Here is a 60,948-nt window from a genome sequence, read left to right on the forward strand (position 1 = left end):
TCTTCCCTCCTCTCTTGGACAAGATTCTCTCTTAAGGTCTCTTTTAACCATGAGATCACATAATTTGAAGACTTACTAGACCTATGCCATGCACAGTAACAATTTCATGTTTATTATTATATTTAAACCCCACAACCATTCTCTGATGTTGAGTTTGTTGCATTTTACAGGTCCATACCTGAGGCTCAGCAAACAGGTATCATTTGTTTAGAACCACACAGCTATCGACTGATGGATCTAGGATTACCTCCACGTGCATCAATAATAACAATAATGAAGATGCCCTGGAGAAGCAGTAAGAAGTATTGTGCCAGAATATATTATAGTACACACCAAATACAGATAGTATGTTTAGTACGGTGGCAAATACTCACTGTTTGTAGTGTTTGCGTCCTAAGCACACACAACTTTACAATAATCCTGTGAGATAGGTAGACTACTACCTCCATTTCACAGATAATGAAACTAAGGTGCAAAGAGATTAAATACATTGCCCACAGTCACACGACTAGTAAGTGGCAGAGCAAGATTCGAATCCAGGCACTTGCCTCCAAGCCCTGTCTGCACCATGACTGGACTCTCCTTCTTCTCTGTGCTCTGTGGCAGGGGGTCCTTTCATCAGGAAAATCAGGGTAGTGGAGGCATTGACTCTGGTTCAGACAGTAACAGAGTTCTCAGAGGCCTGGGAGCCTGGCCTATGAGAGAAGGTGTCCGCAGCACATGCCCATGTCTGTGGATCCTGAGGGACTCCAAGGCCAAGTGCTGAGAAGGGATGTCACAGGAAGGCGTCACTGAGACAAGAGAATCCTGCCTTGTTTCCAGGCTGGAGAGAATAAAGGCCTCTATTCGGAGCCCCTGCCCCTAAGCTGGCAGCTCCTGGAAGGGCCTCTTGCACCCCCCTTCTGGGAAGCCCGGAGAACCTGCCCTTCCTCTTGACCCCACCCTGGAAGCAGCAGCTGAATCTTGCTCAGGGAGGGGCTCATTCCCTATCGCTGGACAGCACCCCACTTGGACCCAAGTCCCAGATGCTGGGACTTCTTGGCGGGTACCTGGTTCTGGATCTACCCCCTGGCATAGCGAAGAATGTGCTTCTGTCATCCTATCCTCCCTCCCCAACCCTAGCCCGGCACAGAATTGGATTAAGAACAAAAATATGAGCTGTGTTTGTTTTAATCAGCTTCAAGACATGAGGGCTTTTAAAGGGAAGAGAGCAGGCCGGAGCTGGCCCCAGGGCAGGCGGGCTGGGCGGTGATGCCATCCAGGGGTCAGGAGCACGCTGTGCACTGAGTGCATCTGCGGGTCAGATCCCGGGGCAGATAAGCACTGAGAGGGAGAGGACCTGGGCCAGGGCTGCAGGCCCAGCATGAAAAGGTTGGGAAGGAGGGAGCGATGACAAGGACACAGGTCTTCCCTGAGAGCGCTGGAGTGAGGTAGGAGCAGTGGTGGGGAGGCTGAGGGAGCCCCCTGGAGCCTAGAAGATTCAGCAGGGGGCAATGTTTTCCAGAGGAGGGGTTTCCTCCTAGTCTTTGGAATGAGGAATGATGGGAAGGCAGGGAGGGAGGGTCAGTGATGGTCTCCACCACCCAATCGCAGGAAGAGCCCCTGCCGGGGGAGGCTAAGGAACCCAAGCAATGGTGTCTGGATTTGAGCATTGTGCCCAGATGTGCAGCACCAGAGGGTACAGGTGCTAACATTATGTCAAATATGCAGAACCCAGAGGAAAATGGGAGGTGTCAGGGCCAGGTTGAGGGAACAAAGGCCTGAGGGAGCAAGAGGCTGGGAGAATAATGACATCCCTGAGCAGATGTCAGGTTTGAAGACCTGGATGCTGTGGGGTGTGGAGGAAGGTTTTATGAAGTGGGAGCCAGGAGTCTGGATGCCCTGAGATCTGGGACATGTAGCAACTTCTTTAAAGGAAGCCCTGTGGCCATACAACTGTACACTTGCTATATGAATGACTACATTTACATTAGCCCTGTGAACGAAGGTCAGGGGCCCCGAGAGCTTCAGGGATTAGCCCAAGGTCACAGAGCCAGTGAGAGAAGAAGCTAGTATAACTACCTAAGGCTCAGAATATCTGGCCAGGCCTCCAACCCCATGGGCAGAATAGTTGTCAAGTCAAAGCATCCAGACAGAAACAATGTCAGTTAAGTTGAGTACAGAGATCCCAGAGATTCTAGAATGTATTCTTGGCAAAATAAAAATTGCCAAGCCTATGTCCATCACGTCATAGAAGCAATTTTTCATTGATCTATAAAATCCCCAAGTTTGGGAATGACTTATCATTTTATTTGGAGACCTTCATCCCTCACCTGAGGCACAGTCCAGAGATCTGCAGGTTATTAATAATAAATGCAGACCACAGGACTTAATCACAGGGACTTGGATGAGGAGGTCTGGGGTCTAGAACCTCAAAAGGCGGCACAGGTCTGAGCAGATTACTGCATTTTCGGCTCCAGTTTCCTCTTCTGCAAAGAGGAGGAGACAGGACTATCAGCCGACCTCTGACATGAATCCCAGGAAGAACATTCCACAGCTTGAGGAATGGCTCCTGGAAAACAGGTCTCAAGCACTAAGCCCACAGCTGTGCCCAAGGCAGTCTTAGGGAGAAAGGCAGGGAATGCACTCTTCAGCTGGCCTATGTGGGAGAAGTTCAAGTAACAACAAAGGGTCTGCTGGCCGTGAGAAAAGAGCTTAACTGGACATTAGCCAGGACTTTGGCCCAAACCAAATGAATGGCCCCTTGCCCACTGTCCCAAGCCTCTGGAGGCATCTCCCAGCCCCTCCTGGCTAGGACCAGTCTCCAAGCCTCCCTCCCACCAAGAATCACACCACCCTCTGTAGGTCAAATCAGTCTGATCCTTTCCAGCCAAAGCTTGATGTCGCCCCTGCTCTGATGCCATGGGTCAGGAATACATGCAGTATCCAGGAAAATGATGCGTACAATAGTGCTGCATCATTTAAGTTTAGAATGTATATATTCATATGTATCTACTGTATCCAAACCCTTAAAGAAGCAACTGGACTAAAAAACATATGACCCATGTCTTCCTCAAGGACCAGTCCTTGGAAGATGGCCCTACTGATCTCCCCAGGGTGACCCTTTGGCTGACAGAGAAGGTGGGTGTCCTGCATAGATCCAGCAACCTGGTAAACCAGCGGCAGGAGGCGTGGACTGTGGCCACCAATGAGGCCTGGGTGAAGACTGCCCTCTGATTCTGGAGTGGATTAGAATGGGAGCAATGGGCCAGGCCATTCTGCCCCTCCCTGAAGCGGGGCACTCACACCACTGGGGGAGTTGGGGCTTGTGGTGTCCAGGGCATGGCACTGTCTGCAGGGCATGAGTGACCTTTTCCAGCCGTGGTCTGGTTATGAAGCAGGAAAGAGGCATCTTCCCCTTGTCACTGGGTGCAAGGGGAGTGGGCACAACTGCCTGCACTAAGTGGGAAGGGACAGGGCAGCTGTGGGGGCAGGGCACTGGCAGCCCTCCCTACCCCTTGGGCAGCTCAGATCTGTACAGTCTCAGGTCCCATTCCCCAGACACCAAGGGACACCCGCTGCTGACACCACAGCATTGGGTTTCCCCTGGGCGGGTGCAGGCTACTGTCACCAGGACTGCCAGGAAATTGCTGCTGACACCAAGGAATGGCCCAGAGAGTGGGGAGGCCAGGGACTGTGAAGTCCGTGAGTTCTGAGCAGGCGCTAGCTGGGGCAGGAGCAACGGAGACAGCTGGAGGCCTAAGGGGATTCTAGCCATGCAGGGCCAGGCCCTGAGTCTCCATTTGGCCCCCCCTCTTGAGCTTTCCCCAGGAGCTTGTGGCCAGCCTGGCTGTGTGGAGTGAGATAGGGGGAAGGGGCAACACAGTCCAAGGGCTACAGACACCCTCCATATCGCCGCCCCTCAGGTTGTACAAATTTGCTCCTTAGTATCCCTCCAGGACGAAAGTCATGGCTGCCCCACCCTCACCAGGTGCATCAAGGGGTTCCCCACCAGCTTTAATCTGGAGAAGGATCATGTCCCACTGGGCTTTTGCCTGTCCCACTCTGTTCCACTGGGTCCTAGACTGCCTGCCCTGCAGCCTCACCCTGTGCCTGTGCACCCTCCCTTTCTCACTCCCCTGCAGGCTTTCTCTTCTCTGTTGTGTAAAATGAAAACATACATTGGCTCCAAGGTGCTCCTGGGTATTTCAAAGACTTGGGGAGAAATTGGGAGAGGGCTGGGGGTAAGCAACAGAGATGAGGGAAGGATCCTTAGACTGGGAATTGAGATCTTCTGTTTCTGCCCCTCCAGGTTCTCTGCTCTGCACGTGCGTGTGTGTGTGTGTGTGTGTGTGTGCTGGGGACACTGGGGACTGAATGCCCAAGGCCACAGGGCATTCAAGGGCAAAACTTACAGGAGGCTGGGCCAAATCCACTTGCAAAGAAATGTCTGTGGATTTCTCTCCCCTCTGAACTGCACCACTCTTCCCATATGGGCCCTCAGTGACATCCCCAGAAGTTTTGATCCTAGGACCCCACCCTAGCCCCAGGCAAAGGAAGAGGAAAGCAAGAGGTAGAAGCAGGTCCAGTGGATGTGCAGGAAGGGAACAGGCCTGTAGGGAGAAAGCCATGGGGACAGCCAGTCCTGGCTGCAGGGGGACGGTGGCAGAGGAGATGGGGCTGGGGAGGGAGGTGAGCATCTGCACGAATACAGGGCAGAGGCAGTGGGAGTCCAGCCAGGGACTCCCAGAGAGAGTGGACAGTCCATGTTACTGGTTGGCAGCCTAGGGCATCTAACCTCACCAGGCAGCAACTTGGAGCCTCCACTCCAAACTAAAGCAGCCTTTTTCTGAAACTCCTCAAGGACAGGAATTGGATCATCTATGCAGATGCTCAGTCCATCCACCCACCCATCAGCAGGTATTTTAAACACCTGCCACTGGCCTGTCACTCTGACAAACATGCAGAATTGTTCTCACCCATCACTCAGTCTAGGAGACTCAGGAAGGCATTTCATAGTGGCTTGGGGCAGGGATGGGGTTGCAAAACTCTAACTTGCTGACTCCCCAATTTGGTATTAACAGACTGAAACCGCAACTTAATGTTCTTACTTTTCATTTAATCAAGTAAGGACATTACAGAACAGACAAAAGTACTTCAAGACTTTTTTTTAAATAAAGAAGATAAAATAAAGGACTGCCCTTCCCACTATAAGTAACTGATAGAGGTTAAGCTAAGAGGTTAGGTTACTTTTGTGGAAATTGACAGAAAGGGACACCAGGCAGCTGGGAGGACTTTCCACAGGTGTGATCTCCATAGAAATGTATTGGGCTGGACACTGGAAAGATGCACTTTGCTCACATAAGTTACACCTCAATGAAAATGTAAATAGAGGCAGAAGTCAGACATTGAATTTATGGAAGCTCATAGGCTTAGGGGTCACGCTTTATGAATTCAAATTCCAGTTCTATCTCTTGGTGTCTGTGTGACTTTAAACAATTACTTAACTTCTCTGTGCCTCAGCTGCCTCTTCTCTAAAATGAGGATAATAATTGTTCTCATCTCAAAGAGAATCCTGTGAGGATTAAATGAGGTAATTAAACGGGAAGCCCATCGAACAGTATTTGGCATGAGGTAATTACTTAGTCAGCAGTAGTCGTTATTCCTAGAAAGTGCAGCTTCCAACTTTATACTGAAATACAAAAATACATTACACAACCTCAAATTAGGAAAACATAAAATGATGCTTCATAACATGAATTACATTGTATGATATTATTTCCTTACACAAACTTATTAGAGGCTCAATATTCGATTACTCATTCATTATTCAACAAATATTTATTGAATGTCTCTAGCTTCTGAGACTGTTCCTGATGGTGGGAATAAAGCAGTGAGTTAGACAAAGTCTCTGTACTTACGAATTTACATTCTCCTGTGGGAGACAGTCAGTAAACGAATCAGCAAATCACTATATAACACAGTGTCAACAGAGAACGCCCATCAAGATAAATATCAAACAAACTAAACGTAGGCATACCATATTCCAACTGCAGAAAATCAATACAAAGAGCAAATCTTGAAAGAAGCCAGAAGGAAAAAGATGCTTTACTATAAAGATCAAGGATAAGAACTACCTCAGTCTTCTCTTCAGACACCACACAAGCAGGGTGAAAGTAGAGAGAAATATTTAAAGTGTTGGGAAGAAGAAAACAGCCTAGAATTCTTGATAGAGAGAAATTATCCTTCAAAAGTGGAAGAGAAATAAAGACTTTTCTCAGACAAGCAATGTTAACAGCCACAAGAGCTGTGAGGAAAAATAAAGCAGGGGAGGGCTACAGAATGGCAGGGAGTGGGGTGGGGTAAGGAGAGTCCAGGGGGTGCCATTTTCACAGAGACCTGAATAAAGTGAAGGATCAAAGCAGGAGCCCTGTGAGGGTCAGAGAGAGAACTCCCAGCAGAGGGAACAGCAGGGGCAAAGGCCCTGAGGTGAGAGGGAGTGCTGGAGCAGCAGAAAGATGCCATCCAGAGTGGAGCATGATGAACCAGGGCAGAAGGTGTGAGGTGAGGAAGTGAAGGCACGGGACTCAGGTCATAGGAAGAGTTTGGATTTTGTTCTGAGTGCCATTGAAGCCACTGAAGGAATCTGAGCTGAGATCTTCAAAAGCTCACTTGTGGCTTTGGTGTATGGAGAATGGGAGAAGCCCGGAGACCAACAATAAGGGACTGTCCAGGCAAGAGATGGCGAGGTCAGGGGCCTGGTCATGGGCCAGGACCAGAACAGTGGCAGCGGGGGAGGGCACTGGATTCTGGATACTTTTGGAAGGTGGAGCCAATAGGATGATGGATGGGTTAGATCCGGGGTCTGAGGAAAAGAAAGGGGTCAAATGGGGTTTTGGCCGGAGCAGCTGGAGAAAGGCAGTGCCTGCAGCTGAGATGGAGGGCCTGGGAGAGAAGCAGGTTTGTGAAAGGAATCCAGAGCTCTGCTTTATCTGGACAGGTTAAGTTTTAGATGTCTAGTATGCCTGCAAGTGGACAGCTGGACATACAAGTCTAGAACTCAGGGGAGTGGGCAGAGCTGAAAATACCACTTAAGAATTGTCAGCAGGAAGTATAGCTCAAATGCCCTGCTTGTTCTCATGCTTGGGGCTTTCTCATTATCATGGAAAATTCCCTGCAGTCCTGCTAAGGGAAGCACAAACAGTCCTTTAGGGCCCTAGGGTCCTCTCATTAAAGCTGGGATACTCTGGGCGACATCAGAGAAGGTGAGATTAGCGCCCCTCATCTCCGGCAGCTCCATCAGTCCTCTCCCCGCGGGCTGAAGGCTGTGGCTTGCTGGAGATGTCTGTGAGAGAGCTCCAGGGAAGGCGTGGTCAGAAGCCAGCTGAGAGGAATGCTTTAGGCCAGTGGGCCGGGAGAAACTCCTCCTGGGTGGCCCACTCAGTGCTCCTGAGCAGGACTTGAGATAATCTTAGGTGGTGCCCTAAAGAGAGAGAGAGAGAAAACCATTCCTCTCTAATTCCCTTTTGTGTCTGATTACAATGTGCCCTTTCAATCATTGCTACCTCTGGTCACCACAAATGTGGCCAACAGGGCTTTGACACCCTCTAACACTTGCTGCCCTTCCTGTTTAAGGAAAGAAAGCCAACCTTAGACTCAAAGCTTTCTAAGGCAACTCTAGCTACAATATGAACACATTGCTATGCTCGCATTTTATTTATTTTTAAGGCTATTCTCTGTTTATGACAAACACTACTAGTGTTCCATTTATAGAAGGATGTAAATTTAAAAGATATTTGTGTGCATGTGTGTGTGCAGTGACTTAGTTTAAAGAAAAATGTTAATAGTACAAGTGGTGCTCAGATGTGGCCAAAATCATGAAGGTGTTACTCATGTGACTAAAGTCTGAAAAAAACATGACTACAAAAGATGCTGAGACGAAAATAAGAGCCCCGAACCTCAAATTCATATACCAAGTTCATAATCACCCAAACCATGCCAAGATCAAGGGTGGGAACATTTTCCTTTCCCTTCACAGCCCCCACAGGCTGCAGGTGGATCACTTTTCCTCTTTTGTCTTGTTTTTGGCATTTTGCCATAGCAGGATTTCACCAAAGGAGAAAATTCTCTGAACATGTAATTCTCACCATCTAAAAGCAACAAAATGTATGTTGTTACCCATGATATGCCCCTAAATGCTGCAGATTCATGAAATATTTTCGGACTCAGCAAAGATTACAGCATGCCCTTTAAGTACCAGCGGCACCCAATCACACAATTCCAGCTCCCAGAGTTGGAAGTTGTAGACAATAATGCCCCAGACAGTACACAAACAATGAGTGGCTCTCAGCCTGACTCGGGCCTGCGACAGTGCCTAGTTCAGGCCAGACCTGAGGGGGTCTTTGCTTATTAGGTTGTCTGTGCACGGCACCGCCTGCCCAAGTCACACGACAGCGACTGTGTGGGGTCCACAGACTCAGGGAAGGAACAGAGTTCAAGAGGAACCAGAACAGAAGATCTTCTGAAGCCAGGCCTGCTGCCCTCTTGGGACCCCAAGAAGCCACCACACCCATTCTCTGAAGCCCTTTTGGCCCAGTGATGTTATCCCAAAGTAGGAAGTATGGGTCGTGGATTCTCAGCACCTCCAGCTGCAGCCCAGCTGAGGGAGGCACAGCTGTCTTGCCCGAGGCTGTGTCTCTCGTGAAGGAGAAACATCCGGCCAGTTCTATCAAGAATGTCAGTCAAAATGTAGGGGAGGAATCGGTCAGCTCGGCCATCTAGTCCAGCAGCTCCTGTGTCCCTGGAGCAGACTTTTGGACCGTCCTCAGCCAGGAGAGGCCTGTCTCCCAAGGGCTATGGCCTTTGCAGCTCCCTTGTCCCCACTGTCCTCTCCCACCTGAAGCCTTGGCCTGGTGGCCTTCAGCCAGGGGGAGACACAAAGACTTGCAGGATGTGGGGACCCACAGGCTGTGCAGAGATATATGTGGAGGTGAAAGGCCAAACCTGTTTCTAGTCTCCTTATCAGGACTGGCCGAGTGAAAGGGAAGTGGGCAGCCCTGGAGGTCAGGCTGGGGGGGTCATGGCAGGGGCAGGGCTAGGCCCAGAAGACCTGAGAGGAGACCCTGCTGGGCGGCGGGGAGAAAGAGAGGCGGATAGAGCAGACCACTGCAAGCCCTTTCCCAAGGGGAGGAGCAGCTAGGATGGGCAACCATGCAGGTTTGTCTGGGACTGAAGGGCCTCCTGGGATACAGGACTTCCAAGTTTGCAACCAGGGTGGTTGGTCATCTGGGGAGCAGCCCTAGCTCAGGGACTGTCAGAACCCCCGACACCATCCCAGGCTCACCCCACCTTCTTGTCTGAATTGTCTCACTCCCCTCCCCAACTTCATTCATCTCACGCATATTAATGAAATGCCTACTCTGTGCCAGGCCTGCTACCAGGCACTGGGGATTCAGCTGTAAAGGGACAGACATGCCTCTGCCATCCCCATCCCTCAAAGCCTGGGTGGCATCCTCTCTGCCCCTGCTGCCTGCCCAGTCAACCTGCCACCTGGTCCTTCTGGACCTACTCCTCAGAAGCTCTTTTTTGTCTATCCCACAAAAGCCCCTGAATGGGGACTATGTCTAGTTCAGGGCTCTACCTCCCACTTTGCCCAACACAGGGCCCTGCACAGGACAGGTACCTAACACGTGCCTAAGGTGTGAGGGCAGGCTGGAAGTGGGGACACCTCAGCCACCTCACCTATGCCACCCCACAAGCACACACACACATGCACATGGGGCCCACCCATCTCAGCCAGGCAAGGGGCAGGGGAAACACAGCAGGCCTCTGGACAGACCCCAGCCTAGGTTGGGGGAGGGTAGTCCCTAGACGAAGTGGGGACAGGACCTGGCTTACTCTCCGTTTGCTGAGAGGTTTTCACCTTGGGTTCCAGGATCCCGTTCCCTCAGGGACTCACGTTCAGGGAGCCCACAGCAGTCAGTGTGCCCGTGTGTGCCTGCGGCATCGTGCGGAGGCCAAGCCAAGCCTAGCTTCCTTTGGCCTTGGTCCCTGCGGCTGGAGAAGTCAGCAGGGATTCTGAGCACAGGCAAGGCAGCTGGGGCAGCAGAGACTGCTAGCAGGAGGTGCCGGAAGAGGCTGGGGATTCCAGCTGCAACTCCAACCCCACCGCCCATTTTAGGAGTAGAGAATTGTGCCACTGAACCATGGGACTGAACACCTCTTACAGGCAGGGGCTGTGTGCTCTCACCTCAGTCCACCTGGCAGGATAGTGTTAGAGCAGGCTCTCCTCACAGTCTGTGGACAGTGCCAGAATCAAGCCTGGCCCTCTGAGAGCAGAGCCCCATGGGTTTGTCCTGACCCCTGGTGGTGTTTATCATATTGCAACTCAAAGGATATGACAAAAAGCAGTGGGGTAGGATTTCTCACTGGCTGAGCTCAGCCCACTCGACCCTGCCATCCTTGGGACAGGGTCTTGGGGTATTATTAGGATAGGGCGCTTTTGTGTTCTGGAAACATCTGGAACCTAGCCACTCCCAAGCAGCAGGGGAGTGGGAGAAAAGAACAGAATGTGGGAGACAACACCAGAAAAAATGGCAGTCTGGCACCTGATACACCTTCTACCTGCTGGCCACAGGCATACAAGGAAGGTACAGAAGGAACCTTGGGATATTTTAATTGAAATTCAGGTGTCCAGGATTGGATTATGGCTTAATCACAGACTGATTACTGACACGCTCTCATGCTTCCTTTAATTACATCCACTTAGCTCTTTCTCATAATGCACAAGCACCTATGAGCCAGAGATTCTCTTTCTGTCTTTTAAAGCAACAGAGCCCCACTTTTCTTCCAGAGGAAAGTTCACATGGAATGCACTACATAACAAGTGGTACTATTCTGGCAGCAGCAGGGCCGAGAGCTGGCTTCTGCCTGCTTGGCCTCCCCTTTCACTCTGCCCCAGCAGCCCTGAGTAGCCCCTTGGAATTCTGTAGAAGATAACCTATACAAACAGTGCCCAGGAGGGCAGGATTCTCCATTCCTATGCTCCTGTGCCCCTCACATGCCCAGTTTGATGCCCCTTTTCAACAAATGTTGGGTGAAATGAATTCAATGAGAGAAACTTGCTCCAAGGACTACCCAGGTCTGATATGGGGAGGGGCACCAAAAAATGCCTCTCCCTCCAAAAGTCTCCGCCATCAACCTATTACAGTGCGCCTGTCATTCCCCATTACAACACAGTCTAATCTGCATGTCATCCAGGACCCAGAACAGACACTACCTACTCCGAGAAGCTTTCCCAGATGTCCCCAGCCAGAGTCATCTTGCTGCCTTTGAATGATGCAGCCACTTCACTGCACTTCTCTCCTGCATTCTTCACACTCACTCAGCCTTCAGCCCAAGTTATTTGCATGCATGTCTCATTTCCCCAGCAATGCAGGTTCTGTAAGTTCAGGCATGTTTGATTGCCTTTGGCATCATCCATCTCAATGCCTTCACATAGTACTATTCAATACATTTGTTTGAGGAAGAAGGAAAGTCTCCTGAAGCTCCTAAGGACACTGGGTCTCGAGAAAGGCCTGTTGAAATTCTCTAGGAGGGGCACCTGGAATTAATTTGACCTCTTAAGACTTTAGCATGGAGTAGTTTATTGCCTCCACAAACTGTCACCGAGCAGCAAGCACAGAAGGGGATCCAGTATGGGGAAGTTGGATGGACAAGAGGATCTAGGGCCCCACTCATGCCAGAGCTTCATGCAGAAAATGGGTCCCTATCCCTGAGAAGGATTCAGAAAGGATTCAAGGAAGAGCTGAGGTAAGGGCAGCAAGAAGAGAGAGAGGCTGGAGGAGGGTCGCGGATCACAGAGCGCGTGAGTTTGCCTCCCCGTGCCTGTCTCCAGTGTCTGGCAGGCTGGGACAGAGGGGACTGGTTCCCTTTTTCTCCCCCAAAACATCTGGGGCTGCATCAGACATAACGATCTGGTAAAGAAAATTGTTATGGAAATATGTAACCGTGAGATGTTATCAAAGGCATCTTTAAAGTCCCTTTTCAACCCCCAGCCGGGTGGAGGGGATTGGAAATTGGAAAACTGGGAGACGATTACAGGACCATCAAAGTGGCCGAAATTCAATCCAATCTGCAGGTTTAAGGATGACTAGCAGACCCCTGCCGCAGCCCAGAAGACTGCAAACCCACTGTTTAAAAACCAAATCAACGGCATCATCAGATCCGGGTCTGGAGCAAACAAACGGCGCCCACAAAGGCTTCCTTGGATTTCCCTTGCATTGGGGAAATCTGAGAAGGAGGCCCTGGGGAGGTTCCCAGCTTCCAGGGCTTCTATCTTCTCCCCACCCCACCCCACCCCCAGCCTGGGCTCCAGCTCTTTGTCTCTCCATCCCTCCTGATGCCTTTCTTCTACACCCTTTTGTGCCTTTTCTCCTTCCATCTCTCTTTATACGTTTCTTTTTCTAACGGTGTTTTCTGTCTCTCTGTCTCCTCTTTCTCTCTGTTTTCCCCTCATAATTTGCTTGGGACATTTCCATCCCTTGTGTCTTTCAGCACTGTTATCTATCACATTACGTTTTGTCTTCTTGCTTTCTTTCCTTCTCTCTTTCCAACCACCTCTTTTCCTTGGCCTCTCAATTTTTCTGTTTCTGAATTTCAGACTATGAATGAGGTGAAACCCTCTTTTTCTGGCTTATTTACCCATGTGAGTCTGTGTATTTCCCCGAGGTGTCCAAACACAAAGGACCCTCCATGCATGCCCATCCAGGGATCCTTCTCCCCAACGCCCATCACCACCAACTGTCCACTGGGCAATATAACTACACAGGCACACAAAAATAGACATGTGGTTTTACCTATGAGCAGGCTCTGAAGACATGGAAATTTATGTCCGGAGGGGTGGAATGCTACAGCACATAAAACCGATACACACAGAGAACGTCCATAATTTACAATTTTTTTAATGTGGGCTGAGAGAAAGAGGCTATAATTTTGCTACTAATAAACTTATCCATATTTATCCTCAAGATGTGAAGGTTTATCTTCATTCACATTTCTCGTGGCCGAAACCTTGAAGGTTCTGTTAGATTGCAGGTTTATAATTAGAAAAGAACCCAACTCGCACGTCTCGCTGGAAACACTTTGGAGTTTCATTCCGCCGCGCAAAGTATGTCAGTGACCACGAGAAGTAAGTTTCATTTTGAGTGATTCGTTTTTGAAGAGTCATTTCGGGAACGGAAAGGGAAACACACATGCATGTTTATCGAAGAATCGGGATGAAAAAGGGCAGGAGAAAACGAAAGCATACCCACGTCCTGCGCGCCTCAGGAGCCCCGGCAGGGCGCGGACAATCGCCGGAATGCGGCAATTCGCTCTGCCCTACAGCTCGCCACGGCCTGCGGCCCGGACGAAAGCGGGCCGCGAGCTGCAGCGGTGCGTTCGGAGAAGCCAGACGACCCACCCTGCCGGCTGCCGTCAGGCGTCTATCCGTTACCGGCCAGGTGCGCCGCGCTCCCGGCTCGCACGTTCCCTCGCGCCCCGGCTCCCTGCTAGCCCGGCTGCGCGCGGACAACCTGCGGGCCGCGGTCAATTTACCAGGAGCCACGTTCACGGGCACTGCGCCCATTGCGCTCGCGTGCGTCCCGGCCCGGCTCAGGCCACGGGCCGCGGTGCTGCCGTCCGAGGTCCGGGCTGCAGAGAAGAACGCGCCGGTGGCTGCGAGCTCGACTCTCCGGGCTCCCCGAGCCCCAGGGCCCCCGCCGATCCAGAAAGAAACCAAGAGCCTGTTCCCTTTGATCTGGTTTTATGGAGATTTGATATTGACATTAAACTTTGAATGCTTTTTATCCTATTTCAATCTCTGATTCCCAGTTTGGGCGGAGAACCCTGTGCCAGCGCCGCAATCTCTGAGGACTGGCGAGGGCGCGCGGGCGGGACGCGGGATACCGGGGTCAGCCGGCCCGGCGACACGAGGGTGCGGAGGCGACGCTGGGCGGGGCTGCCTACCCACATCCACACACAACTGCCGCTCGCCAAGCATATTCCTGTTTCCCCGACTCGCGCGCGCGGCGCTCTCCCCGCAACGCTGGCCCGGGAGGCCGGTGCAAGGTTGCAGCGCGTTGGGAGGGAGACCAGGGCTCCAGGAGGCACATGGCCCAGGGCCAGGGAGGTACCGGGAACTGCCGCGCTTCGGTCCTCCCTGCGCAGCCCCTACCCATGCCAAGAGACTCAATTACTTTCAGGTGTGGACCACTCAATAAAATAAATCTTTCAGGGCAGGAGGCAAGTTTTCAGGAGCCAAACTTGAATCAGCGGACTTCGCATTCACAGAAAGGGACTTGCCTTTCTCTGAATCCCGTAAGGTTTTGGTGGAGCAGGGAAATGGAAGCTGGGGAACAGAGGTTGCCTTCCTGAGATGACACTGTTCTTGGCCGGATAGGAGGGACGCATTGAGACTCTCTGTCTCTTTCTGTCCCTCCTTGTCTGTCTTTCTTGGTACCTCAGAATGGAATGATTTTTGGACTGAATCACTGTTAAGCCACCAGACCCAGTGGAAACAAAGTGGGCTTCTCCCCTCACTCCCTCACCTCTTTCTTTCTTTTTCTCCTTTGTCTCCCTCATCCATTGCCCAAAGTTCTCTTGATCTGAGATTTCCAAACCCGGTTTTGCAACACTCTAGGGAAACTCCAATTATCTCTAAGGCCTTGTAATATGCTCAAAATGAAATAAACTTTTTATTAAACTTAATTATTTAATTGCAGGTTATGGACCCCTGATTGAGCAGGAGAAGCAGAGGAGGATGTTGGTGAATCAAACAAACCATCCCAGGATGTCACAGCTCTGTGAAGGTGAGAAATGCCAGCTTTAGAAATTTCAGGACTTACAAAAGAATCCCAGGCTCCGGAAAAGAAAACCAAGTTCCCAGGAAAGCAGGGGCTTAGTTTATTGAGATCTGGGACCAAGGAAGGCTCTCTCTGACAAGAGGAGCCAGGGGCTCTGTCCTGCCCTGGACTTCCTCCCTCTACCCTCTTGCCAACCATCTCCATTTAGGCCTTTGGAGGTGGAAGGGAGTGGGTTCCTCCCTTCCTATCCTACTCTACACCCATTTAAGATCCTTCAGTAAGGTCCAGTTTATACTGGACAAAACAAACTGGTTCCTTCCGTTTGCTAGCAAATTCAGACCACAGCAGAATGCTTGTGGTGATGTAAACATGCTCTCAGTTCTGCTCTTTTAGAAGAGTTACTCACCCAAAAGTCTCTGAGGTCCCCTCAGTCCTCCTCACACCACCGGATCTAGGACACTGCCCTTCTCCTGAGCTCAGCGGTGGGAGCCCCAAGAGCTGACCAGATGGCTGCAGTGGAGGGCAACTCACTCTCACAGTATCTGACAAGGGCCCACATGTTTCCCGTATAGAGAACAAATCTGCCCCATTAAAGCGTTACTCCGTTGGGGAAAACACTGATGCAATATTGGAAACATGCTGGGCCCACTGTGAGAGCCGGAAGGAGAGTCAGGTCTTCTCAGGAAGGCAGCGAAGGCCAGTGGGCGAAACTAATCCCACCATATCCACCCTCACTTGGCCCAGCAACTTGAGGGAGGGATTATTGACCAAAACATCTGCACAGGAGCAAGCCTATGGGGCTGGTGGTGTAGTTACAGAGAGCATCCGCAGATAGACAAGGGAAGAAGGTGCTGGTGACTTGGGGGTGGCTGGGAGAATGCAGCCTGGCTGCCTGGGCTTGGAGAACTGCTGGAAACTCGAGAGTCCACCTCGCAGAGCCAGAACTTTATAGCAAATAAGTCCATGGTTTGGTCCCCAGCAACACTGCAGATCTAAATAGCTTATGAACAAGTGAAAAATACATAAACACATAACAATTGCCTCTGAGAAAAATTTATACAAATCCTCCCATGTTATTTGCCAAATAAATAGCTGAGACCTTATGGATGAGGAGGAAAGTGGCTGTGTGTCCTAATTAGTTTTATGCTCTTGGCAAAAGTTCCCTCTCTAGGCCTCCATCCTCTCATTTCTAAATGAAGATGACAGCTGAAATCAGTGGTTCTCTAACTTCAGACGGCATCAGTATCACATGGGGAAAAAAATTGTTAAAACAAAAATTGCTGGGCCCTACCCCAAAAGTTTCTGACTTAGTGGGTCTGGGGTGGGTTTAATAGTTTGCCTTTGATGATGATGATACTGGCTTGAGGACTATACTTTGAGAACCTTTGGACTGTATGATATTTATGGTCCCATCCAGACCTAACATTCTGTTCTGTCTCCATGTCTCCTGTAATCCCCCCAGACCTCCTGAAGTGTTTGGAACCAAATATGAGATGTTTTTACACTCAAGTTTGTCCCCACTGTCATTAGTACAGAATAAATCTTTCAGCTGTCCAACAGGGGCTGGTCACCCTGCCCACTGAGGGATTCCTGACCTCTGTGTGCACACATATTCAAGTCTGAATTAACCCCAGCTGGCTGACTGCAGAGCCTATCTCCCACCATGGCTAACGCTGGTTTTCCTTTATACCAAGTAGGGCAGGGCCTAATCCTAGCTAATCCCAAGCAGGCCTGTTGTGTAGAGGGCTGCCTTCAGAGGGGTTGGCAAGAGCCCAGGGTACATCGAGGGGCCCCTCAATGTAGCCCAGTGTCTGCCAAACACTTGCCTCAGCGTGCGCATGCACGCACAACACATATACTTCGCCACACATAGAACCCCCGGTCGTCAGGAGAACCAGTTTTACTTTGATGTACCTCTCACTGCCCATTTGTTTCAGCTCCTCTTCTGGAGCCACAGCCTTATTTATCTTCTTGGCATGGGTTCTTAGAATGCTTCTATTCGGGCAGCAGCCAGTTCACGCAGCTCCACTGTTTTACGAAGTTTATCAAACAGCAAAATATCCGGTCTCTTTGTCCAATGGATCTGGGGTGAATGTGCCTACAGAAGAACTGCCTTTCCCCAGACATCTGGGGTCTGTGTGTAGTTACAGAACCCTCCCCTGTGAGGACCCCGCAAGGTCCAGGGCTTGCCTGATATGCTGCAAAGGGGCCCCCAGAGCAGACGCGGGGCTCTCAGGCTTTCAGGCTTCTGCCAAAGCGGGAGACCCGGCTGCACACATACACACATGCGCAGGCTGTGTTCACACCCCACCACCGGAGCCTCACACTCCACAGCCAGCTAACAGCCCTCTACACCCCACCCCAACCCCTGGCCTGGCATGGTGCCCCCACCCACAAAGGCAGGAGCCACTTCTAAAACCCTCACCATCCTCACAATCCTAAAGTCCAGAAACTTCATGGGGAGAGCCACCTCCCCTGCAGCTCAGGGCTCAGACACTCCCCACCCACTTAAAGGAACCAAGTGTTTCATAAAGGCCCACTCAAAGTAGCCATAGGCCTGGTCTCCCCTCCTCTCCACCTCTGCCCTCTCACCCCAAGCCTCTTGCTTGCTTTTGAGGATCATGCCAACCCCAGGGCTGGGTTGTCCACCTCCATTCCCTCCTGAGGCCTCCCAGTCAGGGCCAGGGTTGGCCCACACTCTCTGAGGGGTGGAGTGCAGCCAAGCCCACACTCGCTCAGCACCTGGTGCGCCCAGTGCTGTCCCCAGGATGGCCCCCACCACAAGATTCCAGAGCCTGGAAAGTCCTCTTGGAACGCTCCTGCCTCTGCCCTAAAACCCGGGCTCTGCCAGCACCCTTTGTCATTGACAATGTGGACTGAATAAAGGACCCCTTCCTTTCTGGATGGAAGTCTGCTTCAGAGGTTCAAAATGTCCCCTGAACATCCCTGTGCCCTGTCTCTGTAGCCCTGTTCTCTGAGCTGATTATTCATAACCCCCACCGCAGTATATGGCAATAAGTCTGGTCATTTCGTCCCACTAAATCCCTCTTCTTTCCCTCAGCCATACCCCAGTTCAGGCCTTAGTCCCTTCATGCCTGGATCATTTTCTTACACAGTGACTGGGTTCCCTTCTCCCACATCCCCTGGCTTCCTTGGGCAAATTACTCACTAGGCCCTAGTTTTCTTATCTGTAAAATAGAGATAGTAGTACCTCCCTCATAAGGAAGTTAGAATTAAATAAGAATGATTCATAGTAAGTGCTCAATAAATGCTGTCATCATTACTATTATAATCTGCTTGGGTTATCAGAATAATCTTCCCAAAGCACATTCTCCTGCTAAATAACAACAACAGGAATAACTCCCATCAAATGCTTATGGACTGGGCCTGCTCCAAGGGCTTCTCAGCGCTCTCCAGTGGCTCCCCATGGCCTAGAAGAAAGTAGACTCCATTTTCTGCAGTTGCCACGTTCTGGTATGCCCAACCTATCTGTTGTTAGTCCACTGGGACACAAAACCCTCTGTTGGAGGCAACCAGGCTCCAGTGCCCAGGCACACCCTGTCCACTTGACTTGACTCAGCAACTACCTTCCTCTCCATCTGCCTACATTTTGCTGGCTCTTCACATTACCTCTGGCTGCAGCTCAGCACTCTCCAAGGATTCTATGGAGGGGGAATGGGGCTGTGCCCTTGAGGGTCCAGAGATGGGTACTGACATGCTCATGACCACTAGGCAGTTTCTTTCCCCACTTGGAAGTGACCTTGGAGTACACCAGCTCTTTCCTGCTCGTGTCAGTTCCTCAGCAAGGGCAGCTTGTCACACTTAGCAAACATCTTGTATTACTGAGTAACTGTTCATGTAATTGTTCAAATCTTGTCTCCCCAGGAGAAAAAAATCTACTAAGAAGGATCTGCCCAGGCTTTGGAGTGGGGGTACATTTTAGCCCCCTCCTCGCATTCTGCCCAGCACAGCCTCTGTCCCACTGTGTTCTCAGATTCAGTGAATGGCTGGAGGGAAAACGCGGCCCCTGCCTGTCTGCGAAGACTAAGGAAGCATGGCACACTGAAGGTGGTGCAAGCTTACTAGGCCACCTACCCGGGGATCCCTGCTGCTTCTGTCATTGGGGTGTATGCTGCACCTTGGACAACTTACTTAATTCCTCTAAGTTCTATAATATAGGAAGAATAATAGCTACCTCCTGGGCAGATTATATGAAATTTAAAAACGCAGTCTCTAGTTCAGATGTAAGTCATAGCGAGCTCTCAACACTGTCTCCCTTTCCTGTCACTCAGTTCAAGGTCTAAGACCAGGGCTCCCTTTGCTGACAGCAGTGCCAATAGAGAATTCTCAAGTCCTTTCCAGAGAAAAGGTGGGCCTGCTTCCTTCCTTAATCCACATGAACAGAGAGCCCCCGGGAGCCCTGAGATCAGCTCACTGTACTGAGAGAGACCCCTAGGAGTTTGCCTGCTGTGAGAGCTGAATTCTCAGAGTTCAGAAGAAAACAGGGCACACCTTGTCCCTGCTGTGGGTCTCCCCAGGCAGGCAGTGTGGCTCTCAGTGCTCGGTGGGCTTGCCACTTGCCTGCCATGCCCCTTCAGGTCCTTTCTCAATCCATCAATACAGCCACTCCTTCTGACCCAAGCCAGTCTAACTTGGCATTAGAGCCTTATCTTTGGAGTCAGGCAATGTGGGTTTGGATGCCAGCAGCACTCAGCAGCAGGGGGATTTGGGCAGTTTCCATAACCAGTCCATGGTAGCCAGCCTCCACTGTGGCCCCCAGGGAGCTACCCTTGTGGAATACTTTCTTCCACTAAATCAGGACTGACCCATGTGGCCAGTAGACTGGCAGAAGTAATGATGTCTGAGCTCCAAGGCTAGGTCATAAATGGCATGGCAGCTTCCATCTTGGGCTTGGGTCATTGTAGGGAAGCCAGCTGCCAGGATGTACAGACACACAAGCAGCCATGTGGACAGGCACACATGTGCAGGAACTGAGTCCTGTCAACAGCCAACAGCAGCCTGCCAACTGTGTGAACAAACTACCTCGGAAGCAAATTCTGCAGCCCATGTGAAGCCTTTAGAATACTGTAAGCCAGCTGATATAGGGCTTGTGGTCATGAGACACCACTCAGCCAAGCTGCTCCTGAATCCCTGACCCACAGTCACTGACTACTGTTTTAGGCCACTATGGTTGGGGATGATTTGTTATTAGCATTAGGTAAGTAATACACAAATCAATCTCGCTTTCTTCATTTGCAAAATGGGAATACTAATACCAACTTTATAACACTGTAATGATGAAATGCAATGGGGCTTGCCTGGCACATTGTAGATGTTCTGTCAGTGGTGGATATTATTATTCTTATCCAGTCCACTAGCTCTTCTTCCCTGGAGGCTCCAGAGAAGACTGGCCAGAGGCTCTTTCACCCTCTTCACTTGCTTTTCTGCCTGTCCCTTGTGAAGTTCAGACCCTGAGCTCCTCCAACACAGAAGCAGACACTGGACTGGAGCGGTTGTTTCTGTGACATGGTGGTGAGCTCCTTCCAGAACTCTGGGGTGGCGCCCACTCCCATTTCTAAGGGTGTTCAGTGGTGTGTGTTTGCATTTCCTTTGAAGGGCCCCAAATGTGATAATTACATACTTGTTAGGCCTGTAAAATAACAAATCTGGAATCTACACTCTGGAACCAATGGATTTCCTGCTGAAATGAGTTCAAGGAGTGCCCTGGCCAGCATTGCTGGTAACAGCCAAAGCTCTACTGTAAAAGGCCTCACAGACTACCACCCCCACCCGTGTCATACGCTTGTTGGCCCCTCTGCCATCTCTCCACCTCCTAGCTCTCAGCAAGCAGATGCACTTTTTGTTGTTGATATTTTCACATTTTCTTAATATCTGCCTGCTGGGTGTCGACCCTGGATGTCCCCTTAGAGTAGGGGGACATCTAGGGCCTGAGACTTCCTCCTCCATACCTCCCACTGGAGAATCCAGTGGTTAAAGCTGGGCTTGGCAGACACTGGGACCAGTGCCTGTGGAGCCATCCTGCCCTCCGCCTGGAGTTTCCATTATTCCTGTGGACTCCTCCACCTTTGTCTTTCTTCCTCCCACCCCAACCCAAACTCTCTTCCTGCCCAGACCCCAGTGATATCCAGCAGATCCAATTTCCCAACCTTGGCTTTCTCTTTCTCATCTCTGAGCTGTTCTCCTGTCCTCTGCATACACAACACACCCCACACCCTGTGATATGAATGTCTGTTGCTCTGGGTCTCTGCTGCCAGTCTGTAAAAGCCCTGAGAGTAAGTGCACAGTGTCTCTGACACTGTCCTCACTGTGCAGCCCCACTGTGTGGCACCTGGCAACCATTCAACAAAAGTTTGATGAAAAAATGAATGCATAAGGTTAATTGATCAAATGCTAGGGAGTCTAAACCTGCCCCTTTCTGTTTCGCAACAAGAATGAGTTCATCAAAAACTCCCCCACAAAATAACTTCTCCTGGTCTGTGCCAGCACTTGCCATAGTAAGGCAAACATCAGGGCAAACCAGGCCCTTGGGACACTGCTGCATCCCCGACGAAGCTCCACCTCCCTGGCCTCTACCCACCTTCCAACCTAACCCCAGGGAAGTGGGCAGAGAGAATGAGCAGAGAAATATAGGTCCAGGGTGGAGTCAGGCTCAAGAAACATCTGTATAAACACTGCCTTGTTCATTCCAAAAAAGTTGAATTACAGAATCATTCCCCTCAATCTTCTAAGGGAGAAAATGAGGTACAGGTAGGTTAAGTGGCCTTCCCAATGAAAGAGATCAAATCAGTGGAAGAGAAAAAATAGCACCCAATTTCCCAGAAGCTTTACCCCAAAGCACAACTTCAGCTTGGATTGTCAGAATCCCAGCTAAGGATTCTGGGTATCCAGAGCACAAAGCCTTTTTTTCCCTCCCCCTGCTTTCTTCCTTTTAAATATCATGGGTGAGGAGGAAGCACCGGATCTGAAGGTTTATTTACCATTCCTTAGCCTGACCTTCCAGGAAGAATGTCACTAATGAGAAACAATCTACTTGGGCTCCCAAACCCAGAATTTTCATAGGGATCAATTTAGGATTTCGGAGTCTAAACAGGACAAGGGTAATACTGACTATCTTCCCTTCAAAGAAAAAAAAAAACTGAGTTTTTCCTGTCTGGAAGGAAGTTTTGTATATGTCAAACAAATGTCAGATCTGAGGTCGTATTTTCCCATCCTTCCAACCCCTTTTTGAATATTCACTGGGAGAAAAAGGATAGTATTCGCCTTCATGTAGGCTAAGGGCAGTCAAAAATGAAAGGAAAATGGTAGTTGGGACTGATGTTTCCCTAATTCAGAACTGACCTTATGGTTGAGTCTAGAAGCCAGAACTCTGCTCTCGAGACCAGACTCCATTGTAATTAACATCCAAATGATTATTTTTTTCATTGTGGAGGATACATTTACACTCCAGCAAAGAGTATGCTTGATGAAGGCATGTACACTCCATCTGTCTTTCTCTCTGCTATATCCCAGTGCCAGCAAATACTGTCACCTAAGAGGTCCTCCTATTGAATGAATTAAACAATTAGCCAGTGTGAAACCGTTGCACAGGCACAGCCAATAAGCATCGTTTCCATTTTAAAAGTTTTTCTCAGCAGACAGAGAGGGTTTCTTTTTTAAGTTATTCATGATAGGACCTGGTATTATCTGGATCAGCCTGTCAGCTCATCTCTTTCAGTCTATGGACAATGTATCAGTGACAAATGCTTTCATAATTTCAACTGGATATTAAACAGCACGAATGGGAACTCACAAATTCTCTCCAAATTTTGCACCACACCTGGCTGTGTCAGTGGGTTGTAAAACCTCTCAGGTGATAGGCACTGTTTCATTTGCTCTCAGCTTAGCAGAAACCACCTTCCATCTACTGTCTGGCCACCACAACTGGGCACAGCAAGCTCAATAAATTGCCACTTGGTGACCAGGAAGACAGCAGTGCAGCTCTATCAGGGATTGACTTTGTCTGTGATCCACTCTGGCGTCAACTTTCCAGTCAGGAAAAAGTTTGAACCTTCCTCTGGTAGAATGAGGGTGTGCAATGAATGATTCCACCGTTATTATGTTAGCTGAAGAAGGACTGAGAGTCACTCAGATGGCAGACCATGGATCTGAGCTTAATTTAAATTCTGGTTCTGCCACTAAGTGGCTCTGTCCACCCTGGACAAATGGTTCTCTTCTATGGCCTCAGTCTCTTTTTCTGTAAAATGGGGATAATAATTATGCCTACTTCACAGGGTCATTGTGAGGATTAAATCAACCAGTGTATATAGATTATATTAGGTAGTGCCTGGCACACTATAAATACTATGTGAGTGCTCCCTATTGTTTTTATGTGTAAAATGAGGACCCCTGTGGTCCAGGATTTCTTAGCCCTCCTAAGAAGGAAAAGTGAGTAACTCTGAGGTTGCAGTTTTTTGTGTTTTCTGTGCACCTGCCCCATCAAATTCTTCCCAGATCATGTATGTATAAAGGTAAGTGTTTGTAATAGTGGCTTAAAGGGGGAGCAGGAAATTTTCCTCTACATACGCTGCCTTGTATGGTCTTGGGAGAAAACCTTCTCAGAAGGGCAACTCCATTTACCCATCTAAACTGAATGTCATCTGGGGCTTTCTGCCACCTCAGTTTAATTGGCAATACTATCCCAGCATGGAAATTGGCTTTGTTGACAGTGGGAGAATGACAGGAGGAATTCTGGAATTGGGAAGGGGTGTGGGTCCCTAGGTCTCTGCTCAGCCCCAGCCTCTGGCCCATTCAGTCTGGGGACAGAAGTCTCCCACTATTTGAAAAATGGCATTTCTGGATATCATAATGATAATAATAATCTCTTAAATTAATACAGTTCATCACATCCATCAAAACACAAGTTTTTCTCAAATATCCATGTGCATGGCCCATTTTTATAATGAGGAAACTGAGGCTCAGAAAGTTATCACCTGAGGCAAAACCTTTGGCATTTAAGCCAAGCTACCTAGTTTATAAACTATTGGTTTAATGTTTTTCCTGTGTCACTTGCCTCTTCCACAGTAAGCCACTTAATAACTTTGTTGAAAAGGTGTCCTGAATTGTCACGTAACATGCTCCAAAAAAGTCAACAATATCCAGGGCCCTACCCCAATAACTACTGAAACACCTTACTAATGATCAAAAGTGATCAATGCAAGTTGGTTGCCCAGAGCTGGGATCTACTGGAGAATGGATCTCCCTGCTAAAGCCAAAAAGGAAACTTAATTCTGAGCTGAGCTTCCTCCCTCTTGGCTGGAAATACAGTCCCAAGTGTTCCCATCTCATGGTCCCAGCCTGCAGTCTGTGATTAGGGGCCCTAATGGCCATAATGCCTCCAATGTGGTGTTTAAACCAATAAGGCTTCAGAGAACTCAGGGTATGTTTAATAATGGCTTAATGACTACTTGTGAGATGCAAGGCTTCTGGTTCCTGTTTGGCCTTGATTTACAGCCCAACTCTGGCTGAGGACAGCCAAGAAAACCCCTGTAAGCCCCCAGCGGAAGAAGGAGGTGTTCACACCAGGCCTCTTGGATTCCTTTAAAATTGAGAATTCAAATGAAATACAAATGATGTTTGACTCCCCACTCCTCTCACTAGTCTCTAGAGACATTGAAAATAAAAAATGGTGTAACCCAGACTTCAGACTCCTCTATCCACAGAAGTAAGCAGGGTCCTAGGGCCCTCAGATATCCCTTCCCAGACAGGTCTTAGGTAGGGTAGGGGTTGTTTCTCTTCTCAGAAATACCAAGGTCCTATACTAGTTCTGTACTTCCTTTTGGCTGGAGGAACCCAACTCTTAGGAGATGTGGTCACCCTTGCCTTCCTGAGAAATGGCAGGCCTGGGGCAGCAGAGCCCTGAAGTCTGAGCTGCAGACAGCCTCTCTCCTATGGGTCCCCAGGTGCTTCCAGATTATTTGCCCACTGAAAGGCATTCCCTCCATGCCTGCTCTTCAAATCCCAAATCCTCCTCTTTTCCTCCGCCTGCTCCAAATGCAGCTGCTGCTGGACTCTGTTCAGTGCTAAGCCGCCTCTGTGAAGGTTTGCCCATCTGCTCTGGCCTTGCCTCTGCTAATGAAACCACCAGGAACATATAGAAAGACTCTGAGGATTGCCTCTGTCCAAGCTCCACAGTCAGATGAGGACACCAGTGGCTGGTTCAAGGTCCCACAGCTAATTAGTGATAGTGCCCAGGCCGCAGATCCCCAGCTCCAATTCCCAGATTAGGTTGTGTCCACCCAACACTCCCAATGACTCCAATGACAAGAGATCTCTATGGGAGGTGTTTCACCTGGAAGCAACATTCCTCCAGCTCCCGGCAAACTTAGGTAAAATCCCAGCCCAGCCCCTACCTGCCCCTAGCCCTTATCCCAAGCTAATGTCAGGAGACCAGGCCCTAAAGCGTTTGTTGGGGGTGAGAAGGGCTCTACCGCGCCATAACCCGCCCCCCAACTACCTTACCGCTCTAGGGGCAAGAGCCTCTAGGCTGGATATCAGGATCAAGGGTGCTGCTTTGAGCAAGGGACTCACCAAGATGGGCAGACAAAAGGAACCCCGCCCTGGAGAGGAGGTGGCTTCTTCCCTCAATCCCAAAGTTCCCTGATACTACACGAGCTGGGGTGAATCAGGGGGCTCCCGGGCTCCGAGGGGTTAACCTGCGCGGGGCCGCACGTGACGTGGATGGTTCCAGCATTAAGTCAGAGACGAGACCCCCTCCCCTGTCCCCCGCCCCCCGCGGCGCGCGCCGCTCCCGGGGGCTCCGCGCCCCCGCGCCCAGGTCCCTCCCCCTTGGCGGGCGCTTACAGGCCGCGAGGGCAGCGCGAGCCCCGGAGCCCCGGCGGCCTGTGCGCCCCGAGCCCGCATGGACCCCGAGCGCTGCGCGCCTTTCGGCGTGGGGCCCGGCCCCGGCCCCTACGCGGCCACGCGGGACGAGCCTCCGGGCCCCCAGGGGACCCCCTCCGGCGCGCCTCACCTGCACCCTGCGCCGCCCCGCGGACCGCGGCTGACCCGCTTTCCTGCCTGCGGGCCCCTGGAGCCCTACCTCCCAGAGCCGGCCAAGCCGCCCGCCAAGTACCTACAGGACCTCGGGCCCGACCCGGGGCTCAACGGCAGCCACTTCTACGAGGGCCCCGCGGAAGGTAATGCGCGGCGCGGGGCGTAGCGCGCAGCCCCGACCCGCTCTCCTTCCTTCCCTGGGCCCGCCCGGGCCTCCCTGCGTCCCGCTCCCGCTCGCCTATTTCTCAACTTTTTGACCCTCTTGCCCCTCGCCACGGCTCCCTCAGAAGCTGGACCAGCGCTGGTCCAGGTCGGGCAAAAGGCAGCGCAGAGTCACCCGTGCCTCCAGCGGCGGGAACGGGAGGCGGGAGGTCGAAAAAGGGTGGAGCGGCGACAGCGTCGGGCCCGAGGGCGGCCAGGGCAGGGAAAGAGAGACCTCGCTTGGCCGGAGTTGGGCTTCAACTGCCACCGACCCAGAAGCCCGGACCGGGCCCAAGACCCGGGCTCCACACTGGGCTTTTGGCCCAGATGCGGGGAAAAGAAGCGCGGCTTTTGTGTTTGGCGTCCGTAGAGGGCCCGAAGGCTGGGAGCCGACCAAGAGTGGCCCCGCCGGGCTCAGCCGAGGGCGGCGGCCTGGCCTCCGCGGGCCTCTCCTCCCCAGGCCCAGCTTTTGAGGGAAAGGCTGCCAGAGCGTTAGGCGCTCGGCGGAGTGGCCGCGGCTGGTCCCGCAATGGCAGAGCCATTCTCAATATGGAATAACTGTTTTCTTATTTCTCAGACTAACCTGGCCTCTCCGGTCGTTATGCACGGTGATGGCCGCCTTTCTCGCAGTCTTGCCTTTCTCGTACTGGATCGTCACCGCTGGCCGTCGGGAGCAACACGGGCGGCCTAACTTTTAGAGGTCGCGGGCTCCTGGGCCGGTGCCCTTAGCGGTGAGGCCAGTTGGACCACGCCATCTTCCGAAACCGCCCCTGAACGCCGCGCCCCTAGCAGGCGGGTTCGCAGCCCCGCCACTACACTGCACTGCTTGACCGGCGCCAGCGCGTTCAGAAGCTTAGGCCCAGGTCTGGACCATCGGAGATGGGCTCTTCCCCGCCTGTGCCCCGCTGGCGCCTCGCGGGCCTCCAAGAGTGGCCAAACAGCTTCAGCCTTCCACCAGCCGGGGCGGTGGGAATGTGTAGGGGAGGGCGGGGAGGTGTGTGGGGGTCAGTGGAGGAAATGAAAATGAGCGAGTCCGCGGAGCTTCGTGTCTGTGCCCTTTGAAAGAGGTTCTCCTGATAAAAACCACAGTTGGGACTTAATGAGAAGCAGTTGGCCTGGCTCCTCTGATCCCAGCCAGACGGCGGCCGCCGTTCAGCGCCGTAAGCACGTCGACAGGTACCCGGCCTGGCTTGGCGCGCTGCCTTGGGCAGGACCCACCCCTAGGGCCCGCGTCCCTGCTGGGCGCTCTGGATCCCTCACGGACCGCCTGGGCGCCAGCACCGGCCCTGGCGCCCAGCACACTGAGGAGAGCGCGGGAGCAGAACGAGCGGCGGGGAGACACCCAGCGACGGAGAGACTGCCAACAACGAAATGCATGTGAACAAAACCAGAGAGTAAACAACCAAAAAGAGGGAAAGGGAAATTGAACAAGCAATGGAGGGGAGTCGAGAGCCAGAGGTAAATGGCAGTCGGCAAGCTGGGCAGAACGGAAAGGAAATAAACGAATAGCAAACGAAAACAAAATGCAAGTGGAGCATCGAACGAAGCGGGTAAATGGAGAAGGAGGGAAAGTACGAAGAGAGAAGAAGCAGACCAAACGAAAGAAAAGAAGATGCATCCTAAGAGAGCAGCAAATAGCAAAATGAGAACAAGTGGGAGTAGAAAATTAACGATTCAAGTTGAGCGGAGGGCAGGCCAAACGAAAACCAGGTGCAGCGGGCGCGAGCGGAGCCTGGGTAGAGAGCCCGGCTACCGTTCGCCTCCCGGTACCTGGCTGGAACTCGGCGCACGGGTGACCAGGGCCCCAGCGGCGGAGCCGGCCAGCGCGGCGCGCGGTGGAGCTGGGCTGCTAGGGAGGTACGGGCCGCGGGTCGCGCAGTCTACGTGGTGGGAAGTGGTGGGCAAAGGAGGAATCTCGGGCCGTTTCCAGTTCAGACCAGTGAGCGCGCAGCTGCGCCCCATCTGCGCGAGATCTTTGCGGAGGCCGGGCAGTTGCGCGCTCGAGAACCTGGCGCATCGCGCGGCTCTCCGGCCCTCTGCGGCGGGCGCCCAGCCCCGGGCCGACCCCGGCCGCGTCCTGGCGGTGCCAGGCACCCGTGAGCCCTCTGCGCGTGGCTGCTCGGAGGGCCGGAGAAGTGCCCAGCTGTTTCTTAGTGCTCTGCCAGCAGCCGCCCAGTCTGTCCCCTAGCTTGGTTTTCTGGCCGGAACGCACCCGCTGCTGTGGAGCCCCTGAGCCGGATAACCTTAAAGTCCTGACCTTGACGAGGGTTCCAAGTCATTGGCCCCTACTGCGGTCTCTAAGGCCGAGGCTGGGAAACTCCAGGAAGAACACCGAGGCCTCGCTGGTATTCTGTGCTCGGCGTTTCTGCCCGTACTGGCTTCAGGTCTCCCACCAGAGCTGCGGGAGCCCAGGCCTAAGAGCGCTCTGCGATCTCTTGGAAACAGTGCGGGCCCAGAATATGACTTGAAAGCTGAAAGCCATCCTTTGGTTGATCCAACAGGCATTATAGTTATACGTGGAGGGCCAGTGAGGTTCCCAGAAGGCAGCATGAGTGGCACCTTTCTGAGCTGCCCTGGCTTCTAGGTAGCCATTTGTGATAGTAGGGGCTCCACAGCCACAGAGATGGGAGAATGTAGACGGCTTGAGGGCTGAGTCAGGGTCAGAGTTCCATAGCCTTAGAGACCTGGCTCCTTTCTCTCAGGCCCTACCCACTGCTGCCACAGTGCTGCGTGTGTACAGGCCTTGGGCACCGCAGTGCTGAGCCCCAGGCTCCCAGACTCCTACAGGAGCACTCCTCCTTAACCATGCAGTGTCCCCACTAGACGCAAGTGACTCCTATACACAGCCCATACAAGCTTAGCTTCCAACTGGTGGCTTCTGTAACCACTCTGCCTTCCCTTGACGGTCCTCTGTTTATCCCACTCCATTCTTCTCTTTTCTGTGCCTTGCTCCTCAGGAGGCCCCTTGGTGTTCTACAAGGCATGCTCTTGTGGCCCAAAGAAGGGGAATGGCACCCCCCCCCACCAGCTGGAGTCCCACCCCCCCGCTGGAGTCCTCCAAGCAGATGGAGGAGCTCTTGGGGCAATGGCAATTCAATGGGGAGAAGCTCTTTGGCCCCCTGGAAGGGCAGTAGAATGGACAGGCATGGGAGGCCCTTTTTCAGGTAGCTATTCTGAGAAGTCCTGCTGCACTTTTATCCTTTACCCTGGTAGCTGGGTGGCTTCTGGTCAGGAAGGCAAGTTCCAGAGCATCGGATCTGGTTACTTCCTCTGGGCAGATCCTACTGGAACAGACTTAAGGGCCCAAGGTCCAGATGAGCAAGCTTCAGAGCTTTGGAGCCCTCTGCAGTGATGTCCATGCTCCCCTGGCCCCATCCTTGAGCCACTCTCACCCTTTTCTGTCTACAGTCCAGCAGGACCTCCCTCTGAACCCAAGACACTAAGACCCCTCCTCTCAGGCCCGCTATATGTGTGGGGTCTCCCCTTTCAGTCTTCTAGTCTCTATGGCCATTTTTAAATTATCTGCTTCAATTTCCATGAATTCTCCTACCTAAGCTCCTACCAAATGGACCTACCCCTAGAATGAAAATCTGATGGCCAGGAGTGGAAGTCAGGGCTGGTGCATTTCCCCCCTGTGCTGCCTCCACCTGGGTAAGGGAAACAGTGCTTGGGCTAGCCTGCCAGCAGGCCCTGTAGAACTCTCCTAGACTCTAGGACATGCTCAGGACGTGGGGTTATTTCACAGCTTGGGCAGTCCTGAGAGGTCACTGACCACCTTCCAGTTGGGGCGAACCTTGCCCAACTTCTTTTCCACCATGCAGACAGCGTCACAGATGCAAAAGCCCAGAAACCCATCTCTCTGGTCCCATCCTTCCCCAATTACAGCTTTGATCCTGCACCAAGTTCTGGCAGCAAAGAAACTGCCTCTTGCTGCCAGCTTGCTGGGCCTCCTGGGGCCAGGCCCCTGCAGGGGATGGGCCCAGGGCCAGGAAGGGGCTGTGTGAGTCAGTGGGGCGTCTTTGTGGCATCCCAGAGGGCTGCTGAGATTTCGTGGTGACGCTGGGGGTCCTCGCCAGAGGCAGGGTGATGAGGATGACCTATTTTTCACCATGTCCCAGTTGTAGCAGGGCTCCACCAAGCTTCCCAAGTGAGGGTTAGCATGTTGGAGTGGAACTGCTGGCAACTGCTCCCAGACAGCAATCAGGTCCCCCCTGCTTATTAATCACAGGCAGTGGGGGGAACTGTCAGAAACTGCTGAAGAGGGAGAGGGCAGACAAGGAGAATGGTGGGGCTGGGGGCTGTGCCCTGTTTCAACACTGGTGCCCAACTCTCTTTCTCTGATCACAGCCTGTCTCCTACCTCTCTAATATTGGAGTGTAAGTCCTTGCCCAAACATCACAATTTTTGAAGGAATGAGACAATCCCCCTTGAAACTTCTTTGCCCCATCCTGCCTTTTGTATCTCACGGCTGGGGGATTTGATATTGCCCTAAGACTTGGGGTTCTGAGAATGAGGCATAGCCAGACCAGCCAGAGGTGGTCTGAACATGTCTGTTACCCGCCTGGCCCTGTTTGCAGAGGTATGGGCACGGGGGCATGGGAACCAAGGCCTGCAGAGCCAGGGACAAGGAGGCACTTCCTGGCAGCAGTGGAGAGATGCCATCCACCCCATCTCACCCCCGCCTCTCGCCCCTGCCACGGCGCCAGTCCTGGCACCTCCACACCCTGTGGGAAGCACCACCACAGAGCACTTCCCTGAAAGGAACCCCCTCTGGCCCCACAGATCCGCCCAGACCACAGAGCACATGGTTCCCCAGGGTCTCCTCCCCAGCTGGAGGCTCAGCAGGCAGGCCTCCGAATGCCAGGCTCCCTTGGAGGGTGGCTGCCCAGAAGGGAGGAAGGAAAGAGAAAGGAAAGGAGAGGCGGGGACTGAAGCGCCAGCATTCTTCCCCCTCCCTCTATTCCACCCACAAAAACCCCTGCTTCTGTTTCCATCCTCCTCTTTTGTGTTTTCCATTGCAGCTGAGGAGAAGGCCTCCAAAGCTGCCAGCTTCCCTCAGCTGCCCTTGGATTGCCAAGGGGGCCCTAGAGACGGGTCCTCTAACTTGCAAGGCTCCCCAGGTCCCTGCCTCGCCAGCCTACGTGTCCCTCTGTCCCCGGGACTCCCTGACTCCATGGAGTTGGCCAAGAACAAGAGCAAGAAGCGCCGTAACCGCACAACCTTCAGCACATTCCAGCTGGAAGAACTGGAGAAAGTCTTCCAGAAAACCCACTACCCTGATGTGTATGCTCGGGAGCAGCTGGCTCTACGCACAGACCTCACAGAGGCCCGGGTACAGGTGAGGGCACCCTGGGCCTGGGGCTCTCTGTCTGTCCCAACCACCCAGACTGTGAGCCAGGCAATGGCAGGGCTGGGAGAATGTACTAGCCACACAGGGCTGCCTGTCCCAGAGACCTGCCCCCAGCCTGTCCTTCCTGGGTGCCCAGCTCTGCTGCAGCCCCAGGCTTGCAGCCCAACTTGAGGCTTATGCCTGGGTGTGGGGGTGACAGCCTCTTGGAGTCAAAAGACCCATACGGGAGTCCTAGCTTTGCCCCTTTCTAGCTAACCAGGTGACTTGGGCATGTCTGAATCGCTGTCTTGGTTTCCCAATTTAGTAAACAGAAAATGATAGTAACACCTACTTCAGGAGTGAGTATCTTTGAGGATCACAGATGTGACAGCATTTTGGAAGCAGTGAAATGCTGAACACATATCAGGGATGCTTCTGAGGTGGCCACCTAGAATGGGAGTGTCCCCACTGGGGGTCTCAAACTTAGTATGTTCAAAGCCATCCTGAGCCAGGGACTGACCTTCAGTCCTGCCAACTCCAAGACCCTGGCCAGGAGACCCTCCCCACCCAACAAACTCCCCCCAACACAGAATAGGACCCATGGCTTCCTGGATAGGACTGTGGCCAATTTCAGGTAGGGTGAAAGTGGCCGGTGAGGACAGGGTGGGAGTGGGTAGAAGGATGCTGGGAATAGGGGAAAGAAGAAAGCCCATGTCCAAGGCCTGCTGGAAGTGAGAAAGAAAATGAAATTGGTAAGCAGAGGGCTGGGTATAGGATAGGAGCTTCAGTAAGAATCTGGCCCAAGAGGAAGATGGTTGTTGCCTGGCTTTGAACTTGCTTGATACACACCAGGCAGCCTGATGCCAAGCAGGAGGTACTGGGAGAGGGGCACGGGGAAAATGAAGAGGTGACCTCTGAGCAAAGGACAGTCCCTTTTGCCCCACAGAGGGGAATAGTAGGGGTGGAGCTGATACTTATCACACCCTGCATGGAGCCTCTCCAGAGACTCTGGTCAAAGGCGCTGGGCACAGAGGCCAGCTCTGACGGATTATGGGGACTGGCAGACCAGTCTATAAAGAAGCCAGCTGCCATCTCACAGAGAAGGCCCTACAACTGGATTCAACATAAGACCAGAGAAGCTTGGGCTGTTCCCCTTCTCTGCAAGGTCTCCAGCTTCTATGTTCCTTCCAGGTAACATCCAAAACAGACTTCTAGGCCTGTCCTCCCAGGGCTCCCCAGGACCTGGGGCCATCAGGGTGAGAGACAACCCCAGATGACACACATACACACGGAAACCCAGAACGTCAAAGCTCCAGATGCCTCAGCAGCCACTGGGTTGGGGTCTGAATAACTACCCCTACAGAACTGCTTGGAGGAAGTGGAACACGCTTTCCCCACTCCTCTCCTAAGCCTTTTCAACCCTGGAAGGATGCAGGGGTAGCTAGAAGGCCCCCAGATCCAGTAGAGAAGTTTCCAGTGACTGAATCCCTAGAGTAGGGACATTTTCTCAGACAGAAGCATGACACCCACCCATAGGCCCCGGCCCATTGGGAGGAAGAAGGTGACCACATGCAGGACAACGCAGAGGGCAGGCCGCAGAGATCCATGGTGGGGGCTCTAGGGAGAATGGGTGATGATAGGAGAATTCCCAGTAAAGGGATTGGCCTCCCTGGCTCCAGGCTCCATCTGCCTCTTGGGGGAGGGAGAGTAAAGAAAGGAAGTCCAGTCAGGCAGGTGGGGTGGCCCTTCCCTGAGTCAGGCAGGTGGGGTGGCCCTTCCCTGACCTTGCCCCAGGCCTGCTCTGGGATCTCTGCAACAGCGGGCAAGGGGGCTAGCAGTACACCAGCTTCATGCTGTCAGGCCTCACCTGCCTGCATGAGTAGGAATGAACACAGGGGAGTGGGAAGGGCTGGGTGAGGTCACTTTTACACACACAGAGTTTCTTCTATTGTGGCTCCCAGCTAGATCCCTGGAAAGCAAGGGATTGCTTGGTTTTGATATTGTCAGTGTCTAGCCCAGGACCGGACACATACATATTTATTAAATGATAGAATACAAAACACATGCACCAGTACACTTAAGTGTAACAGTCATAGAGCATATACCAAATGACAAATTCATCATGGATATGCATGCAGATGTGCACAGCACAGACTTTTCTGCCAAAAAGCTCACAAATGATTGGGAGAGACAGACTCCAAAACAGATCATGATAATATGATGTGGTAAGTACAAGGAGAAAGATACCAGGGTATCACAGAGGGTCAGTGTGGGGGTACCCAGCTCAGGTGTACCTGTGGGGGGGAACAGGTAGCACAGGCAGGGAAAACCTGGGCTAAGGCCAGGAGGAGCAAGGTAGCAGAGTGTTTCAAAGGCAAGCTGGAAGGATTGAGTGTTGAGATGCAGCTAGGAAGAATTGGGTGTTACTACCTGGCAGGAGATGAGGCTGTGAAGAGGGCAGGACTCAATGCCAAGGGGCCTTGTCAAGGAGCTGGGCTCTGGGCTGAGATCTACTGAGAGCCACAGAGGGTTTAAGGAGGACCAGAACCTGAACAATAATATCTTTAAATATTTCTCAGCTGTGGTGAGGTGGGTACACTAGACAAGGAGATGAGGCAGGGGGGCTAGGAAGCCAACACATGTACACTGGTACACCTGGGAAGTATGCAGGGACTCTGATGCTATGGAGCCACATGGCACCCTTACCAGACACAGCCAGGAGGACCGAGTGTTTCAGCCTGGGAACTGGGGGATGTGGTGGCAGGGGGTTGACCCATCGGGCCAATAAGCCCTCGGCTTGGGCCTCTCTTAGGCCCCATCCCAGGCTCCCATGGCCCTGAGAAAAGCTCCTGCAGCTCAAGATCCCCCCCCACCGCAGCAGCAGGATACAAACTTCAGCTTTTTTCCCAATGGGCTCCTCTCCTCAGGGCCACTTTATCACCTCCTCAGCCTCTCCCCTTTGCCCCCAGGTCTGGTTCCAGAACCGCAGAGCCAAGTGGCGGAAGCGTGAGCGTTATGGGAAGATCCAGGAGGGACGGAACCCCTTCACATCTGCCTATGACATCTCTGTGCTGCCCCGAACAGACAGCCACCCCCAGGTGAGAACCCACCCTAAGGCAGGGCCTGGCCACATCCCCTGGAACAGCCAGCAAAAGTGTGAGCTCTGGCCCAAGGGAGACCTGGAGCAGCCTTAGGGCTATGTAGGAGTGGGTAAATTACTTCCTCCTCTGCAAAGTGGGGCTCTCAGGAATGAAGCATGCAGAGCAGCCGGACAAAGGGGTCACTGAAGAAAATCTCAACTTGAGAGGCAGTGGCAAAGGCCTCCTGAGATGCCACAGTGAGTGTGGGGAGGAGGAGGAGGGCCTGGCCTGGGCCAAGTGGAGTTTTCTTAGAAAGTTTCTGGAGCCCGAAGGGCAAAGATAGAGCTCCTAGGTAAGGGAAGCAACCTCTGGGGCTACTGATTCATGGGCCTTTTTTTTCTCTTTTCAGCTGCAGAACTCCCTGTGGCCCAGTCCAGGGTCTGGGAGCCCAGTGGGCCCCTGCCTCATGTCATCGGAGGGCATCCCTTCCCCGTGCATGTCTCCATACTCCCACACTCATGGGAATGTGACTGGCTTCATGGGGGTGTCAGCCTCCCCTGGAGCCCACCCTGGCATCTACTCCATCCATGGCTTTTCCCCTGCCCTAGAGGGCCACAGCTTTGAGCCTTCCCCCGATGGTGACTGTAAGTCCCCAAGCCTCATCTCACTCAGGGTAAAGCCCAAGGAGCCACCCAGCCTGCTGAACTGGACCACGTGATCAGTTGTATGAAAGTGCAGACTAAGCTTTCCACCCCGTTTTCTGTTCCCAGGTGCTCCCACCCCACCCCAGCCTGGATTCCAGAGAGGACACCCCTCTGCCTCCAAGCCCCAAAATGGCTCCTGGAGGCCTGGGCAGAGCTGGGACCCTCAGTCAACGCAGGGAAAAAGCTAGCGTGTTTTCTCTTAAAATAATGTGGGGCTGCCCAGGAGAAAGGGGGCTTCAAAGCAGGCAGGACTTTTCCTACCACACACTGAGCCCCTCACCCAAATTCTGGGCTGGAGGAAGACACCGCCCTGCTTCCTTCTGACTTCATCCAAGTTTAACTGTAATCCTCCAGCTGAAATGGCTTAACTGGCTCCTCATTCAGGGAACCCAGGAAAAATGGGAGGAGAACACAAGTTCAAAGAGGAGGTGCTCCTGTGACCGACCAGTCTTGAATGATCACCCAGGGCTGGCCTTACTTCCCACTCCCACCACCAGGGGGCGTGCACCCAGTGTCTGGCGCTTCCAAGGGCCCCGAAGCTGGAGGTCAGTGTGAAGTGCCCCAGTCTCCCCTACTCCAGCCAGCCCTTACTCCTTGCCCTGTGACCCTTACCCCAACATACCTGGAGTCCTCCTTACCCTCCAAGGGGGCAGAAATTCCACCAGAAACCACCAAATATTTGGATTCTCTTCTATGGGATCAGGCCAAAGCTATGCCATGGAAACTGTAGGCTCTCTTGGTTTATTCATTAGATGTTGGTAAGAATAAAACAGATTTCCACAGACTGAACCCCTGAGATCCTGAGCTCCAGTTTTGTAAACATATTTTTGTTAGAAAAAGTGTGCTGCCCAGCATAATAATAAAGGTGGCAATATTTTTTAGACCAGGTGACTCTATATCCTCAGGGTTTGGCACTCGGTTGCTCTAGGGTTTGTCTGTGCCCAGGGTCCAGGCTGGGCCAGGCCCTTCTGAAGGGCCAACAGGGGTCCCAGAGGCTAGGGGAAGGTGGGCCTGCATGCCGTGCCTGGCCCTGTCACCTGCCCAGGGTCTCTGTGGTCCAGGCTGGTACAGGAGGCAGGAAGAGCCAGCTCGAAGGCTGCTGGGCTTATTTGTAAGGGGAAATGGGGGTGTGGGTGTGGGTGGGAAGGGCTGTGAGAAGATGGAGATAAGCTGTGGTTGAACTGACCATGGAAGGAAAGTGGAATAAAGATTGAGGAGCCCACCGAGGGCTCTAAGGTCCTCTGAGCTGGGGCGGGTGGCTCCCCTCTCTCAGCCACCCCAGACATGTATCTGAGGGGCAGAGACGAAAGCCAGGACTCTCTCTTGTGGTTTCAGAGTATTACCCATTCTATCCTTCATCCCTACTTTCTGCTTTATCTCCACAGCCTGGAAGGCAAGAAAAAAACAGGCCTGGCCCTCCCACCCTCCCAGTAAACACAACCACATTGCTCAGCCCAGCCTCAGCTAGCAGCCCAGCCGCCCCACCCTGTGCCTCCTCTTCCAGGCACAGAGAAACCCGAGCACACAGACGCCAGCATCATGCTTATATCTAGAGACATAGCAAGTCCCCCTTACATCATATTTTCTGGCCAAGACAGTCACTGTGACTAGGCTCAAGCATCCCCCAGAGGAAACCTGTCTTCCTTCTCATCCCTTCACTTCACTCAGAGGCCTGGCTTCTGGCAACTTCTCTCCTCTCTGTACTGATCCTGGCTCTGAGGGCCAGGCGTGGGCCCTGTGTCCATCAGGAGGGAAGGAAGGGAAGAATGAATAGTAGGAAGAGGCAGCCCCAGCTTCCTCTGATAGACAGAGGTTAATAATGAACTGCGACTCAAACCTACATTTCTAACTCCAGGTCTAAGGCCACTGCACTAGAAGTTTCCTCACCCAAGGAGTGGCCAGCAAAATTCCTGTTCCACAATGTTGGATGCAGAGAGTTTAAGTTTGTTTTACAAATGTTTATTGAGTGCCCACTCTGTGCGAGGCATTGTGCTGGGTGCCAGAGATAAAAGGCAATGGTCAAGAAAAACGATTCCCTCTCTCACAACTTAGAAAGAGGTGGAGAGAAGGAAGAGGAAGGGATCTTCTGGGAGAGCAAAGGAAGCAGAAATGGGGAAGAAACAGACAAAAGAGAAGAAAGCTGAGTCAGAAACCAGTGCATCAAGAGCGGGAGAGGCGGGCAGAGGCCAGAGTGGGCCCTGTGTGCGGGGGGAGGCTCTGGCTGGGGAGGGCACAGGAAGGCCAGAGACCAGCTACTGGCTCCCATCCAGGGCATCTGCCCACAGCTCATATTTTTCTGTCCAGTGACAGCTAAATGAAGAGAAAGCTAACTTTACAACTGCCCACTTCACACATAATGAATATTAATGAGCATCCCAGAGCCTGTCCCCTAGGATTATCGAGAGCTGACAGGTTCTCCCACTGACTGGGCCATCCCAGCCTGTCTGTCCCCTGGCTGGGACACGGGCAGCCCTTCCACCTGCTTCCCATTAGCCGTCCTCTCACCCTCCTTCACACCCTAAGCGTCTCAACCTCTAAGACAGGGCCTCCAGGTCTCCCGCTGCCCGCTGCCAGGCTCACTCCAGAGTGACTCAGCCCTCAGCCTAGGCCCCATGTGTCCCTAAGGCCAGGCTGGGGCTCTGGACAGACCTTCTGGAAAAGGAAAGGGGAAGTGACCCCACCTGGAATCCCAACACTAAGAAAGTTGTAGGCTCAATCTCCCTTTGCAAAGGCACCTCTCTGCCTAAGATCCACCCAGAGAAACCCTAAATCTTGGTCCTGGCAGAACCACAGACACCAGGCCCACAGTGGAGGCCCTTGGCAGCAGGCCTTTCAGTCCTGGCTTCTAGTCTCAGTCTGGCTCTGGGGAATGATTCTCATTAGAGGCATTCAATCTTCTTTCCCACCTCCCCCACTATTTACACATCAACCTGAATTATAACCCTGAAGGGCAGATCCTCTGCTGACTCAGACAGGAACAGAGCCAGGCATTGCCAGTAACTGGGCACTGCCTGTATCAGGCAAAGGGAGTACCTGCCTCACCCCTACCCCAGCCTCTGCCACAGCCTCATCCTAACCATTTTCATTGGGGCGGGGGTGGGGGGGCAGTGAGCACCGAGCACCTACTCTTAGGGCCCTGGTACTGATGCTGGAGCCCACTCCATTCCCTTCCAACAACTCTCTTTTCCAGTGTGAGGGCACTAGCTGGGCCCCACAGATGTCTGTCTCGGTACCTACCACGTTACTGTTCTTGCTTTTATGGCCATCTTTCCATCAACTGTGAGCACATCAAAGGTGAGCATGTGGGGTTCTGTTCACCTGCACACCCAGAATGGGGCCTGGCCCAGAGCAGTGAGCTAAGGATGAGAGGATAAGATTCTCATCCTTAAAAGGGTCTCTGTTTTCCAGGGGACAGAGGAAATGGATGCAAATTCATAGAAGGTTAGAATTGTATGTAAGAACAGCTGCCATTTATTTATTAGCTGTGTTGTTTCATGTCAGCCAGGTATGTAGGTCCATTATCCATTATCCTATTCAAGCCCTCACAACCATCTTACTATTATTAAATCAGTTTTACAGATGAGCCAACTGAAGCTTAGAGCTTGATGAACCCAAGGTCCCTCAGTGAGTAAATGTCAGAGCCTGGAATGAAAGCCAAGGCTGTCTCACTCCCAGAGGGCACACCCGCCTTGTGTTACAGCCAGCGGCCAGGGGCTAACTGTGCCTGGCAAATGGCACAGGCTCATTAGAGGACAGACAGGAAGCTAGCCTCCCAGGAGATCAGCCTGACAGGCATGGCAGGGGCAGCCACACCAAGTCCTCAGGACCCAAGACAGAAAGACATTCAAGCTCAGGCTGTAAAGGAAGAAAAGGTAGCAGCGACAGCCCCCAAGTTGCCCCGAGGAGGGCAGTTGTGAGACACACCAGAGGCTAGGCCAGAGCCAGGCTTGGGTGGGCAGTTAGGGTGCTAAAGCAACTGACATTTGCCACAATCTTCTTGCCAGGGACCATGCTTGGACAAATACTAAGCACTGACAAAGGTGAATAAATAAGCCAATGAATGCCCTGGTACTAAGTGCTGGGGACTCATGATGGTTAACAGAGAAAGGGTGTGGGGGGGTGGGATGGGCACACACTTTGCAAAGGGAGACCTGTGTTTGCACTGGCACTCTCTCATTATCTTGGGACCTTGGGCATGTTCTTTACCCTTTCTGTACCAGTTTCTCAGCCACAAAATAAGCATTGTGATGGTACTACCTTTCAGGGTTATTACAAGCAATAGGCTATTATACACAGAGTGCTCAGAGCAATAGCTGGCACACAGTAAGCACCCCATACTTGGTGGCTACTGTGTGGAAAATGAGCTTTCAAGAATATTGAAATATTGGATCTGGTACCCATTTGGCACCCAGTGAGTGGGGACTCTTTTGATTAACGAGGGACAGTTCCCATCCTCAAGGCCATACAGGCAAGGCGTCATCCACCCTGCAGTGGACTGAAGGAGTACTAGGCCCTGAGCCCAGTTAGCAACAATCAACATTTTATGTTACCTAGCCATTTATAAAGGGCCTTCATATACCCTTCTTACCTCATGACCCAGATGAAATATAAAACCACTCCAAAAGATATTTCTGTACAAAGACCTGGATTCACATGGCCAACCTGCCATTAGCACTGTCTGTGTTTGTGATAAGGCACTTCCCTTCCTGGGCCGGCCCCTGGGCCTACACAGGATTTACCTGTCCAGGTTTTACGGCCCTGGCAGCTTGGATATTTTGCAATCTTTTTTGTACAGATTTATATACAGCTATTTAGACTTGCAAACCAAGAGAAAAATGGCACCTCTGGTTAAGGGGAGCTTCAGAGGAGAGACTGGGGAAATCAAAAAAAGAGGAGGACAAAGCTCAGCCAACCAGGTTGAGAGAGCCAGGTTCCACACTTGGTGGAGTAAGAATGTGAAAATCCATCTTACCCAAACTGAGATCTCAAGATACATAATTCCCATTGGTCCTGGCAAGAAATAGCAGAAAATCCATCATGTGCACATGAACTGTGTCAAATTCCCTGTCCTGTGCAAGTAACTTTGGGGCAAAAGGCCATTCAGTCACAGGAACTCCCCATTTCATAGGCTGTGTGACACACTAAGGACTACTCTGCTGGCTGCACCCCTGCTGCTTCCAACCATGCTGACCCATTAAAGCTTGTCCTGGAAGCCCAGCCCAGGGTCTGAAATGAGGCCCCGCAGGCCCCAGGCCACACAGGCACTGACCAGAAGAGCCAACAAAGGGGAGGTCTTCCCTGGAATACACTTCAAGTCAAGACCCCTGGGAGAACACCCCATACACATGTCCTAAGGTAAGGGCTTGTCAAGCCAATTCCAAAAAGACAGCAGAATGGTAGATCCTCAGGAGCAGAGCTTCAAAATCAAGCTAGGTAGGGACAGTCATGTCCGGGAATCTGAAGGCCAGGTACTGGCTCCAGGAGATCTCAAACTGACAACTACCACAAAGACTTTCCTTGCTTCTCCCTCTGCCATGCACGCTCCTGGGTCCTCCAACACCTTTCCCACTGTGAAGCTGACTCTTGGTCTGCTTCCCTAGGCTCTAGGCACATAAGCTTCCTCTCAGTCCCAGCCACCTGTCCCAGGGAAGGCCCAGAACAGGCAGCCCCTTCTCTGACCTACCCCTCCCTCCTGGCACTTAAATTGCTTTGGCTGAGGCCAGCTCAGGAGTAGGAGTGAGCTTTTACAGCGATTACATCAAACCCAGGGGTGCAGGACAACTTGTCACCCCAGCAACCCAGAGCCCTGGCCCTGGGTTGGAGCAATCCCAGACTGATGTGGAGAGAGAACACTCTGGGTTAAGAGCCGACTCCGCCCCCTTCAGGGGTTAAGGCAGGCAGCTTAGCAGGGAACAAGTGGGTAACCTTAATGCTGGCAGGAAAACCCAATTTCTAGACCAAGAAGAGGTATTCAAGGGCTGTATTTCCTACAGACAAAGCAATGGGAATGTTTTTGCTTCTTTTTAATGTAAACAGAGTACACAAACACATTTAAAACCCCAACATGACACAAGAGAATACACACAGATTCATATATATAGATATTTACAGACCCTTGCAAACCAAGAGGAAAAATGGCACCTCTGGTTAAGGGAAGCTTCTCTTCCAATCCTGTCCAAAACCAAAGCAAGAGCCAGCTATGGGAGCCTCTGCAATTGCTTCTGGATGAAACTTAGCAGGAGGCTGGAATGACATCAGAAATCCCCCAAACCAAAACCAGGATTCTGACCTTCTGGTCCTAGCCCTAATTTGAAACCCACTTCCTTAGCGAGCTGACATACCAAGGGTTTGTGCGTCTCACAAAGAGTCAGCATGACTTTTGAAATTCAGATGCAGTGGGTTCCCAGCCCATCCCAGCTTTTTCCAGCCTTGGGATGAATGAGAATGAGCTTCAACCAACCATGTCCAAGACAGGAGAGTGGGAAGGAGAGAAGGAAGAGAGGATCCCAAGAAGAGAGATGAGTGGTCTAGAGCAGGATGCTAGAAATCAATGGGAGGCCAACTCGGGACTTCCCACACGCTGGGTGCTGTCTAGGGAGGGCACGGTGGTGCTGTGCTGCCACCTGGAGGGAGCTGAAAGCACTGCAGCAATGAGCCAGGTCAGTCCCTGGCCAGCACCCCACCCTTTCCTTTTCAGTCCTGCCAAGGAGCCTCACTGCAGCAGCTCTTCCCAGGAAATGGGTTTGGAGAAGACCTCCCTTTCTAACCAGAGGTCATAGTTCATCTGGAAGTCTTCAGGGAGGTCCACCCGCTGGCCCAGGACACTCTGCAGACAGTTGTCCACAGGCAGGAAGTCAGGGTTGCTGTGGGCTCGGTCATAGCGCCGGGCATTAAAACGTTCAATGTTGGCACGGAGGGCACACTCCTCTGCCTGGAAGTCCCAAGGCCGGGCATCGAGGTCTAGGGCAAAGCAGGAAGACATGGTTAGGAACCAAGCCCTGTGGCAGCTCCCCTGGAGTTCACTGCAGCTCGGGGCCAGGCCACCTGGACTTGGCAGGAAGAATGCATGCAGAAACACAATAGCCAGCGGGGAGGGCACCCTGACAGAAGGAGGAGCACAGGTGGGGGGTAACATGGCTAATGCACACGCACTAAGTGCTCTCTGTGTGCCCAGAGAGCTGGGTGTGGTGCAGGCAGGCTGAGGTGGACCACATTACAGTGGAGGACAGGGTGGCTGGTGGGTCTCCCCTTGAATGAGAATTTAGCTTTAATTCTAAGGGAAATCAGAAGCTAATGAAGGAGTTTACTCAGGGAGTTAGCAACACCAGATCTGCATTTTAAAATGATCACTGGGGCAGAGTTTGAGGCACTAATGTATGGGAAGAAACTAGAGGCAGGGAAGTCACCCAGAGTTGCGAGCATTTCGGTGGCCAGAGCCAAGGGGGAGAAGAAAAGATGACAGAGTCCTGTGACAATTTCTGGAAAACGAATGACTTCGAAGGGAGGAACAGAGAACTATGGAGGATGATGGATGGCAAGCTTCTCAAAGTCCTTGCTAGGGCTCCCATCCTGATGCTACAGAAGCTGGAGCTGGGCTCTTCTGGGTGCCTCAGAGGGAAGCTTAGAGCAGAAAGGGAACGGAGTCACCTCTTCCCTGCCACCCTTGCCATCCACATCATGCCAGAGACTCACCATTCCCATATGCCCAGTCATCATTCAGCCGATGCCGCACCTTCTGGTAGATGGCAGACATTGTCTTCATGTTGCTCTTTCGCCACTGCCGCCCCAAATACTTGGTCTGCACCTTGAGCAGCTTCAACACATAGAGCTGCATCATGGCCTGTTTCACCTTCAGCGCCCGCTTCAAGATGGGGGCTGACTTGAACACCACCAGCATCTGGGAAGGGGCACAAGAGTAGGCCAAGTCAAGGGCAGAAATAAATGCCTACACCACCATCTTGCTGCATACCCCTTTTGGGGTTATGGGAGGGTGCCATCCCAGTTTTCCCAGACGGAGGGGCTTCCTGGGACATGGGGCTTCCACTGCTAAAACCGGGAGTCCCAGGCAGACTGAGATGGTTGGTCACCCTGATATGGGTCCCTTTGGAATCTGAAAAAAGCCAAGTTCCTTTACCAAGAATATTCCTATTTGCACACACATACAATTTCAGAGAATTCATGGACCCCCACACCCCAAAGGCATCTCAAAGGGTTAAGGGAGACTCCCAGAACCCTCATTATGTTACTAATAGAGATTAAGAGGATGTAGGAAATATCTCTGTAAATGTGGACTTGTTTTAGTACATGGCTGAGCCTCTTCCAGCTTCCAGTTCAATTCATCAAGGAACCAGAAATCAGCCCTTAAAATGCAAGGATGTGGCTACAGGGAAGTCAGTGAGGATGTAGCTGCAGCACCAAGCCCACCCTGGGGACTCCCTGCCCCCCATGTGAAAGGGACAGTACCGCGCCTGGCACTCTGAGCTCCAAGTCTCATGCCTACTGAAGGCCGACTCACCATCGTCCTTGAATGCTTCCATTTTGTCAGCTTGTTCAAGATCCGAAGAAGATTGATACAAGAAAAGAGGTTCCTCCAGCAAAACTGGTTATTGTCACCTGCTTCCTACAGGGAAAAACCAGGAAAATCATGCCCCTCACAGCTGCAGAGAACTCAGCAGTTTCCAAGGCGCTCATACACACATCTCAGACCTCCCCGTGTCTATACCAGCAGCCCTCTCCTCTCCTCAGCCCAGACATCTCCATCCCAGAAGCTGGCAGGGGATGGGGGGCCTCCCTAGAGTCTTCCTGCAGGGAACATGGAGCATGGTTCTGGGGGCTGTAGCCTCAGCTCCCACAACCTGGAGCACCCAGACTCCCTCAGAGCTGTGGCTCCACAGAGTTCTGGTGTGGAGAGAGAGAAGCGATTCGACCAGTGAGCTCTGGGCCAGCAGCCCCTGAAGACCATGCTCCTGACTAATCCCTCTATCTAAATTGTCCCATTCTGCACAGTCCCTCCCCTGGGCCTTCTTATAGTGCTTTAAAAGCCAGGCAGTCAGCAGGGACCTCATCTATGAAGACTCTCCCCTGTATGGGGGGAGGAGGTTCTCCACCACTGACCCTCTCTGCAGAGAGACAGCTGAGGAAGAACCAGCCACTCACCAGACCCTCGGCCGTCAGCTCAGGCAGCTCGTGCACCACGCAGTGAGGGTAATCCAGGACAGAAATGCTGCAGAGGGCAAGAGGACCCAGGCACCCACCTTGAGTGAACGCCAGGTCTGGCAAAGCAGTCAGGACAGGGCTGGCTCTGGCTGTCCTCCCTCATCTGTTGGACTGGAAGCAGGAATCTACCTTGTCTGCACCACCCTGGTTTTCCCAGCTATAAGATGAGAACTCAGACCGTCCCTCTGTGGCTAGAGACCAGCTTGGAATATCTTAAGGGGTGGAGACCTTCTTTCCCCACAGCAAAGGACTGGGACTGGAGGGGATTTCTCAAGATCCTACTGGAGACTACATCTGGCTAACAGCCTACCCTGTGGTGTAACTCACTGATGAGCAGGTGCTATTGAGTACAACCAGCATGGGGGATGTGGGGAGGGGGTAAGAGTCAGCAGACAAGGCATTACTGTGCATACGGCTGAGCTCCTGCTCTAAGAGCTCCTGCTCCAGTCTCCTCAAACAGAAAACCACAGGGAAGTGAGGGTGGTACTGGAGCCCAGGATGAGAACCCTTCCACCCAGGCACAGACTTAGTCACATGCCTCCTAGACTCAGATTTGATACGTTGGTATGCTCCACAGACAGGGACCGTATCTCGTTCACCTTTGTGTCCTGATTGATGCCTAGCAGTGTGCTGGTTTGTAGGTTTTGAACTGGCTCAGTGTGAGAGGCCAGCTGGGAGCCCTGCCATCTGGCCATATCCACCCCTTCCTGATCCCTGGTCCTTATCACCTGTTCTTGGCAGTGATGTAGGACATGATGTTTTGATTGAAGAACTTTAAGATCAAAGGAATGCAGTTTGCAAACACCAAGTGCTGGGCCATGTATTCAAACTGAAACCAACAGAAAAAAATAAGCATGTCCCTAAGCACCTCACCCTCTTTCCTCCAGTGATAAAAGGCCTTGGTTGGAAGACTGTGTCTTCCACATTCATGCAGAGCTCAAGGAGGTTTGAAGATCAAGGGGCTGAAGGAGCGGCACTGTCTGAGGCCCTGCCCAGTGGACAGGAAGAAGGGCCCTGCAGGTACCTGGTAGATGTGGTTCAACTTAAAGTGCTTGAGCAGCAGCAGCAGGACAGCAGAAATGGCCTTAACAATGACCTCTTTGTGGCGGTTCACATCCACCCCCAGCTTCATGCTCTGCAGCACTGTGGTGCTGGAAACACAGTTCCTGGGTGAGTCACAGCATGTGCGCACCTGCCTCCCAGGTGCTCATAGGAGAGATGGGATTCCTGAGCCTTCTCTGGACAAAGGCTCCCACCTCACCACCCACCCCATGCACCTGTCTGAGGACAGGCCCAGGGCTCCTCCCCCAACTTCCCAAGCAACTAGCTCAGCAGAATTTATTTCTTCCTTGTGATACCACACATTCTTAGCCCACTTTCCTGTTTTTCCTCTAAAAATGAACCTTTCACTTTCAGGAACTCCCCTAAGCTTTTACTACCATATGAACTTGTGTTCCTCAAAGTGTGTTCCATGGAAAACCACTACACTGAGATGTTTCATGGCATGGGGTTTTAGTCAGATAAATTCAGGAAGCATTAAGTCAACTTCTTAATTCAGGACAGGACTTTTCACTGTAAATCTTTGTAAGAGGAGACAGAGTATTTGACTCTGGGAACCCTCTTCACAGACCCACCACAATGGCCTAGCGTTCTGTGGCACTCCCTCAGGTACTGGCCAGCCCCTGCCTCCTCCCCCACCTGGCTCTCAGTCAGACTCCAGGAGCCCAGGGAGCTGGGCTCAGAGACAGCTGCTACTGGCAGACAGGCACATCAGGTCAAGGCACAGACCCTTCTCAAAGAACACAATCTCAGTTTGTACTCTTATGTCAAAGAGATCAGTGCCCCAGGGAGGAAGAATCCCTAAGGCATTCACGATTTCCCAGAGATATTCACAAACCCTGTGTGTGCCAGTTCACCCAGCTCAGATTCAGCTGCTGACTGGCAAACCGTCCAGAAGCTAAACCGACACGTCCTGGATATCCCAATCACACAGTTTTCGAGGGAGGGTTTCAGGAAATGTCGAACACAGCCTGATTCACTTACAGAGGAGGTAATCACTTTTCCCAATTCACTCAGGCATTCATTCAGTGGTGGAGTCTGCACTAGAATCCAAGCCAACTAGACTAAGCCATTTTCCCAGCCAGTAAAACTAAATATTTAATCTAGTGCATTTTCTTTCTTCTGAGCAAAGAATACCCTAAACTTAACTTGCAGAAAAGCTGGGTCAAAGAAACCAACCCAGCAAACAGGGGACAGAAAGGAAACCCCCACGGCCATTCCCGCCACCCCTGCCCTGCTCTGCTCATAGGGATGATACTCACGGCATCTCCTCAGGCAGAACATCTGCTAGGATGTTGATTGAGTCTGTTTTGGCTTTTGAGGTGGGAGCTGCAGCCAGGAGGATCTTCAGCAGAGCAATCTGGGGAGGAACAGACCATTTCGGCATGTCTGAGAGCCCAGGAGCAGAGCTAGGCCCTGAGAGGCAGGCCTTCCTGGAGGCACGGAGGCAGCAGGGGAAGGTGGCTGGAGGATGCTGGCAGGGCAGGCTCCTGAGGCCAGTGTAGTGGGGAGGATGATCCCACAGCAGGCACCTACTGCTGGCCACTGAGGGGGTCTCAGACACACAGCACTCAAGAGGAGCACTCACCATGTACTGAGGCAGGCTGGGGAGCAAGCCTTGGTAGAGGGTTTCTGCAGGGACCTGTTCGACTTCCTCTTCTCCCTTTTAACAAAACAGGTACAAATACAAACCCCAGTCCTGACTACAGTCTCCTGAGCCAGCTTGCTAGCTGACTGGAGAATTTGTAGGTATCGATGTAAATAATGATGTTTTAATGATAGTAAGCCTTGAATACTGTAACATGCCGAGCACTTGTAATAACTCAGTCAGTCCTTCTACAACTCTATGAAGAAGGGGCTGCTGAAATTCTCATTCTACAGGTGAGGAAGTAAAGCACGAAGAGATCATCACTTTGCCTGGTTGCTGCCTACCAGGTGGTAGAGTAGAGATTCAGAGGCAGAGAACTGGCTCCGAGCCTGTGCCTTAAACCCCTGTACTAGATGTATGCCACCCCTGCAGGGGGAGCTGGACTGGGAGATTTTGAGGGCAGGGTCTGGGGTAGCTTGATGCTGTAGGCCCAGCACAGTGCCTGGGAAAGGCTTGGGAGCCTGTGGGCAGAAGGTCTTCAACTTACCCCTGAAAGAGGAGAGCGAAGATACTCCTCCTCCATCTGGGCTTGGACCTCCGCAATGGACGTGTACTTGTGCTGGAGAGAGAGAAGGGAAAGAAGGCACTGGGGAAACACCTCTCAATCTCTGGCCAAATGCCCCACACCCTGGCAAAGATCCCATGTAATTTTTTTCAAACACAATCTTCTCGAAGGGGGCTAAGTCATCACAAAGATCCCTAACTAAAATCCCAAACCCCAAGTATTTTTCTAATTGGGCACCTAGCTCTTACAACCAGTGCAAAAAACATATAATACATTAGATTAGAAAAAAGCAAATTAAAGGAGAGGAAGGGGCTTTCAGATAGCTACAGGGACGGAAGAAAAATTATTAAAAGGAGAACCAAGTACTCAAAAAGTCTACCTGCATGGGCCCACATAGTTCTAGGAATTTCAAATATACATATTTCAAAAACATATAAGCATTTATGCTCCAGATATGTTGTTAAGGAAGACACCTCTTCCCAACTCGGTGTTTCCTCCCACATTGGAGGGATATATATTTGCAAAACACTCTTCAGTTCTCCCCCTGCCCCTTCCCACACACTAACTCCTCTCACTACTTCGTCAGTATGGTAGGAGGGGACATTCTTAGCCCAACCCATCTTTCCTTTTCCCTCTTTAGGAAAAAGAAAAGCCTGTGCTCTCTTCCATCCCTCAACCAGGCTTAGCAGGGCTCCAGCACTGCCTGCATCCGGGTAGGTGAACCCACCTAATTCTGGAAGTAAGGCATTAGGTCACCTTCTGTGTTCATTAGAACACTCTAATCACTCTGTCAGCAATAAAGCTGGCATTTCTATCTGTATTTGGCTGCTTCTCTTTCTCAACTGGCTTAGAAGTTGGACAAGGAAAAGGACTATTTATTGAGTCCCTTGAAACTCCAACAACTGTCATATAGTATAATTTTTAATCAATCACCATTAAGCCTCTACCAAAAGCTCAGCTAAATTAAGTAAAACTTTTGAAGAACTATTTTAAAGGGTATTGCCACAGTCCACCCACTCCTCCACCATAGGTTCCTTCACACTGACAACAGCCTGAAAAGGTTTCTCCCATTGGGCTGGTCTCACTTTACTCACACGGGACCACACTAGGCCAAAAGTTCACCAAGGCCACCTACCTGTTTCAGGGTCTTGATACTTTCATGGATTGGCCTGGGCAGCCCCACGACTGTGTTCGTGTCACTAGAGAATGAAGCAGGCTCTGCGTTAAGCCTAGACATCAATTTGCCTGGATCCCCAAGCACTACAGTCCAGGAGAGTGAACTCCTATCACCTTTCTTCAAAAGGCACTCGGATCCCACTCACCTGCCCAGAGTGTACCCGATGAATTTGCTGCGGCTGGACTCAAGGAACATCTCAATGTCTTTTTCTCTGCCAAAGAAGGGGAACAAAGTTTTTATTAAGTGTAATATCAAGGTTTTTATTAAACGTGTCATGGTTCATAAAACATAGACTGTCTAGAAATTGAGAAACCAGAAGAGTCTCCCACAGTTTTCTTTTGGGGAAAAAAGAAAGAAAGGGAAAGGGAAAGAGAATGGGAAAGGAAAAGAGAAAAGAAGGACTGAAATCTTCAGAGTATTTTAATGTATTTAATAATGTTTTTGGATCAGTAACTTGAAAATATATGATATATAACTAGTTTACTCATAAAATTAAGTGATACCTCAAACTTAAAAGCATACTTTAGATAGTATAACAAGTTTGTAAACAGAATTTCTCAAACTTCAAAATCATTACAATTGCAACTATAAGCTACTAATTTTTTATATGAACGACACTTTCCTGTTTCAGACAACCAGCATTACCTTGTTTTCTGACGACTTTGTTTTGAATTTCCATCACACGCTGAAAACTGGGGTTTTACCTGAATCAAGAAAATGACTTGCATATCCTTTCACACGTTCATCTGTTTCTTAAGTTGGTGCCTTTTCAAACATACCATTTTATATATAAGGTACTTTGCCATCCACTGATTCACACACATCTCAAACATTTTAATTAAAAAACTCTTCCTTAATCTATAATTTAAAAAACCATCTACAACCACAGGATGGGTAGAAACGGGTTCACTGAAGATGTCCTTATTTTTTATTTTTTGATTATTCCCCTTCACTAGTATCACATCTAACCAAAAACTAATTCAAGGGCCTCTTTGTGCAAAGCCGGCACTGTGAGACCCCCCAGGCCACCACAGCATACTTTCAGAGAGCATTGTCCCAGAGCCAAGGTCAGCCTGGTCCTGCAGAGGACCTCATGTGGTCACTCAGGCCTGGGGGGTGTGAGGGCTCCTGTTTTAGAAGCCAAGAGTATTCCAGAGGTCTGAGGCTTACCTGACCTTGGGAGCCCACGGGAGCCCCTTTGGGCAGGTGAGCCTGTCAGTCTGGGGGTGTTGTAGTGGGGGAGGCATCACCTCATCCCGCTCAAGGGGGAATGTCTCCCCCTCTAGACTGTTGTCATCATCATTCTCCTCTTCCTCTTCTCGAGAGTCATCAGCCTTATAGGGATCCCGCTCATTGAAGGCATCCAAGTTATCCTGCTTTATCAGAGCCTGGAACAGAGGGAAGGGAGATCACCAACAAGAGCCACCTGATGAACTAGAAAGGGACAAGGAGGCTAGAGTAGCTATCCCACAGAAAGGTGGTAGGTAGAGCGCCAAGGGCAGTGGAAAAATCAGAGAGGAAATCAAGGTTGGGCCCAAATGACAAATCACTTCTTGCCCCAGTCCCTCAAAAGTGCCACATCCTGAGTACCCACTATAAACTGGCCCCGAGCTGGGGACATATGTCCCTGCCCTGGAGGCCATCATTCTGACTAGCTGACCAAAGTCAAATTTCCAACAGCTCTGCTCGCCCAGGGACCATGCTCCTCTGTGCTGTGCACCTTGAGAATCCTCAGAAGTTAAAGGGGACCTCACCTTGTGCTCCCGACGGCCCCGTTTCTGCTGCTGCTCAATCAGATCTGAGGCAGAAGCTGGGGGAGAGGCAGCCCTCATGTTGCGGATCACTTTGATGCTGTCCTCAGGCAGTGGTGGGAGGCCCAGGATGCTGCGCTTCTCAGCCTTCATGCCCTGCAGGTCCTCAAAGCCGCCCAGTGTGCACTGCATCACAGACGTGGGGGTGGGAGCACAGGTCCCTCATCCCTGTGTCAGGCTCGAATGTACCCATGACACCATGACGCATATCTTTGCAGAAACCCACGGTTTCTGAACAAGGACTCAATCTACCCACATGAGAATGCCATGACATTAAGTGGGGAGAAGGTAAAACAGACCAGGAGAAATGCAGGCTGACTGAACTAGTGCACAGATACATTTAGCTCTGTTCCTATGATATACTCTCCAAGTTAAAAAAGAAAAAAGGCAAGACTGAAGAGCCTAACCCTTCAAGTTCCTAGAAAAGCCAGTGAGACTCATGTACCACAAAAGCTGTACATGCCAGTCTTCAAAGTCAAATTGGGAATACATTGTTAGATGCTCAAATTAAGGGAAAAAAAAACGTTTATCAAAACCTTCTCCCTAGAAGCCTAAACCCCAGTAGTGTCGAGCAAAGTTGGACTGCTTAGTTTCACTGTTTCGGAGCAATTCAGCTTTCCTCTGGCTTCAGCCAGGGTTCACTGAGAGCCAACAGGATATCCGGCCATGATCAAATGTGTAGACTATTCTAAAGAGGTCCTAAACTCGCTGAGCCTGCCTCCAAAGAGCTGACCCTTCTGAAAGAAGGGAGGCTGAGCCCCAGGGAGAGCAGCAGTCCGAACTCCAGCTCCACTTTCTTCTCAGGCTGCTCCTCCTGGCAGGAAAGGTACTGGGACTGGCTAAGCCAGTGGTGCTGGCAATTCCTTCCCTAGCTTTAAAACAGGGTCAGGTTTCATGTCATACCCTGAGGAAAACAGAGACTAGCTCAGGGTTCATTTTTGTTTCCTTCAAGTGACATCTGACTGAGGGGTCCCAATTACACCAGCTCTAATTCTGCCTCAAATCACTTTACATACACCAGGTTCAGGAGCAGCTTGTCTGAGGAAAAGATGTTCTATGGCTGGAGAAAACAGTTTATAGCCAACAGGGAGCCAACAATCTTTTCTGACTCAAAGGCAAGTCCTCTTCAGCTGCAGAGAGCCAAAGTGGATTTTTGTTTGCTTTGTTTTAAACAAAAGGAGTTGGAAATACATCATCCTGTATCTATTCACATAATTCAGATTCAAAAGAATACACAATAAAGTCTCCCTCCTGCCCCGGCCCCTACACCCAAGTTCTCCTTCAAGGAGGTGCTCACCAACACTGTCTTCCAGAGCAGCAAGAGAACTTTCTTCATGGGAAAGTGAGGGGCATGGCCACTGCAAAATTTGGTCACCATCCCAAACAGCATGATTGCAAATGGCTCATTGTTGTACACTGGGGAACCTAGAGGCAACACAAAGGTCTCAGTTGATCATAGGCAGGAAGAGCACCCTCCCAAAGACCATTAGCTCCCAGGCAGGGCCTGGACACAGGGTTCCCAAGGTCCTACCCAGCTCAGCCCTGAAGGTCTGTCGCATCGTCCTCCACTCGGCCTTATCACCCTCACACTCCTGGTGAACAGTCTCCACAATCAGGTACATGATGTTGAGTAGGACCCTGGGAACAAGAACCAGCTCCTAACTGAGCAGGATGGGGGATCAAGGAAGCGCCCCTGGCTTCTGCACATCCCAGCTAACGTGAGAGAAGCTGAGCACAAAGGCTAGCTGTGTGGGACAGCTGCCATGGAGAGAGAACTCAGAGTCCCACAGAGCATCTCTTGGTGCTTCCCTCTCTACCCTATGTTGCTAAGGTTAGGACGAGAGCTTACTGTTTTGTATTTCCAGCGTCTAGCAAAGTGCTTACTGAAAACAAGTACTAAATAAATGGTTGCTGAAGCATTTATTGCCCTGAACTTCCTGGAATTAAAACAACACAGAGGTGGGAGTGACTTCTGGAAGTGGGTGTTGGATCAGGCAAAGCACAGCAGAGTCAAAGTGAGAACAAAGAAGTGTTTAGCACAGACTGGAAATAGGAGTGAGCTAACTGATGCCCAGGGACCTAACTACAGTGGGCAACACCACAGACATCCAGGCTGAAAACTTCCAAATTCACAAAAAGAGACATAGTCTCATCCTCACAAAAATGGGAAAGTAATCTTGTTCTTTAGCAACTGCTATTCCTGTGCAGCCATGAAACACCATGAAGCTGTCAGGACAAACCCTACACAGATGGGGGTCAAGCTGTGCACAAGAAGGTAGGAGCCCAAGGAGCCACATCATGTATTTCACTCAAATACAAAATACCAGTGAGTTCTCAGTAGCAGTGTGGCAGGCAGCTACCCTTCCCTGTGGCTCTATTAAGTGACTTCTCTCTGGGTTTCCTATGGGAGTTTCAACCCAGAGCCCCCCTATGGAGTACCCTCAGCAAGACTGACTCGCCACACCTGCAGATCAGTGTGTGCAGAAGGAACACACACAGTGAGGAGACCCAGACGCCCTCCCATGCCCTGCTCTGATCTCCTCCTCTGGCCAAAGATCAGGGAGCACCAGCTTGCTGCTCACCTCAGGTCGGTGCTGTCAGCCAGGGAGATGGCTGGCTTCCTCACCGCACTGCTGCAAGCGGCACTGTTGCTGCAGGAGGGAGATGAGAGTCAGTGCCTCCCCGGGAAGGAAGAAGCCATTCCTGACAAGGGCAGCCCAATGGAGGACAAAAATGCTTTAATGTATGCTTAGGTGGCACAAGAGGCCACAGCCCTCAGGGGTAAGAACTCAGGCCCCCAGACCAGAATACCAAGGTTTGAATCCTGGTTCTAACACTGACTAGCTGTGTGCCCTTGGGCAAGGTTCTTAACTTCTCTGTACTTTAGTGTCCTCATCTGCAAAATGGGGATGGTATTAGGACTATGTCATCAATGTAATAAGTACATGCAATGCACATACAATTAGAACGATGCCTGGAACATGTAAGCAGTCAGTGAGGGTTCTTAGCTATTCTTATTGATTGTGTAACCCTTAAATGAGCAACAGCCCACCTGTACCCTACACTGAGGACTAGTGGTGACACAGGCTAAAACAGGCTTTGGTTGAACCCGTGTCAGACTTGTGCCTGGCCTCTTGCTGAGCGAGTTCCAGATGAAAAACCTCCTTTTAAGAGGCACCAGGGGCCTGGGCAGGACCTGTATTGTCTGGCAAATCTCTGGTGTTAAGTGAGTTGCAGGGACCCTTCACTAGTCTTCAAGGTTTGGGTGAACACCACCCATTGTTCAACCTGGATGGTTAGAACAGAGCCTGGGACCAGACCCTAAGCCCCACGTGGCCCATTTAACCCTCTCAAAACCAGTTAGTTCTGCAAGCTCTGTCCCCCTACTTCTCCTTCCCTACTCAAGCCCCTCAGAAGAACTCACTCTATTTCCATGTTCAGAAGCTCCACCAAAGCATTGAACGTGCCCACCTCCAGGAGCAGGAATATATTGTAGCGCATCCAGGACTGCACTTCCACCTCCAAGCTACACTCCCCGAAGGTGCCTGCAAACACAGGGCACAGCTCACAGAGCTGCTCCTGTATCTGACTAGGCAATGTCACTGAAGGAGGTGCTGGGGTCCCTCGGGGTCCACTCAGTACCTTGGGCAACGTAGAGAATTGCTCGAGCCACCTTAAGTCGTCTCTCCCTGGCAGTAACTTCCAAGCCATCCAGGAGTCTCATGGCATGGGTGCGGTGCTGGTTGGTGTCCAGCTCAGTCCACTTCTTGTCTGTCACTGCAGGGCAAGAGACCAGTTACACTTGAGTCCAGAAAAATCCTCACAGTGGAATGGACACCATGTTAGCCCACCAAATTCATGACTGCCACAGGACCAGAAAACTCAGAAAGATAAGTTACTCTCTACATAAGGGATAAGGTCACACTGCTGTTCTATCAATCTGAATTTCTGGACTGAAACACTGCTAGTTTTGGCAATTTTAATCACATAAATTTTTTTCCCCAATACACACACTGTGAAAGCCATCACCAGAGTACCTACAAGCCCATCCTAAATGCCACATCTGGCCTTAAACAATCATGGTTGAGCAAGTTTCTTAGGCCACCCCAAGATGGCTTAGGTTATTCAGGTGACTAAGAGAAATCTTGCAGCTCTTGTGATGCAGGGTGAAAGGAACCAAGTAGTGGAAGGAATTATCTCACCATGGATTCGGAAGTCCTCCTCAAAGCACTTGCGATTCATCTGGAATTCTGGCCCTTCTGTGTAGCTGTAAAGCTCTGTCAAGAATGAATTCTCATCAGCAACATGTCCATATTCTATAGCAGGTCTCACATGTAGCAAAGAAAGTTAAGGCATTTGGATTTTAGGCCCAACTGTCTCTGAGTCACAGTGGCTCCTTGACAATGCTACCTAATTACTATGGAGGGGTTAGTGCTCTGATGTGCACAATGGAGAGAATACTGACTTCCCCTACAAACCATTACTAGTATGTCAGCTAAGCATAAACCTAGTCATTTCCAGTCTGATGTGCATTCATCCCACCATGCCATGCCAGCAGCTGACCGCACCATGAACATGTCTCTCAAGCGGCTGCTACCATCTGAATAGGACTGGTACTATGGAGGTTTAAGGTTAAAACAGCTCAGGTTCACCTCACATTACACATGAGCAGCAGTGGCAACAAGAGATGTACAGATGCAAGGACACTACGGGCACTCCTCACAACCCCCTGCTCCAGGAGAGACCACAAGAGGGACAGTATATGGCCAAGGAGCATCACTCTCCACACTGGGATTGGGCCACAGCCAACTGAGCTGACCATACAGAGAGGCCTTCTTAAACTAAGACAAACCAAAGTTATGAGAGACACAAGGCTTGAATCCAATAATTAACATGTGTATATATATATATATATATATCATTACTAGGACTACCTAGGGGAGAAAAATGAACTCCAAATGACATTTATTCTTAATTTTATCAAAGATCAATAAGGAAAAAAACAGCCCCCAAGTAATATGAAGGTCTGCTTTACCAGAGAGCTCGGCAGCCCACTTGTCCGTATCAGCATACTCAAACTCAAGGTCTGGTGACTCAGAGTAGCCCTGTAGAGAAAAGGAAAAGAGAGAGATGCAAAAGTCACTGTGTGTTCCAAAGGAAGAAACACACATGCTTCCACAGGCAGCTGTGTACAGGACCCTACTGCCTCCTTTTTTCTGATGTTTTATCACAGTATCGTGCCTCCAGGGCTAGCTCAGGTCTCCCTATTGAGGCCTCCCAGGGGCATGTGTATTTGCTTAGTGTCTGCCGCTGCACGAGACTCAAGTTCCTTTGGGACCTCAAAGTTTCCTTCGGGAACTTTGTCCATTTTGCTGACCAATGGTTTCATAATGCCTAGCACACTACTTGGCATGAGAATGGTTTATAAATACTCATTAGATGAATGAACACAAAGCATCTATGTCTTCTGTACAGTCCCTGACCATTCCACATGGTGCTAAGATTCTGGAAGCCTCACTGCTTTCTGGCTAGTAGACTATCACAAACCTCAGGCCAACATGAATATTAGCACTCTCAGCCTTCTTGCCCTTCTCCCAAATGTCACTGAGAACAGATGGAGAAGGTAGCAGCCGAACAGAATGGTTTCCCTCCCACACACAGGAGTGAACGTGAGCAAGATAATCTTTTTACTGCTAGGGACAGGTAATCACTGAGAACATACCATCTCTGAAGACTTGCTCTGGTTAGAAAGGAGAAATGAAGGAATAAGTAGAGTCCTCAGGCTTAATTACAACCTACCTGGAAAGACAAAGACCACCCACAAAATGACCTAACATAGGCACAGACACTGAATAACATGAAGAGCTCTATTCTTTGATTCAGAGGCAACATGGTATACACTTTCACAAATTACTGGGCCTCACTTTCTTCACTTCTGGAATGGGGATGACAAAAATCTATCTTGAAAGTCTTTAAGGACTAGTCAAAATTATGTAGCTCCCAGTGGGCTCTCATCAACTCTCAGTCTCCCTGTCCTCCAGGCACTGCTCAGGCCATGACAAGAAGGAGCTGAGAGCAGCATCAGCATCTCTAAGAAAATGAATTTAGACAGGTCTCTCAGCTTAAATGTGTTCAATGACTGACCTTCCAGGTGTTGAGTTAATACAGAAACTAAAGGATAGAAAGAGAAATTTAAATGCATCAAGGGGCATTTACTTAACCATTCATGGCTATTTACGAAGATTTAAAACTACTTTTAAACTATAACTCCTCTCATGATAAAGGTGGGTTCACCCCAATCACTTTAATAAATTGAAAAATTACCAAGTAGTCACCATTTATGTCCCATCACACCACCATGTAAGAGCTCCTAAAAGACCAGTTTCATTGCTTTTTCAAGTAACTCACTTCAAGCTCAAAGTATGTGTACTTTGGACTTGCCAAATTTTGACACGTTCTACCAGAGGTCTGCACTTGTCAACACAAAAACAGCTTGAGAGGCACTGATTTCACATATCTAAAGAGAGTCTATCACTCTTGGGTATGACCTGGTACAGAAAGCCTGGCCGGGAGGAATTGCCTCTTATGAATAAGCGCCTGGCTGCGCATCGGCCTCTGAGCTGTCTCAGGTTAAGGAGGCCTCAGAGTAAGCGCTCTGGGAAGGTGCTCATGAAGAAGCCCTAAGAGCAGCTCAGCGATGCCTGTGTCTTCATTCATGAATTCTACAATGGGAGGGAGTGGGAGGAATTCTTTAACTCGGGGTGGGGTAACTAGTCAGCTCCAGACTACGGTGTCTCCGGAACTGGAGGAACAGCCCACTAGCTGTGGAGGGAAGGCAGGGCCCTAACGCTTGTTTAAAATGTCTATGTCTAATCTTTAACAGTTTAGCCTCGGACATACTGGGCACACCAACCACCAGGCACTGTCAAACTATGGCCTGAACCTGCACAGGCTAAGGTCAGAGTGAACAAGGAAGGTTCTCCCCGTCCTCACCCCATATTCCGGGGGCCTCTGGGCGCACAGCATCTGTGAGTGATAATTAGCTTCGAAATCCCTTCTCTGCCTATATGCCGTCCGCCGCGCGCTGCGGAACCCACAGGACCAGAGGCCAGAGGGAATTAGGGGTACCGGGGCGCACGGAGACCACTGACTCTTCACCCACGGAACTGGGGCGGAGGGCGGCTTCCCCGGGGGCTGAGACCCCGAGGCCGCGCCCATAGCCCCAGTGCCCGAGCAGCAAACAAGCAGTCACCGGCTCCGGGAGGTTCCACAGGGCGAAGGAGCTCGGGGCGGCGACCCGCTTCACCGCACTGCTCCTTTCGCCGTAAAATGACAACTCTTCTGTCGGGCCCTGCCGAACCTTCCGGGAAGCCCAGCTTAGACCCGACAGCGGCCCCTGCCTGGCCCCCAGCTGCCGCCCGCCAGTGCTGGCCTCGCCCCCACGAAAGCTCCTGACCTCCGAGTCTTTGCGCTGGTTGCGGTTGAACTCTCGGGCTTTGCCCCCGGGCAGGAGGCCCCCGCCGGCCCGTGGTGCCCCAGGGAGAGGCTGCGCGGTTGCGGGCGGCGGAGGTGGGGGCGGCTGGGGTTGCTTGTTGTTCAGAATCAGGGGACCGGACCCACCAGCTACCGGCTCCATCTTGGCTGCTCCACGCCCCCGGCTCAATTCGCGGACAGTAGTCGTGATGTAATTCTCGCGTGATCTCCTCCAGGAACCCTCCCTGGTCGCCATATTAAGTGTGGCAGCTGTGCTGAAATCCATCTTGGCTTACCCACACCTCGCGAGATTCCGTATGTTTGAACTACGCCTCTTCAGTTCTTTCAGTTTCCACTCCTTTTCAGTCCCAGTTTTGGTGTTATGTGTGAGGCCTCATTTAGTCCTTCAGACAGTTTAGTTGCCTCCACTTCCTTTAACATCGCTTTGCACTTGTCACTATAGTAGCCCTGTTCAAAGGTTAAGGGATGTAATGAACAAAATGGACACAATCCCAGTCTTCGCGGAGTTTACATTTGCATGGGAGAGAGATGCTACACAATGAATAAATCAATAAAGCAATTACAGTTGTCTGTTGCAAACATATATTTATCATTCATTCAACAAACATTTAATGAATGTCTTTTATGCTCCAGGAGGTGTGATATAATGGGAAACAAACCAAGTTCCTGCACTAATGGTACATTAACAGTGCCTAGTGGGAGAGACAAATAATAAGCACACAGACATAATATTAGAGGAATAAGTGCTGGGAAGAAACAAAAAGATGTGTAAGGGATTAGAAGGTGGCAGTAGTAATGGTGGGCATGGCTATATTAGGTAAGATGCCCAAGGAAGGCAGGTCAGAGATTTTAAATTAGTTCTGAAGAAGTGAAACCCATGCAAAGACCCACGGAGGACACATGGGCAGAGGGATCAGTTAACTGCAGTGGCCCTGAGTGCAGTGTGGTAGGAACTGAGTGAGCCAGATGAAGAACAGCAGGAAATGAGGGCCATATAATGTAGGGACTGATAAATGCAGGGCTTTGAATCAGGGCGTGGAAAGGAGTTTGAATTTCATTCCAAATGAAATGGAAAGCCATCCAAGGGTGGTATCCAGGAAGGTGCCAGGGTCTGCTATTTAAAAGACCAGCCTGGCTGCCTTTGGAGAGGGAACTGAAGAGTTGAAATAGATGGAAATGATTTTAGCTTGCACCAGGATGAAGCATTGGGTTGATATTATATTTCTATGTTGTGTAGGTATGTTTGACAGGATTCACTTAGAGGCTGGGAGCCTATCAGCAGAATAGAGAGGAATAAAGGATGAGTCCTAGATTTTTGGCTTGAGCAACTGGGTGGGTAGTTGTGTTATAGGGAATAGAGAAATCTGGAGAGAGAATAACAGGTTTAGGAGGAAGATCAAGAGTTCTGTTTTGGAAATGCCAAGTTTGAGATGCCCTTAGACATCTTAGAGGTGATGTGCAATGATTACCCCTTGCTATGCATGCCATGAAATTCTTAAAGGCTTATTATCCATCTTTGTCTCTCCAGGGCTACATCTTGGCTGCTCCACACTCCCAGCTCAATTCTCAGAAAGTCTCTGTGATGCAGATTTTGTGTAACTTGCACCAGGGGCCCTTCCAGTAGGAGCTTTAAAAGCCTTTGTTGTAAAATAACTAATAAATCCAAACTCCCCATATGCTGCACTTCCATCGATCATTTTTACATAAATACAATCATACAATATGTATTCCTTTTTGTCTGAATTCATTCACTCAACATAATTACTTTGAAATTCATCCATCTTGTTGCATATCAATAGTTCATAAATAGTATTCCATTGTTTATTCAGTCACCTGCTGGTAGACATGTGGGTTGTTGTTTCCAGTTGTTCTTAGTGGTTCAAACTTAATATCAAGAAGTAACAAGTCTTTTTACGAGTGTCTGAGCCTATATGGAAATCTTTAAGTGAAATGCCATGTCTGCAAGCTGTGGCCAGCTCAAGAATTCTAAATAGGAGAGCTACTTAAATTGGCACCACTTTTGAGTCCCAGAGAGTCCTCACTTAACCCTGCAAAAACCGCTTGAGATGTATTCCCTTGGCATCTGATAGGAAAAAGAATACCAAATGTGAGGAAACTGAAGCATAGCTGGAGAATTCAATCCCCCTGCCCCTGCCACTTGTTACGAAACTTTCAGAAAATCACACCCAGTAGAGGGTAGAAGTTGCACAAAGGCTTTCATGCATTTCTCTTTTCTTCCTTCTTTCCTCATCTATAAAATGAGGATAATCCCACCTGTTTTATAACACTATGGCTCAAATGAGCTAATTTATGTGCAATCTTTTTGAAAACTAAATAAAGCACTGTTTTTTTTTAAAGATAATTATTATTACCAAGAGATGAAGCCTAGGTGAGAAGGCCCTTCCTTTGCCACAAGTAGTATAGTTCAAGAGATTGGAGGAGATGGAATTTCACATTTGAGCCATTATAGTATTGCAGGGGAATGTTCGTCTATACTAAGAACAGGTGGTTGTTCCAGCTGGGTTCTGTAGAAGGAAACTGGTACCTACTGTGTGCCTTTCTTCAGGGAGTCAGGTACTGAGAAAGATGCTTCATTCACATCTCTCCACACCTAAGTGCATGCTGGGAGGCAAAGTGATCCTCTTTTTGGCAATTTCCATCTCAGTCTTGGCCAAGATATGGTAACTGAAATGATCAGTATTAAAGGCAGGAACCTTGGAGCATCCATGGACCCATATCTTAACCTCCAGTTGCAGTGCCACATGGAGTTCTCTCCCTTAATGGCTATGAGAGGAGGAAAGGATTAAGAATGTTTTAGTTAATGTTAATCCTGACTTCCTAAGGAATTAA

At 50.9% G+C, this 60,948-nt stretch overlaps 2 protein-coding genes across 3 annotated transcripts; one reads left to right on the plus strand and one right to left on the minus strand.

The window, feature by feature from the left end:
• Positions 1 to 25,637: 25,637 nt before the first annotated feature.
• ALX3 (ALX homeobox 3) lies at positions 25,638 to 36,069 on the plus strand. 2 transcript variants are annotated; one of them, XM_057500551.1, is made up of 5 exons: positions 25,638 to 26,017; positions 31,097 to 31,413; positions 34,374 to 34,502; positions 34,894 to 35,128; positions 35,255 to 36,069. In XM_057500551.1, the coding sequence occupies exons 1-5, from the start codon at positions 25,741 to 25,743 to the stop codon at positions 35,374 to 35,376; spliced, it is 1,080 nt and encodes a 359-aa protein (XP_057356534.1). In that variant the 5' UTR covers positions 25,638 to 25,740; the 3' UTR covers positions 35,377 to 36,069. The 2 variants fall into 2 exon arrangements, with proteins under 2 accessions (XP_057356534.1, XP_036772609.2); XM_036916714.2 differs by having other exon boundaries at positions 25,641 to 26,017; positions 34,894 to 36,069.
• STRIP1 (striatin interacting protein 1) lies at positions 35,867 to 58,266 on the minus strand. Its single transcript, XM_036916712.2, has 21 exons — positions 58,061 to 58,266; positions 55,640 to 55,709; positions 54,807 to 54,881; positions 54,247 to 54,381; positions 54,029 to 54,149; positions 53,187 to 53,255; positions 52,136 to 52,242; positions 51,902 to 52,029; positions 50,548 to 50,730; positions 49,964 to 50,181; positions 48,939 to 49,004; positions 48,752 to 48,815; positions 47,599 to 47,670; positions 47,052 to 47,126; positions 46,726 to 46,823; positions 45,429 to 45,555; positions 45,133 to 45,233; positions 44,345 to 44,411; positions 43,704 to 43,808; positions 42,881 to 43,085; positions 35,867 to 42,148 (listed from the first exon to the last, which is right to left on the minus strand). Exons 1-21 carry the CDS (start codon positions 58,238 to 58,240, stop codon positions 41,901 to 41,903), a joined length of 2,514 nt encoding a protein of 837 aa, XP_036772607.1. The 5' UTR covers positions 58,241 to 58,266; the 3' UTR covers positions 35,867 to 41,900.
• Positions 58,267 to 60,948: the final 2,682 nt, after the last annotated feature.

Source organism: Manis pentadactyla, chromosome 4 (genome assembly GCF_030020395.1).
Source record: "Manis pentadactyla isolate mManPen7 chromosome 4, mManPen7.hap1, whole genome shotgun sequence".
Classification (NCBI taxonomy): domain Eukaryota; kingdom Metazoa; phylum Chordata; class Mammalia; order Pholidota; family Manidae; genus Manis; species Manis pentadactyla.

Coding starts and splice junctions, on each gene's coding strand:
- ALX3 (XM_057500551.1), top strand. CDS start 25,741: ATGGACCCCGAGCGCTGCGCGCCTTTCGGCGTGGGGCCCGGCCCCGGC. Junction 26,018..31,096: donor CTACGAGGGCCCCGCGGAAG/GTAATGCGCGGC, acceptor TTTCCATTGCAG/CTGAGGAGAAGGCCTCCAAA. Junction 31,414..34,373: donor TCACAGAGGCCCGGGTACAG/GTGAGGGCACCC, acceptor CTTTGCCCCCAG/GTCTGGTTCCAGAACCGCAG.
- STRIP1 (XM_036916712.2), bottom strand. CDS start 58,240: ATGGAGCCGGTAGCTGGTGGGTCCGGTCCCCTGATTCTGAACAACAAG. Junction 52,243..53,186: donor GCTGACAGCACCGACCTGAG/GTGAGCAGCAAG, acceptor TCTTGTTCCCAG/GGTCCTACTCAACATCATGT. Junction 47,671..48,751: donor GTATCAAGACCCTGAAACAG/GTAGGTGGCCTT, acceptor CTCTCTCTCCAG/CACAAGTACACGTCCATTGC.